Below are 72,089 nucleotides of genomic sequence, written 5' to 3'. Positions count from 1 at the left end.
CGTAAATATGAATTTTTTGTTTTTGTTGACCACCCTTGTATTGAGGTATTTAGATGTAAAACGCATCTACATAAATATATTAGTCACTTATAGATGAGGTATTTAGACGTGATATATTTAGATTATTATTTTGCCAAAATACTAAGTGCTTATCAAATATAAATTATTAATGTTACTAAAATATCCATTGTTATTGCTACAGCAATATTAGTTGTTATTGGATTACAATTTGTGTTTAGATTTTTCCATTACATGGTAAAAAATATGTTGAGACAGTGAGACATGAACAGGGGCAACAGATTATCTATGAGTGCCATAAATTCATTCACCGAGTATTTATAATTTGATATTTTTCTAATAATATGTAGATTTTCATGTACAGTCTGATAATGTTTGAAAATTTGATGTACGAAATATTTGTCCTCTAGGAATAAATTATTTCGAGTTACCAGAATTATCTGTTGATGTTCCATTCTGTGAACAGAAACGAAAGAAAGAATTCTCCAGTCTGGAAATCGCAGTAATGTAAGTACAGTCCTGGCAATGTGAAAAATCTTCAGTACTTTCATAATGTAAGAGAGTACTCTACACCCAGTAACGAGGAGCACTTTTTCATTCTAATATATAAAATATGAAAAAATGATGTAAGTCCTATAAGCATTTTAATAATATCGTAGGTCTCCCACTAGGTGCGAGTGGAATTTTGTACTTCATTTTAAATTGTTTGTATGTATTTTATGAATTATATATAGTATGAAATTATAACAATCATATTATTTATATTTTAATATATATGATATGGCCTGTGTAGCTCAGTGGAAGTGACACTTGCATCCACAGCGCTAGACCACCTGAAGATAGACTTATAGTTCAAGTCTAGTCGCTAGGTAAAGGAACGTTTTCTTTTTTCTACCAGTTCCCGAATGAGTCAATCTCTTCCACGCCAAGAGGGTTTTTTCCTCCAGGAAACATGGAATTTCCATCCCGTAAACTGAAGAAAACCGACCATGGAATCCACATTATTTCAGACAGTAACACATCCTGATAGGGTTAGGTACCTAGAGGTGGCAGCACGTGTTTGCCAGTCTCTTCATTGGTGGCCGCTTGTGATTAATAACAGACACGGGCCAGCTATCTCTGATTGATAGAGATTGAACTGCCCACTCAGTGTCCAAAACCAGATAGTATTTAAAGGCGTCTCCTACTCATTATAATGGAATAAAAAGCGTTAGCTTGTTATTATATGTATGATTTTATGTATATTGTACGTATTTAATATTTTAGTATATATTTATATGTTAGATCCAAGAAACTCTAAATGGCCGTCTAACTCTCACTATTTTCAGACATTAAAAATATTGTGTTAGGGTTACGATCCACGAGATGGCGCCACTTACTAGCCGCTTTCTTCACTGCTTACCTATTTATTAATGATAGCCTTGGGAGACAGCTATCTCTGATTGGCTACCCGTGAAGATTGAACTGCCCACCTAGACACCTAACGTTAGATAGGGCGCTAAAAACGGTCTTGCCTACTCCCTATGCGGGAACAAAAAGGAATTAGCTGATTTTGTTTAATATAAATCAAGTAGATATTAAATCGAGCATTATTACAAAGCCGACTGCAGAAACTATGAAAGTTTCGTATGAAATGTGACCAGAGATCTTACATGAATACACACGCCAGCGTTTACGAGTTGGACTAGAACTTTATAGAAAACATGATCGCTTCCCAAGCGTTCATATATTCGCCTTGAGTTGGACCATTTTGATAAGGTTTCACTGGTCTGACAGCTGTTTCGAACAGGTTGGTTCTCCTCAGAGACCAGGCAGAAATAGTGCTGGATTTAATATACACTTGATTGATATAATTTTGCATCGCCAAAATGAGGCCTTTTGTCTCTTTATTTTAGTAATTACTGATGACTGTTGCTTGCAATCTGTTGCGAATATGACATGATAAAGGAGAAGAACACCACCTGGAAACAGTTCAAAGGACAAACGAACTTTAGAGCCTGTATAGCTCAATGGAAGTGGTGTTAGCACTCCTCAGCGCTGGATTGCACGAAGGAAAGATGCGGTAATCCAGTCTCCAAAAGTTAGGAAGCAACTCATATGAGATGCAGAAAAGATTAATATCTTGTAAATCAGAGTTCTCAATCTGTTTGTTTTGTTAAAAGATTGTAATTTTACTCATATTGAAAACAATAACACTATTTACAAATTTCTTTCATTTCAGGGTATTGTTCACTTTTTTGGGTATGCTTGTCCTTCTGGGCACTCTTGTTGATATCTTGCAAAGGAAAAAACAAATCCAGAACAAAAGTAAGCTTTTACATAATATGTATTTAAATTATTAACTATTATTAAAGATTATTGATAAATGTTGCGAAATCGAAAGTATGGAATCTAATTATTATCCAAATCCTAACCAATTCTAATATTTTAGAGATGTATTTTGTTTATCATAAACTTTTATCGCTCTCAAACATCTGCACAACTAAAAGTGGTTTACTAATACTTCTGACGACCTCCTATAGAATATATATATCCTATCCTATCCTTCTCATTCCTCTAGACGGGTTGAGTCCCCTCCTAAAGAGGGATTAGTGATGTATTAATGCAGCCAGTTCGTTACTCTTCTGCTGCATCCCTATAAGGGCGATATTGATGACGGTTTCCTTTTGTGTGCACGTGGCCGGTTTGCCTGCGTGTGGGATGAAAAACCTCAGATAAACTGGAGGAGATAAAACCCTTCTGTCCACGCCTAAGACCGGCTAACTTGGCTATGGCTGAGGAAGATCCTTGAGCTTCTCACGTCGACGGGAATCGAACCTGAGGTCACTCCTCCCCCAGGCATATGGTTGCGAAACTCATAGACACGGGCTAACCACGAGGACGGACACACACACACACACACACACACACACACACACAAATAAACGTTTGCTATAGGAATACTTTGTGGAATTCAATTATTATGAATAATGAAAATCATTATTCTCTGTCTCTCTAGGTCTTTTTGGACGTGTGTTAATTTGTTTTTCCTTGCCTGCAAACACCAGTAAGATTTTCAACACGGATGGTCCATCAAATCGATTATCCTGTCTTCATGGATTTCGCTTTCTCTCAGTGTCATGGGTTATCCTTAGTCATACATACTTCCTGATAGCTTATAATATAAGAAGTAAGTATTTATTCTATATGTGTTTATATGAAACACAGCGAGTTAAAGAAATCAGTATAACGAGATGAACAAAGAACGCATGCGTATATTTTTACAAAAATTATGATACTCAGTATTGTATACTGTATACTGTATAATTACTATATACTTAAGAATCACATACGTCTTTGAATTGAATAACTGCTCTTGTTTAAAGTAAGCCAATAGAAGTCAGATTATAAGGCATTTACGAGTATGTAGAAGAACTCGAAGGATTAAATATGTGTTATAGGTCTCAGTTATACCGCTTCTTGATTTGAGGATCTTCTTATATTCCTCTAACTTATGGAGAATAAATAATGACCAAGTTAGACGGAGCTTTGACGTTTGTTTGAGTTCTTGTCCTCCTTCCGAAGGAGGTTTTGTGGGGGAGGAATGTCTCAGCCTTCTTTCTTGCTCTACACTGCTATGAAGAACCATGGTTTATCTCATGAAGACTACTAGTCTTTGTTTCTCAAACTATGTTAAGCATCACGTTTTGAAATGTACGTTGCTTAATGAAGGAAGGAGTTTCGAATGCTGCCTACTTTTAAATTTCAAACTATATTTATGTGTAAATTCTATTGATATGGTTAAAATATGAGCGAGTGGAAAGCTTACAACTTCATTCTTAGCTTTAATGTATATTATCCATGTGATGTTTATTTTTATCAGAATCCCGTGAATGAATCAGATAGAATCCTCAAAAGTAAAGTATAGTTCAGGGCTGGTCCTATTTCATTGGTGTTTTTAAAAGATGTGTGTCATTGTCTTCTTTTGTTTACCTTGCCTTCAATACCTCTCTCTCTCTCTCTATGTATCTGTCTAGCCTATATTACGGATGACGTCACCGTAATAATCCGTATTATTAAGGTGACGTCATCCGAAGAATCACAGTAACATCACAGGAAGGTTAGAACTGATTCTCCGATTGAATATACCTGGTCAAATGAAGGACCAACATACTTAGGTATACATCTTGGCAACACCAAAATGTATAATACACTGAACTGGACAAAACTTCACGACCGATTTAAACAAATGCAAGGAAAATGGAACAGATTAGATCCTTCAGGATAATCTTTCTCCTAAAGACACTTCAATCCAATCACATTTATGTACCCATCTTCAATTACATCATGCATTATAAATCATCCACCAGAGAACTTATACTTTCCACAATCCTTCGAATTGCCAGTTCTGCGCCATTACTTCCTAAACTACCTAATTTTTACAGAGATGTTCTACAGCAGTGGCAACATACAAAAGTTCATCACACACTCAGAGAATCAACAGGGTCAACTGTACTTACAGAACCACTGTTTACGGACAAAAATATAACAAGACTCACAACTGGCCAGCTCTTTCTTTTCCCTACGCGAAACTGGGCAGAAATAAGAATCATAAGGGATCTCCTGACCTAGACCCTAGACCCAAACATGCTTCTCCACATATTATGTAGAGAAGCATGTTTGAAATGAATCGGTATATATGTAATATAACGAGTCTTTTTTGTTTCTTTGTTTTATCTAAACTCCCTATTTCATTACAAACTTATTCCAACAGATAATGCTATTTATGTGGTTCAACAGTCCAAGAGTTTTCCAGTACAAGCAATCATGAATGGGATGCTTTCTGTAGACAGTTTCTTCTTTATGAGGTAAGTGTTAGGTTCTTAAACTGAATTAAAATTATTGTGTTCGTTATAGAAACGTCTGCGAAAATGTGTTGAATGAATAGAACTTGTACAAATCAGGTTCATAAACATAACACAGAAACTCGTGAATGATAATGCGTGTTAGTTGGAGACAATGCTATTTGTTGTCGCGTTCTGTGGCTCACGCTCACTCTGTCCGAGGTCTGAATTTGGTAAATTTTTAATAAACAATGACCAAACTTGATTTAAAATCAAACCTTGGTTTTTGTTGCATTGAGTAGGAATTTTAATCAAATTTAGTATTGAAACCATTCAGTTGTAGAACCTGTGTTAAGTATTGTACTTCTTTCGGTGTTTCTTCTGTACTGGGAATGTTGTATGCTTTATCCCTTAAGGTTTTTATTAGGCCTATTTTTTGCTTGGGGTGGTGATGTGAAGTAGCGTGCAAAAATCTTCCTGTGTTTGTTGGTTTTCTATAGATAGAGAACGATAATCTGTTTTTTTCTTTTATTTATTTCTATAAGAATGTCTAGAAAATGAAGTGTTTTATTTTCTTCTAGTCCCAGAGTGAATTTTATGTTAGGATGTAAGTTGTTAAGGTAGTCTTGAAATGTAGTCAAATTACGTATCTGGTTTTAGACTTAAGTTACAGCGGAGAAAAGAGTTTTGAAAAATTAGCAGAACAGTTTCAGTAACATAAGCAAGGGTCATAAAGCCTAAACGACATTTTACCATGAAAGGGTTACACTGATTTTTAAGGAAGGTAGAAGAGGTTATCAGGTAATCCGGACAGCCTCAAGCTTTTTAGATGGGGTTTTCGAGCAAATATGAGAACCATGGTCTACGTTTAGTCGGATTTAAGTTTTATGCATCTTAGAGTTGTAAATATAATATATAGTGGCTTGAGAATAAATGGCATTTTACGTTTGATAAGCAGGGTAGTCTATAGATGCGAAATGCTAGATTAAATCAGACGAAGAAGATGTCAGGAAACAATTATATATTTTTCTTGGACATCTTAGAGCCTGTGTAGCTCAGTGGATGTGGTGTTTGCATACCACAGCGCTTGGCCGCACGAAGGAAGACTTGGTTTCGAGTCTAGTTGGCGACTAGAGGAAATTTTTCTAAGCCTTTTTTCGACCGGTTCCCGAGTTAGTCGATCTCTGGCACGGGCAAGCGGGTTTTTCCTCCCGGAAACTCGGGTTTTTCGTCCTGTAAACTCAAGAAAATCGACCGTAGAACCCACATTATTTCAGACATTAAATATATTGTGTTAGGGACCATGAGATGGCGGCACATTTGAGCTGTCTCTCTTCACTTCGTACCGCATAATTAGTGATAGCCTTGGACCATCTATCTCTGATTGGTACCAGTGGAGATTGAACTGTCCACTCAGTCTCCAAAAAGTTAGATAGGGCTAAATGGCCTCGCCTAACTCCCGTATACGGGAATAAAAAGGCGTTAGCTGATCTTAGTGTTTTCCAAGGAAAGAGAGCGTTGAAATATCATTATTATTGCTTGAAATGAGAGAGAAGATTTTGGCAGGACTGTAGTTAGCAATTTGTTATCTACATGCTAGAGAATTACTGTTTAAAACATAAATTTTAGAAAATCTTGACGCTTAGAAAATGTGACAATAACTAGATCTCTCAAAGGAAGAAGAGGAATTCGAGTGCGCTGTCGTGAGCAAAACTGTGGATTACTTTCCAATATCATCAATATAATCAAACCACTATACTCAAACGCATTACGAGTTTCTCGACATACCACTGTGATTGTGAAGCGCTAAATTCCGTGCAAAAAGCTTTCCCCTCATACCATTTTAAAAAGAACGTTTTGTAGAAATGTATGTACGAAGCTGCTGAAGGTTTGTAAATAAGTTTTTAGGTTACAGAAATCAGAACTGCTCTAAGTATTTAAAAAAACACTCCTGAATCTATTGCCCTCCAGATGCAACCTTTTTATTAACCACCTTGAAAATGGTCTTTGGACAGATTAATTCTGCACCGTACCTATATCCAGCAAGCCACTTTCGGCTTCCAGTGAGACAACATTTGTCTCACTGGAAGCCGAAATAACAATTCTCAGTTTTATTGCATACCTTCAATAGCTTTGCAAAATATTACTGACTAATACATCGATTATATTTTTATTTATTTTTTAAAAAATTCTACTTCTTTTAATTATAGCGGACTACTTGTTGCCTATGTTGCTGTCGATAAAATAATAAATAAGAAGAAGTCCTTCTGTATCTTGCAATACATAGTTCATCGAATATGGAGGTAAGAATCATATCTACCTCGAAAACGAATATTATATAATTGATTTTTTAACCATATTTGTTTATCTATTTATCTTGAACATATAGACGGTCTAAGAATACACACTTTTTTTTTTTTACAAAATTTACATAATCGTAGGTTCCCCGTCAAAAACCTACCATGATTAAAGCACATTTCCTAGTTGAATGTTGGAACCAAATCTAGTTTTTTGACATAGCCCTTGTAGCAGAAAACAGAAGAACGTTAAAAACAATGTTAGGATTACTAAATAATAACCTTGGAAAATATAAAATGAAAATCAACACAGATAAGACTAAAATCATTGTTACAGGCAAAATCCCTATCAATACAGAGCATATAGACATCAGCGGGGAACCAATAAAACAAGTGAAAAGCTTTAACTATTTAGGAAGCCTAATAACAGAAGATGGCAAAACAAGATCAAGAATAAACAATTCCAAAGCATCGTGTTCAGACTGAGTCCTCTAATATTGTTTTGATTACAGCTTAAAATTAGGTTTAATAAGAACTAATGTCCCCGCGGTTAGCCTAGTGGCTATGCGTTCGCAACCATATTGGGGAAGGCGTGTCCTAGGTTCGATTGCCATCGACAACACGAGGAGCTGAAGGATCTTCCTCAGCCATAGCCAAGTTAGCCGGTCTTAGGCATGGGCAGCAAGGTTTTTTCCACCAGTTTATCTGAGGTTTTTCATCCCACAAGCAGGCAAATCAGTCCCGTGAACACACACGCATTACAGTCAGGAATACGGACCAGCCATAGGTCTGATTCGTCAGCTCTGCCGGTTTCGGAGTCCGGATAAAATTTGTGGGGGACTTAGTCAAAATTTAGTCAATTTAAACATACAATTTAAAATTTAGAATCACACACAAATTTGTAGTTTGAACTCACAAACATTTCTGTTAATTCTAATACCCTTTTTCCAGGCTGCAGCCTTCCCACATGGCCGTTTTGCTGTTATTTTTTCTGGTGCCTTTGACAGGATCAGGACCCAAATATCACGATGTGCTTGATTGGCAACTGAATCCGTGTTACGACAGCTGGTGGAGGAATCTATTGTTCATCAACAACCTTCAAGAGGCCGACAAAATAGTAATTAATATTGATATTTTGTATTGTTTGTGTAGTACTTATATTATTCTCCAGTCTTAATTGACCGCAAAGATTTACTAAAACGTACTGTAATTACTAATTTCCTTATTGGTCCAAAACTACATTCATTTGAAATTCAAAACTGCATTCATAGGTATGTTAATCCAGTTGGCTTTCAGCAGTTAAGCCTGCTTGATTAGCTTACCTGCGCTCTAACGTATAAATGTATGCCAAATAATCTGTGAATTCAAACTAGATTTTTTCTTTAATTTCAGTGCATGAGTCATAGCTGGTATATAGCTTGTGATTTTCAGTTATACATCTTCATCCTCATTGTTCTTCTCCCATTATTCAGGTAAGAGTGATATTTTAATGCTTGTTTTCAGCCGAAACGTTATAATATTCTAGATGGGATATAAATGGGATATAAATTCATTCTAGATGGGATATAAATGGGATATAAATTCATTCTAGATGGGATATAAATCCTAGTATTCCCAACAGAAATATATTATTGATAATCGACGACAAGAGTTGGATCCGCACTGATGACGGTTGCTTGATATACAATTTGATTTTGAAATTAGAAAAAATGCTAATGTGTGTTAAAAACCTTCATAATTTGCGGATTCATGAAATTTTCACTTAAAACTTTGAAATATTATAAAATTAAGACAACTTTCTTATTTTCTTTAGGTGGCCAAAAGTTGGATTGACTCTGAATGGAATTCTAATTATGCTTTCAATGCTATCCGTTGGTGTCACAACTTATTTCAAAGACTTGCCACCAGTACTCCTCTTCAGATATACAGATCGTGAGTAAGTGTGTTATGGATTTTCAATAATATTTGACAATGTAGACTAATTAAGTGATGAATAACAAAGGCATACAATGCTAACGTCTTCCTGTGTTGACCTAGATTTCTTCAACTATATTGTCGACAAACTGTACACAGTATACTTAATAAATACTTAATAAAATTTGAATAAACAAAATACATTCAATTCTTTTAAGCTAAAATATGTGGTACACTTCTTCCATAGGTATCAGACTGAGTACATTTCCAATGTTTATGTTCGTCCCTACACTCACCTTGGTCCATATTGTATCGGAGTGTTCCTTGGTTATTTTCTGGCAAAAACTCCAAAATTTACGATAAGGCCAGTAAGTACCATATATTTTTAATCCTAGTCATGCATTAAACATGTGAAGAAAGATTTAAGTGGTTTTGAACAATGTAAAGCTATATATATATATATATATATATATATATATATATATATATATATATATATATATATATATATATATATATATATATATATATATATATATATACTCCACCACTCCACTGAGTAGTGGCCCTTGCCTTTAATACATAGCATCATACATCTCCGCAAGAGGATGTGCTTTGCATTAGGGGGAAATACTAAGGAAAGTGATCGGAGCTTACTTCACTTTTACCACGAATTGCCTCAGTCTTGCACTACGTGCTTTGCACATGAATTATATTCAGCTATGAGCTACTTGTGTATAGAGTCTAATAACTTCACATCGCTTGCCTTAGCATGTAAATATATGCAAAGCACACACCATTTCGAATGTGTAAAATGCTACACATAATAAAAAAGGGTATATATATATGTATATATATATATTATATATATATATATATATATATATATATATATATTATATATATATATATATATATATATATATATATATAGTTATTTATTTATATATATATATTTATTTTCATGTACTTCATTTCTTGTAATACAAATACGCAACTAAATTAATTGTATATGTAGGTTATGCAATGGATTGGCTGGGGATCAGCAATAACCATCAATACAGCTGTTTTATATGGATCTTGGGGATGGAACCGTGGAGATTATAATAGTTTAGCTGAGAAAATTTTTTATTCTGCAATTCATCGGACTGCTTGGGCAGTGGGCCTTGCCTGGCTGGTTCTTATTTGTGCAAGCGGAAGTGGAGGTATGCTAAACTTTGTCACAAGTGGCGATTATTATTATGAATTTTATTTAAGATAGGACAAATACAGTTTTATTTTTAATAAATTTAAACCCTAAAGAAAGTGTCTTGAAGTATTTATAATTTTATATATTTATAATTTTTAATGTGATAGAGACATTAAAAATTAACAGGATCAAAAATCATTAAACATATTTGGAAATGAATTAATCGGATTAATTTAAGTTCACTATGCTAATAAGCAAAGGTGACATCTTTGGTTAACATCAAGCGGAATTTTAAGGCAAGATGAACTTTGAAAATTTGCATCTCTGTTTTAGAAAGTAATAATTTTTAAATACCAGTATACTTGCAAACACAATTGTAATATCACTTTCTTCAAAACTTCGAGATAAAACTCACCATCGACCGTTTGGCCAGGCGGAACGAATTCGTTGTCGATAATGCCCTTGGAATCGTAGAAACAAATCAGCACTGTCTTTACTTTTGTCTTCTCCAAGCGATTTTGTTTTCGGACGCCCCTCTTCTGGTGGTCTCCACTTAGCACTCTGACGCTTTGTTTCCGGCTCATACTCAAAACACCACGTTTCGTCATCAGTAACGATTGTTTCAGGGAATTTGGAGTCCTTACAAGCGGTTTTAATGAAGTCCTTGCAGTGTTCAGTTCGATACATTTTTTGGTCGTCGGTTAACTTGTGGGGAACAAATCGTGAATTCAATTACGAAGGCTCAAACTGTCGGTCAAAATGTTGTGCACAGTTGATTATGGAATCCCCAATTCATCTTCAATCAATCTCACGGACGATTTCGGGTTTTCTTTGATGAAATCACGCACTTTTTTGAAAGTTAACTTCTCTCAGTTCAGTTTTTGGACTGCCCGGGTTTTTGTCGTCCTCAGGCGTCTCACGACCACTTTGAAATCGCTTCAACCACTCGTAAACTTCAGTACAGGATAAGCATTCATCACCGTATGCTTTTTGAAGCATTTGATGCGTTTGGGTAAAACCTTTATCCAAAAGTTTAACGCAAAAGTCAATCGCAGCTTTTGTTTGAAACTCATTTTCCGATCGTTCATCAAAACACACTGTCACTCCTGTCACTATAACTCGGCTTCTAATGAAACAAATGTCATAAACAGTTTGACTAATGAAGGTTGCCACTTTCGACAACAAAAAGATACAACAGGTGGCGCCACTAGTTTTTTCTATTTTCGAAAATTTGATTTCTTTTGGATAGAATGTGTATAACAATGCTATTGCTTGTCATATTAAAACGCCTACAAATACTATCGTATAAAATATATTCAACATTTATAAAAACAACCATAATCCTTGTACACATCACCATGACGGTTTAGTTTAAGAAGAAACTTATTCTTATTAAGGCAGAATGTTTGGATCAATTATTAAACATATAATCATTGACCACTTAGAATCGTAGATGAAATGCACTGCAACCGTTCATTTTTTTCTTTTTTACCTTACGTCTCATACTTTTTTTTCATGATATATGAATAGCACTATTTTGAAATAGTCCACTGCAGAAATACTTCGATTTTCGCTGTAATTTCTATGCTTTCTGCAAGTGAATGTAATACGATTTACTGAGATATTTTACTAGTGATTGAGTAGTGTCAGATTGGGGAACAAAAAAAATCAATAAATATGTGTATATGATACAGAACTGATTTCGGAATTCAAAAGAATGACAATAGGATCTGTTCTCATTTCTGAAACATTTTAAAGATAAAAATCTAAATAAAAATTAAGACAAATAATCTTAAGAATTCAAAAACATGGAAATCAATATCCACTAATTTTTGTTGTGTTTTGTATTTTTGCAGGATGGGTTAATGCGATTCTCTCTTGGAAAGCTTTTATACCATTGGGAAGGTTGACTTACCTTGTTTATTTGCTCCACTTTATTATGCAGTTGGCATTTCTGGCAAACCTAAAAGAAGGTATAGAAATGAGTCATCAAGTTGGAGTAAGTAAATCAATATACGTTATTGAGCTATGATAACAAATGAATGGTGTGAAAAATAATATTGAAATTTATCACGCAAAAGTAATTATGTTAAAGAGATCTATCAAAATTATGACTTACTAGATCATATATTTATAAATTACTCCAATATAAATATAAATTAAAATTTCCTGTACTTTGACTCGATCAATTTTATATAAATTTTGGATTTTGTTGTTTGCTAAAGTATCCACCGTCTCAGCTTCAGAATCAATTTGAAGTATTTGATAAATAATAGATGAAATATAATAAAATATTGTACGTAGATAAAATCATAATGTACCTTTAACGTTCACTTGAATTATTAGTGATATTAAAAACAACTTTCATGGCTAATAGAAAGGGGGATGGTAAACCCCTTTATGTTTTTATAGCCGGGTACGAAACTCTGATCGAAATCCATCGAAATCCATAGAGTTCCGATGGATTTTTATCCAACAGGAACCATGAATGTTAGCAGACAGTAGAAGAAAAGACAGCAGAAGAAAAGGTGATGAACGAGTCCTACATGGATGTAGCTTTCTCCTCACTTATTTAATATACATAACTCTAGAGTTCCTCTTCAATAATGGCTATTTCAATTGCACTCTCAGAATCCCCAAGAGAATGGTAATTGACTTGGAGACTCAGACTCTCATACTCACGGACTCCATCTTCCTTTTTCGCTCACACACACACACACACACACACACACACACACACACACACACACACACACACACACACACACACACACACGCGTGATCGTAGATGGGATAAATTAGAGGAATGTGATGATCCCAAGTCAGTGCTGTCCATATGCTGACTTGGGATCATCAACTGCAAGTGCTACGCGCTGTGGACGTGACTTTCGTGACTCAATGGTCACGAAACGTGACCATTGAGTCAATATGCATTAGTAGAAGCTGCCTCTTTCAAACTAACTTAATTCTGCCACTTTATCATCAATTCTTTTGCAGCAGCGTGATTTTACCTAGTTATTTTCATTGTCTCTTCATGATTTAGCATAAACAGCTACCGTAATATTCCACACCCCCTTAACCCCTAATCAGATAAGCATATACTAATCACCATCTAATCACTGAATATTATGAAATCAATTGCATCATATACTCTATCGGCACCTCTGATATTCCACATACCTTTCAGTTCTGGAATACTCCTAACAAATGTTTCTCCAAAGATTATAACTTCCAGCTGTGAATGGAAACATTAGTTGGGTGACGTGAGTGTTTTTGCATACCACTAATCACTACATGACACTAATGGACTAGAGGATTTGTTTTGCATTCCCTTTTGTATGAAATTGATATAAACCATAAAAACAAATCCTCTAGTCCATTAGTGTGTAAGCGTCAGGGGGGCGGAGTCCCCGTATATATATATATACATATATATATATATATATATATATATATATATTTTTTTTTAATTTTTTTTTTTATTTAATAAGGTCCAAGCACCTTGTAGCAACTTGTTTAGGTAAAATTCATATAAGCTCTGCATTACTTCAACCTTAGCTTTATCAGGTCTGGCTCCCACTGACGAGAATTCAATAAAGGTCTAAACCGATATGTGTATTGACCATTGCCTTTAATGCATAGTATCATACATTTCCGCAAGGGGATGTGCTTTACATTAAAGGGAAAAATACTAAGGAAAGTTATCAGAGCTTAATCCACCTTTACCACGAGTTGCCTAGAGTGGCACTACCATGAGTTGCCTCAAACGTGCACTACGTGCTGGCGCAAACTTGATTTATTTGTCTGTTTGCTCACTTGGGAAATAGGATTAAAAAAATCCAAGTTTATATAAAATTACTTGTTATCTTGAACACATAATATACCCAAGTAACAAAACCTTGTACATATACAGTATATATATAACATTATGTTGTTTTTATGTTTTTCTAGGTGTGGCAGTTCTTTGGCCATCTTGTTGTCGCTTATGGAATTGCTTACATTCTCTCTATCCTCCTTGAATCGCCAATGATTGCTATGGAAAAAATAATTTTTAGAAGACACGATGAGAACAAAAAGAAGACCAAAGACTCTCCTCCTGCCATTTGTGGAATAATAATAGATGAGAAAGAATTAGAGAAAAAGAAAGAACCGTTCACGTTTCAGGAAAATGGAAACGCTATGGAGAAGGGTATTGATAACAAATGCTTTGTTCGATTGTGATGGAAATATTTTTATGGGAATCTCAGTTTGAACCAAGTAGAGGTTGAGATTAATAACAGAAGAATTTAACGGATATAACATAATATTCGTATCTCTGTTTAGATCGACTGACCATTTCCAAAAAACATGAGTCAAAACTGAGGGACAAGATTACATATTGTTGGCAGGAAGATTATTGATACGTTAAATCATGTGAACATTTTGGATGAAGGAATCATAGATAAATCTTTGATGTTCTTCACAGGTTTTGTTAAGGTTATTATGTTTGCTTGTTATAATGAAGAGATTTTACTAGACCTTTGAGGGCATCCTACATTCAATCTATTAATCTCTATCAAACTAATACTGTTTGACCTCCTAAAGGTATAAGCTGGGGAGGGGGAAAAACTGAATACATAAACTACAGGATACGAGCGTGTTAAGCGGAGAATTTTCATTAAACCAAATTGTTAGCAAGAGCTATCTTATAGTGACAAGCTAGTCAATTTTGTAAATATATTTCTAAATGAATTAGACTCAAAAAAAGAGGAATATGCCTCTCTTTGCTGATACTATGAACGTAATCCGTTTTTCAAATGAACCAAATCCTTAATAGAATTTTAAACAGTTGTAATATTTAGTAGCATATGGGATACACGAAGAAGTTGATATTGGTTAGATATAAACAAAGTTAAATTCAAGCCACTATTGAGTTATTGCTTCAAATTTATTTAGGAAAGATTATTAAATGGGCACCAAGAATATCGATCGCATTCAAAGAAGACTGACCATATGTTTAGCAGGGATGTATTTTTATGCTTATGTCGGTGCGTTAATTGTTATATATATATATATATATATAAGAAAATAGAGGAGAGAGCGAAGAATAGATTTTGAACATACATAAAGCCAACCTACATTAATGGAGACTTTCGATGTTCATTAGTAACCTACACTGTTATCACGTGCCACTAGTTTTCATTCTTTTTTTATTTATTTTTGTTATTTATTTTTTTTTTTGTTTTTAGAATTTAATTAGTCGGTCTTCGAATGCGAGTGTGGGATCGGAACTACACCTACTATTCTGTTTCCACTTCTCAAAACTTGAAACTTATTTCTGACTTTAATGTAATAAAGTACAGGATGGCAATAAAATAACTTTCATCTTTGGAGGCATCTGTAGCTAAAACCAATAAACGGAATGAGGCCAAATTTTATATTGAGACTTTTGAAGGCATGGGGAGATGATTTCCAAGAAAAAAAAATTTAGTACAAAAAGTCACCGACAGGAGAAATTTTGGCGCTGGCGGAGCGAAAAAAAAACAAGCGGATAATTACATTAAAGGCAGATGAAATGGAATAATAATATTTCGACGGTGTAAGCGACAGCAGCGTCACTATTTCCAGATGGATATGTGGCGTGTTACAATGATAATAATAATAATAATAATAATAATAATAATAATAATAATAATAATAATAATAATAATAATAATAATAATAATAATAATAATTAAACTAACACAACAACGAAAGATTTTCCAGACTGTACCATAAGCCATATCAAGTTTCCGAGCTATTGCACGAGTGCTTCGACCAGTACTGGTCCTTGTGTCGTCGAACACCGCAGTAGCATCGTCTGTTACTGTCAGTTACATATTGTTGAGACTTGTATGCTATCTTAGAAGTATTTATAAATAAATAAAATAATCATGTAATCGATTTGAGTGCCACATTTTTGTCTTTAAAATGAAGAAATTAAGGATATTTATTAAAACTGTATTATTTGATGTATACTGCCAGTATTGTAAAGATTTTTCTGAACCACTTGTAATTAGTGAATAAATATAGATATTTTATTTATTTAATAAAATCCCTTTGGCTTAGTGAGACGTGGCTGATTCATGATGGCTGAGAACGATTATAGCAATATTCAGCAGATGTTTCTAGCAACCTCTAATGATCAAGACGTTGACCTGCTGGATCTATTTGCGCCTTAATATTAAATAACCAAAGCTTCAGTAAACAGGAATATGCACACGTAAAAGCCGGAGGATATTAATCTGCCTCACCTGCTTTAATTTCCAACCCAAAAAGAAATATTTACATTTTGTTCGTGAATGCGATCATCAGAAAATATCGACCTAGTGTTGTACTGGGCAAACTGATTAAAATAAATTAATCATATTTAAAATAAACATACTAAAATCTTTAGTTGTTATATGAAATGTTATATTTCTCTATTCATAGATGACATTGCGGCATAATATTTTTCTGGGGTAAAGGAAGTGGGTGAAAATCGTCGAGCATACACATATGCATCCAAATAATGGGAACATGCAGTGAATAATGGGAATCTCGATTCATAGCCTTAATAGCTATGATAAAAATATGGCCATTTTTGAATTCTTCCAGAAAACTAGATCTTTCTCCATACAATTAACCGCTTTGAAAACAATTTTGCTTTTATATTTCACTTAATTAGTTTGCTAAAGTTTTGAAATCGGGAATTTTCCCGCTGGTCAATGATTAATTACTTTACTGATCAAAGGAGGTCATTTTTAAAAAAGCAATGCAATTATGGATATAAAATGCTGCCATCTATTGAGTAATTTTTGAATTAATGAAATCACTGTCAAGGAAATTATCCGTAAATTTTATCCGTAAAACATTCCTACAAGACTTCATTATTCCAGCTGTCAAGTTGGCATGGGGGTGTTTCAGTTGGATAAGGCTTAGCCCATTGAAGAACGTGGCCAATAACACGAGTCTGACAGCTGCCTGGCCATCATAGATAACTTCATGCTCCCCACACTTTCGCAGTGATATTTGCACGTTTCAGCACGACATTACTCCATGCCTTGCACAACGAGTCCGAGACTAGTTTCCGCTAAAGAGTGTAGAAATGTTGGACTAGCCGGTCATCGTCTAGACGTCCACCCCATCGGATATCTTTGGGACGAATTGGAAATTCGCTCCAGACCAAGTGGCCGTCATCAACAGCAACGCGCACAGCTTTGCTCGAGAAATGGAAGAATATTTCTTTCGAGACGAATCAGACAGATTCTTCCGAAAATTAAGCCAAAGTGGTACCAACCGATATTGGAAATGTAATCGAAGCGCATTTTTACTAGGTGTACAAATAATTTTATGAACATAGTGTAAATAGGATATCTGCTGTCCTATTATGAATTAGTGCTAGGAAGCTGGTAATCTCTAACAGATTTTACCAGATTGTTTTGAGTTTCAGCTCGGGTATAGTCCCAAGGATGAGAAAGTATTGAAAATAGTTGCATTGAATTAGGAGGCTTCAAGAGAAAGAGAGATAAGTAAGAAATATCGACTGTTTGACATCCCAGGAGTGGTAAACAAGATATTGGAAAAGTTAGTTATTGACAAAATCCGAGAGAAATTGGATCTGCATTAAGGACAGCATGGGACCTTGATGGGGAGATCATGTGGTACCCGATTAAATACAAATAACTATGATAGGCACCACATGAAACTGTGTTATTAAGTTGCGCATTGGACCGATATAGACGAAAGTTTTCAATAACCAACTTGAGTGTATGGTATGTTAAGGTACGTCGCTTGGAATTAAGAAGCTTTTAGTTATAAAGGAGTGCGATGATATTTTTCCTTCAACAGTGTTGAATGAGTGTAATTGAATATTTTATATATTTTTATAAGCTGCTATCGTTTGAGAGAACGCTACTAGTACTAGTACTAGTACTACTAGTACTATCAATACTAGTATTTTATCACACTAAGATATTTTAAATTTTATATTTAGTCTTTTTTACTTAGCCCGTTTTAGTTTGGGAGCCATCTGTTGCTACCTTCCATTTAAAATTTAAATCCTGATTATGCAATGACGTCCAGTATCCTTATATAAGATTTTTAAGTTACAAATAGATTTATAAAAATGGGGAAAAAAAATCCAATTTTTCTTTTGGTCAGAAGATTTAAAAATTCACTCTCTCCATGCAACGTTTAGAAAAGTAGGCCTGCTGAAAAATTCTTTTTTTTTTCTTAGGTAGACAACAAATGCGGATTCCAAGCTATACATGAGTTATTTATCATAGTTTATTGGAATGTTTTTTTTATAACTATGAACTACAACTGTAAATTATTTAAGAGATAATAAACTGTAAAAAACGTATATCTTTATATTATTATTTTAATATATTTTTGCCTGAAGATTCCACAAAAGTGTCGAATTTTACCTGTGATTTTCAAATTTAACCCTGCAATTGATTTATTCTGTGGATCCTTCTGCATGTGCATATATTAATGCTAAGGAGATGGACTTTATCGAAATACTATTCAACAAGAGTAGTTAGGTTTTGGTTAAAAGCTTTGTAGTTTTACTGTAGATCAGATCAATGGATATTTCGATACGATACAAAATATCAGTTTTAGTTTTTGGCTTCTTTCGATAGAATTTATCAAAATACTGGTATTTTAATCACTAGTACGATTCCTTGAAGAAATGCTCCTGCACAATTATTGTGGATTTAAAATCTAATAAAATTTATGCGACTTATACGTATTTTCCCCAAACTTTCCCCTAATTTTTGCCTTTTCCCCTTGAAAGCAAAGCAGTAGGTAAAATAATACAGGAAAATATCAGTGGTATAAAGATCTTATCTGAGATAAGCTTGCATCTCATGACGTTGCATTAATTGTTGTGTATTTGTTTTTTTTTTTTTTAATCTTCCATCCGGAAATGCCCCTCTGTTCTTATATTGCTTACACCTAAATAGAAAGAGGAAAATGCGATACCAGTTATTAAAAACTCGTTAACATTTTATTTTTTGTTTTTCGCATGTTCATATCTTGATGTCAACGATAATAAGTTTGACAAGGAAGGAAAATGTCGAATTATTTTGACATGATTCATGACACATGCTATTTCGTTTGTTTATCCTTGCATAGAAGGAAATATTGACCACAGGCAGAGGAAAAGATTATTCCAGTTATTAGAAATGTGTTCAAATTTTATTGCTTATTTTTCGCATGTTCGTTTCTTGACGCCAATGCTAATAAGTTTACGAAGAAGGAAAACGTAAATTATAATGAAATTAATTCATTATAGCTATTATTTCTTTTGTTTTCATTGCATGGAAGGAAAACGTGATCGGGTAGAGGCTGAGGGGAAAAAGTATACTCCAATGACGAAGGCCGCCAACATCAAATAGAAATCCAGGAATCAAAAGAAATAACCCTTGACTCTTCCCACATGAACAGCAATCTCAGTTACAGTCTGGAATGTTTTTTACGGTCTTTTATTTGCTTTGTATGTTATTAGACCTGATGAAGTCCGCATTCCGACCGAAATAGTTGTGTGGTTGTTTTAAATTTACTTGTTTTTCTATAATCTCAATCATTAAATAATTAAACATCCAAGTAAGAGTCGGACGACGCCTTAAAGTTTCACAAGTTATATATATGAAAGAGGACATCGACTCGTATACCAGATTACACAAAATCGTTCAATCAAGGCACAAAACATGGATTTCCATGGTAGCACCGCAATATACAAGCACCACATTGCTAAACCCAACATGTAGCCATGTCTTCAGTGGGGCAAAGATGCAAAGAGAGCGTACAGCGGGACTTGGAAGCTTAGAAATCTGTGTGGTGGAGCGAGGAATACTATATCGCCCTGTACTAAGCGGATGGACAGTTGTGGATGTCGCAGATGCACGGAGAACGTCTGTTACCAGAGTGCATAACCACAACTATGAAACTAGGAGGTGACAGTGTTATGGCATGGGCTTGTTTTTCCTGGTTTGGACATGGACGTTTGTTCGTGGTGCCACGAACATTGAATCCCAAGAGTATACGAACATTCTTGACGATGTAATGCTTCATACCTTGTGCCATTTCTACGAAACTGTAAGCGTCCTTTGCCCTAATTCCATGAAATGAAATATTTAATATACTGAAAACTTCTGTATAATCTTTCAGAAGTGTTTTATGATGGATGATATGATTGTAAGTCTCAGTCATATAATCCATCTTTCTCCTGTTTGATATTATCCGAAGTCTCAATCTATCTTCATAGTCAGTAATCTACAGTCCTGATATCCGCAGTTAACTACGCTCTAGCTTGAAGTTATTAACGAAACTGAGTAGTTTGGATATTAGTTCAAATTTATTTTTCTCTTCTATTCTAATTTTAGATTTATCAGATCATTTTAAGTAAATAAACTGAGAGTATGGTATTAGGGGACAATAACTGCTGTGGGATTAATTGCGATGATAATCAATGCCCAAATATTTCGCACAAAATGCTGTTGCCCTTTTGATGAAACGATAGGTAACCAAACTCATCATTCAAATCAAAAACTTTACACTTAGGGTATGATATAATCAGGCTAGTGGCATTAATGCAAACATTGCTGAATTATTGTTTACTAACAGGTTTCTTAATGAGGCAATAAAAACTCCACGTTAATGATTAAAACGAACACTACTGTTAGTAATATGAATCATAACTGCTAAAATTATGCAAACATTTTAATTTTTCTTTAATTCTGTTATGTAATGATATATCATAGAGCAGTGTTCCACAAAGGTTACATTATTACCCATTAGATATTTTACTGCTATCCCTATTGTTGCCCTCTGTGTATATAGAAATATATACACCCTCTGTCCAAAAAGAAACCGAACTTTTCAAAAATAGAAGAATCTAGTTGCGCCACCTGTTGTGTCAACTGTTTATGACATTTCTTTCATTAGAAGCCGAGTTGTAATGCCCAAGAGTGACACTGTGTTTTGACGAACGGTCGGTCGTCACGATATTCATGTCGTACGCGACGAATTCTCGCTATCAAAAGCATCAAAACTTCAAGATAAAACTCACCATTGACCATTTGGCCAGGCGGAACGAATTCTTTGTGGATAATGCCCTTGGGATCGTGGAAACAAATCAGCATTGTCTTTACTTTTGTCTTCTTTACTTTTTGTCGCTTTCTACAAGAAAAAGATAAGACAAGTAGCCCCACTAGTTTCTTCTATTTTCGAAAAGTTCGGTTTCTTTTTGGACAGAGGGTGTAGTAAAGAAGTCAATACAGAAATATAATAAAAAAATGAACCAGTCAGTCCTATTACTTAAACTAACAGAGTAGCTTTCGAAGAGAACTAAAATTTGTGCATACTTCACATAATCCCTCGGTAGATGTAATTGCCTTCAGGACTTCCTACGTCACAGAGTCTTGTTCCAGACGAATGCGAAATCAACTTCGTAGACTCAACATCCAGAAATGTTTGTTCACACAAGCTAAACATATACTTAAACCTCAGACTGGAGAGTGTGGCTGAATGAACCATTGGAAATTGTCGTGGTGAAATGATGTCTACATGTGTCTTACAGTCTGTGAATTGGTGTTATTTGTGATGTGGTGGTGATATTGTGGTGGCTTTGACATAATGTTGGATTCAATATCCACTTAATTTGAGTAATTGTTTTCTCTCAATATGAATTTTAAATATTTGTCACCTTTTAGAAGTCATTAACATCACCTACCAAGGTATCCTTCAGTAGAATTCAGACCCCAGTTAAATAAATCATGGATAAAAATACGTTTTTGGCATATCTACACTTAATATTGCTTCCATAAAGAGAAATATTTCATCAAATAATCATCGAATTTTATTAGTTTTTCATTATATCATGGTACATAATTAGAGATGATCAAATGGTTATACTGACCAATGAATAATATTTCGATTTCCTCTTCCTCTTGCGTTGTTTATCAAAGCTTAGGATGAAAGGTGACAAAACCAAACCCGTTATTCAATGCTGATAAGAGACAAGTTTGAGCTGCGTTGAAGGTCGTCGTGTTTTGAACCACTATAACTGACATTATATGAAATGGGAAAACGTATATACGCTCAGTGTCACTCAAGTTCCTTCAAGAAGCGGAAAGAAAATACATAAACGTGATCTCCTCATGAAACTTATATGAGTATAATACAGTAATCATTCATTGGGATATTCAGTTTAGAAGCGAACACACGCTGCTCAACCTTTTATTCAGTGAAGATGATCTTGCAGATCATCGTGGCTGCTTTAGTTTGTGGGTCACTTGGTGCAAAGGAATCTAATGTGACCAAAACAAGAACAAATACGGATTTAATGGCAAATTATACAACAAACAGGCCTCACAGTTTAGTGCAATTGTTTGAAAAATTGGAGTTCAAAATGAAAGACATTTTAAAGAGTTTCATCAAGCAGATGTTACCTATAGCGGTACGACAAGCACACGACATTAACATTTCTTCAAACTGCATGAACAGTCTTTTAAGATTCGCTACAGCTCTTACGAATCTCACCCCTTGGGCATTCAAAAGTAAGTACTTGAATTTATACTCTTAACTTGCAATGAAAGTATTTCCTTCCCAGTTCTTTACCAAACTAAAAAAACATATGCAATATTAACACGCTAATTTTGACAAAATCATAACAAATGTGTTTGTTGCAGATTATATTTGTTAAAAGAATAAATTTAGCAGAGAATACTGTCATGAATTGTTTATATAAAGTTTACCGCAGAAAACCTAGAAGCAATCCACAGAAATGAGCCAATAATAAATACTCCACAACAGAGGATTTCATAAAAATAAATTAAATTGAAAAATAGTGCTAATTTATAAAATATATAAGGATGTATAAGGATTTGACGTAGCTAAAGAATCCTTCAAAAATATAGTTCAATATTTAATTATTATTATTAAATATCGTCCATTTAAAGCTTATACACCAACATAACTTTTTCTTGTCTTAACCAGTCTTTCGAAAAATTAAAATGCACCCGCAAATTTTTTTCCCCATTTATTATTACTAAAAAATCAATCAAACACCTGCACAGCACATATTTCTAGATGACAGACAATGCAGACCCCCAAGACTACTTATTATTCAGCCTTGAGTCGGAGAACTATGGACATCGAGTTTAACACAGAGCTGACCACGTAGACTTTAGTGTTCGTAGGCATGATTAATTACTGTGGCCTATGGGAAAAATTCAAGGACCGGTTTCAGACACGTAATCGACTGAAACACAGCAGCGTTGGTTGAAAATACACTGCCAGCGTACGCTTATCAGAATAAACGTACGCTGGCAGTGTCTTAAAGATCTACTGATCGTTTCTAATACCCATTCATTTGTATCCCTTTCGGCATATGATATCCTCAACAGTCTTGTGTAACACCACATCTCAAAGGCAGCGATTCTTTCATATCAATATTAAAAACGTTAAGCATAGGATATTACACGTGTAATTTGAAAATGGTCTAATCCATTACTTGGAAATGTATTCAGAATAAAGGCTCAATGAATCATCGGCGTGTGTGCCTTCTTAGAGCGCGGTGTGCATTATAGGTAAGTGCCCTTCTGTGAAGAAAACGTATTAGCATTTAGTCTAGTTTGCGAGGAACGTTTGTAAGGTCTTTTGTATGGAAAGCGAATTAGCAGATAGAGAATTAGTTGTTCCCTCTCTCATCAGCACCATCACAAGAATGTTTTTTTTTAATTCCATCTGCTAAAACGGCTATGCATGTTTGAAAATATTTACAAACAGTCATCGCATCTTAATCTAGTTATTCGGGTCATTGATGAACTTAGAGAATCTCTGCTTCGTGATTCTCTAAGACAGAAACGACATTATCCCTAAGGAATCACTAAATAGGAATTTTCTATTTCAGTGCTTGATGCTGCAGGTAAGCCACGAAGTAATCTTATGTCTGGGATAACTTCCTTTCTTGGGTCTTGGGAAGAGTGCTTAGGCATCGTTGCATATAATGAAAAGAGTCCGTTGAAGCCAAAGAAAATGTTCAAGGGTCAGTACTGTGCAATTGATATACGTCCAGATCTGCCTCATAAACCACGTCTTGTGGAATTTGGAAAACCAGTGAAAGAGTTACAAGAATTCTCTAAACGAAAAACCGTAAGTATTGGTTTTTCTACGTTTATTTCGAAGATCAAAATGAAATATATAGACTTACACTATCTGTTCAAAGTATTAATCAACTACTGGAAACGCGGTAGTAAAACAAAACCCCAATTAAGATACATAATAAATTGGTATCATAACCTTAGATACTTCAGTCGTAAATTCGAAAACCAAAAAATAAATAAAAGAAAAGAAAAATCGGTTTCGTAAAAAGACTTGTGTTGCATATCCTCATATGATGTCCAAGAATACCATTTTGGACATCCCTTAGCCTGAAGTACAGCACATATGCCGCTGGGCATAGATTTCACAGTGTTGAATTGATTGCATCCACGTCTATAACATACCGTGCATTCATTAGACAGCCCTTTGTCTGGTTCAGATTAATGGAAAAAGGATTTTGCTCACGGATCTGTTTTTCTAAGGTATGATTACTCAGTTCACAATCATTTGTTGATTTGGCAATAATGCTAAACATCCCAGCGAAACTCAGTTTGCGAATCTTTTCCAATCTATTTCTTTAGTAATTTTCATCTTGGTTGCTTTCAATGGCATGATTATACATGTAATTATAAAGAGCAATTGAATAGCTGGTATCTTTAAGTGGAAAGCGTATGAATGATAATTAAGATATATTATCCGGGTTAAAAATCAATTCTATTCATGAGGAAAAGTCTTTGAGGAAAAGTCATTTCCTCATAAAACCCATCATATTATGGCGAGTTATATTGCCAAGAGTGACAGTGTGTTTTGACGAACGGTCGGTCGTCACGATATTCATCCACACGCGACGAATTCTAGCAATCAATCGCTTCAACATTTTGAGATAAAATCTCACCATTCACTGTTTGGATAGGCAGAACATGGATAATGCCCTAGGAATCGTAGAAACAGCATTGTGTTTACGTTTGACTTCTCCAAGCGACTTTTTTTCGGATGCCCCTCTTCTGGTGGTCTCCACTCAACACTCTGGAGCTTTGTTTCGGGATAATAATCAAAACACTACTATTTTTCACCAGTAACGATCATTTGAAGGAAGATTGAGTCCTTACGAGCGGTTTTAATGAGGTCCTTGCAGTGTTCAACTCGATACATTTTTTGGTCGTCGGTCAACTTGTGGGAACAAATCGCGAATTCAATTTACGAAGGCCCAAACTCTCGGTTAAAATGTTGTGCACAGGTGATTTTGGAATCCCCAATTCATCATCAAGCAATCTCATGGACGATTTAGGGTTTTCTTTGATGAAATCACGCGCTTTTTGGAAGTTAACTTCGTTCAGTCCAGTTTTTGGATGGCCCAGCTTTTCGTCGTCCTCAAGCGTCTCATGAGCACTTTGAAATCACTTAAACCATTCGTAAACTTGAGTACGGGATAAACATTCATCACCGTATGCTTTTCGAAGCATTTGATGCATTTCGGTAAAACGTTTACCAAGTTTAACCCAAAAAGTCAATCGCAGCTTTTTGTTTGAAACTGATTTTCCGACCTTTCGTCAAAACACACTGTCACTCTTGGCACTATAACTCGGCTTCTAATGAAACAAATGTCATAAACAGTTCACACAACACTAATGGAGGTGCCGCTTTCGACAACAAAAAGATACCACAGGTGGCGCCACTAGCTTCTTCTATTTGCGAAAAGTTCGGTTTCCTTTTGGACGGAGGATGTACATCTTGTTCATTGAGAGGGACATTATCTTGCTGGAAGAAGATGTATCTTCACGTTGATTTCCCTAAGGTTGGGAAAGCGTATCGCTATTAAAAACTATTGGTTTTTCTCCTGAGAAGTCACAGGATGTTTTTCAACCTACGTAAACCACAGTAAAACAATATTATCCATTCGTAAAACTTATACGGCTAAGTCTCTTTAAAATTTTCAGCAAAAACATATGCATTTGCGCAAAGGCAGACAAATAGATACTGTTGAAAGTTTATTTTTCACTTGGTTAGACTATAATAAATTTAGTTTAATCCTTGATCCAAGTGTAAGCAAACAAAGTTTGTGCCTGAAAGTATTTCAGGACTTGGGTAAGGTGGTACAACACCGAGCAACTCGGAGCAAAGGTGGACCAAGCTAACATCACTCCTATCTCAGTATCTCCCATAATGCAAAACACATCTCCTTGCAGATATGTCTAATGTTATGCATTAAGGGAAGGGCCACTACCCAGACTAGTTTCGACCTTTATTAAGGTCTTTTCAGTGGGAGCCAGGCCCAAGTGGAGATACCAGGCAGAAGCATTAGCAGGTCATCTCTAGCTATAGACTGGGGTAAGGTGGTACAACACCGAGCAACTCGGAGCAAAGGTAGACAAGCTAACATCACTCCTATCTCAGTATCTCCCATAATGCAAAACACTTCTCCTTGCGGATATGTCTAATGTTATGCATTAAGGGAAGAGCCACTACCCAAGCGTTATGCATTAAGGGAAGTTGCCCACATTGTTGGCTCTTCTTATAGTTTCCTAGGGTATGTAAGACTACTAGCTGTAATATGATATAATCTTACCAGTTTATAATTGTCAGCTTTTCCATGCTTTAAATCTGCTGTATATGATTCTTTCCTTTAGGTGATGGGATTCATAGCATCTTATTCTCAAGGATTTTATGAACTACCAGTTCGATTAGGAGTCTGTGTGCCTTCCACCTGTTCTCGAAATGACGTACTCCAACTGACCTCTGCAGGTAGTGAAGACAGCTTCATAGCTTTTGTTTAGATTTATCAAGTGTATTGCATTGACGAAATATTAATTATCTACTGTGTAAGAACAACCTAAAATTGCTCCTCTGAGGTCTGAGTGCATTAAAGTATAGAAATGAATCCTAGTTTAAATTTAAAACTCTCCTTAAAATGCCTTATAAGTTTGATTCCAGTCACCGACTACAAGACCTTTTTCTAAATATAATGATTTCTGTCACAGGAATAGTTAAAATCTACGATCTGTCTATAGAAGAGTGAAGACATCCACTTGGCCACTAAATGTGGGACTTATGAACATTTTGCTAGGTTATCACGCTCATCAACACTGAGCATTTGTTACTGGGTTAAAATATTTTGAAATTTTTCTAATAATATGTAGTTTATTTTTTCTGCTATTCCAAGTATTCATTGTTACTGAAACTGATTTGTTTGTCGTCTGTCTTTATTTCTAAACAAAACTGTTCTTCATACTATCTGATAATTTTTGAAAATTTGACGTACTACATATTTTTTCTGTAGGAATAAATTATTTCGAGTTACCAGAATTATCTGTTGATGTTCCATTCTGTGAACAGAAAAGGGAGAGAGTATTTTCTGATCTGGAAATCGCAGTGATGTGAGTACAGTCCGAATTGAAATCTAAAGTAATCAAGTAATCCATTTGCTTGCTAATCAACTAATCCATTTGTTGATTAGCAAACGACCGCGCTTTTAGTTAATATTATGCAGAACAGAAAAATATACGAAATGCAGACCATACTAATATATTCTAAATCAGAGTTCTCAATCATTTTGTTTTGTTAAAAGATTGAAAATAGTGACAATATTTCCAAATTTCATTCATTTCAGGATAGTGTTCTCTTTTTTGGGGATGCTGGTCCTTCTGGGCACTCTCGCTGATATATTGCAAAGGAAGAAGAAAATTCAGAACAAAAGTAAGCTTTTACATATCATGTATTAAATTATGTGCCATTATTCAATATTAGTTGAAAAACATTTGTGAAATCTAAAGCGATACAATCACAATTGAAATCTGAAGTAATACAATCCAAATTCAAATCTAAAGTAATACAATCCAAATTGAAATCTAAAGTAATACAATCCGAATTGAAATCTAAATTAATAGAATCCATATTGAAATCTGAAGTAATACAATCCGAATTGAAATCTAAATTAATACAATCCAAATTGAAAACTAAATTAATTATTATCCAAAACTTGACTAATTCTAATATTTTTTATTTATCTTTACTTTTTATCGCTCTCCAACATCTGCACAACTAAAGGTGGGTTCGCGATACTTCTGATGACCTCCAGCAAGCAACACAGTGCGGTGTGAAAAAAGGTGGAAGAGACAGAAAAAAACCCCATTTTCGGTTGTAATATTTTATTAAAATAAAGAGTAGAACTCTTAACTGAATGGCAGTGTAGTATTTGAGAATTTACTTAAAACCTAAAGTATTTAAAGAAATCATATAGGATAAATGAATAGAACGTTGACTGTCTCAATGCCGGTATTTTAACTGGTCTTTTAGCTGATGATTTCTCTCGTTTTCATTGATATATAAAAAAAGAAAAGAAGCAGATTATATTTTTGTGTAATCTCTTTTGTGCAACCAGTTTTACAAATCTCCCTCCCTCTCTTGTAATTTTTCTCCACAGTTGTTTATAAATCTGATTCGCTGGTTCACTGCTATTGCAGTCGCAAAAGGAACAGAACCATCTTTACGATAATCGCATGCGAGTTTTTCCCGCATACTGTCTGTCTAATTCATATGCAGATTTCATTCTGTAGAAGCTCGCTTGGATGTTTTCTCTCTTACAATCCAACATTACTGGATAATTTCACTTCTGAGTTTACACGTACAGATCAACTCTTTGTTCATCAATAACCGATTCTCTACTGCAGGTTAGCTGTCAACGAAATGACTGTAATCAATATGTTGTTATTATGTCATTAAAATAACTTTATCATGAAGGACTCAAACAAACTTGGCGAGTTTCAGATAGTTTCTATGTTTCTCCCACCAATTTATCTGATAAATGGATCATTTATCAGTCTAATTGCTCTCTCCTTTGTAATGAGTCTCGCATTTTGAGGGCGCCTTTAGGAGCTCCTCTCCAAATGTGAGAACAGTATTCGAGCTAGGCAGATTTGCGATTTGTATAAGGTTAACAGTTGTTTTGAAGTGAAGAACGAATTTGTGAGTACGGAACATTTATTATTTTATTACATATTCTGTTTCTGTGATATTGTTAAGAATAAAATATTTATGGAAAAAACTTACCTTTACTCGACCTTAACGCAGACTGCTCCCCACAAGGTTTCTATGATGTAATTCTTACAACAGAGTGCAGAAGTTTAATACTGCAACAAACATAAATTATTATTATTATTTATATCGGATCCAAACACGAAATGACTCAAGCACATTTGGCCTGTGTGAGCAGTAGGAATAGAAGAAAAGGGTGACTGTGAACATTTTGCATAAACTGTTGAAGATTGTAATCTTTGTGAGAAAGCACAGAGGGGAAGACTGTTTCTAAGAACAGAAGTAGAGGGGATGAACAAGGAGGCGGTAAACTTGTTTCGTGAGTCTCAAGATGGGCAGTAAAAGGATGATGTTTAGCAGTTGGCTTTAATGATTTTGGAGGAGAGTAAAAAAGTAATAGTGGCCAATCCTGCAGAGCATTGGCCATGAAAGCATCTGTAAAATAGGAACAAGCAAAATCGGAACATCTCTAAGAGTGGGATTCAAGTGGATATTTCAGGGATCGATCATTACTTAGCCGGATTGCTGTCTGGATAGAATCGAGCAATCGTAGAGAAGTGTTTGATGCACCTCCACAAATATGAGAGTAATATTTCATGGCTTGGCAGAGTTGGGATTTCAATAGAGTAAGCAGCTATGAAGGTGTGAAATAGTGTCTTGTGTAAAAAAGTACACCACGATTTTACGCCGCTGTAAAAGCTATAGTTGAAATGTGGTTAAGCCAGGAAAGGTTGGAGGTGCAGGTCAGTCCAAGAAGAGAATTCTGATCGTGATTGTATATTTCAGTATATATATTGAACGTAAGGAGCGGGGGGCTTTGATGCGAACTCTTTCTTGTGAGAGACCAAACATGACTGCGTTTTGGTAGCATTGAAGTCTACAAGGTTGTCCTTGCCCTGTTGGTATTGAGCTAGGAGATCAGAGTTCAGATCTCATGGGACTTGTTGACCCTTGAGCATTTTAATACTCTATGAAATTTGAGCAATACAGTTATTGTGAAAATGTCAAATGAGCAATCTGATGGTAGTTCGTTAGTTGACTTTTATCACCTTTCTTTGAGATGAGCTGGATGTGGACCTGTTTCCATCTTGTAAAGTAGATGCTAGTTGAATTGGATAAATTGAAGAGAGATACAGGATTGGCGTTAGTTCTGCGGCATAATTTGTAACCAAATAGGTCGGATACCATCAGGACTAGATGCCTTGATTGTGTTCAGATTATTGAGCTTTGTTTGGATTTCTTTTTTGGCAGTAGACTATGGATGACATGGAGAGAGTATGTCTTGGTGCAGTGCAGGAAACTTTGCCACAGTCATCATTGCAAGAATTGGAGGGGAATAAGCCTTCCGTTCAGTTCTTCCAAACACGATGCAGTAGTCGGACTGTTATCTGATGGGTGAAGATTTTTTTTCGTGCAAAAAAGACTTGTATGAATATGTATATTCTTCAAAACTGACTTTGGAAAGTAGGAAAGTTTAATACAAATCCATAGAGCCTGGAGAGGTTTCGATGTGGTAGGACACCAAATATAAACAGCGATATTTGCCACCAATTATTATTTTTATTGATATGAAGGTTTTCGTCCTCTTAGGTCTCTGTGTGGACTCTGATGAGAACCAACTGTTCGAAACAGATTTAAGACTCATGAAATCGATGCGCTAATGAAAGGTGACTATGCAGAATCCTGAACAGAGTTCGTGTCTTTTAAGCAGTGCAAGCCAAAATATTTCTATGCCGAAATTTATTCATATATACCTCTCGTAGCATTCAAAACTTATAACTTCAGTCCTTTGTTGCTAAATAACGACAGATATCAAATATCCTCGTTTATATTTAATGTTTTACTTAAAACCTTCCACTTTGTACAGGTTTTTACTTGCTAATGAACTAATAAACAAATGAGCTTCTGTTTATAGTATATGACGTATTACTTTTAGAATGTTTATTTTGTGATCTTCAATTATTGTGGATAAATAACTGAATAGTCATTGTTCTGTGTCTTCTCTAGCGCTGCTCGGACGTGTGTTAATTTGTTTCTCATTGCCTGCTAACACCAGTAAGATTTTTAACACGGATGGTCCATCAAATCGATTGTCCTGTCTTCATGGGATTCGATTTTTCTCAGTGTCTTGGGTTGTACTCAGTCATACATATTTCCTGATAATTTATAACACAAGAAGTAAGTATGTGTTCTGTATTTGTTTATATTACACACGACTAGTTAACGAAATCATCAACGAGTTAATGATTATCTCATGGAGACTGCTATAATTGGTTACTAAAAATATCAAAAGCATCAACGTTATTAAATCGACAAAGAAGTTTTGAATCTTGCCTAATTTTAAATTTCCAATTATATGTATTTGTGAATTATATTGATATATGGCTAATATACGAGTGAGTGTGTTGAAAGACTACAGTTACTCTCCTATCGTTTTAATATATATTATCTATTTATGTTTATTTTTATGCGAATTCCGAGTATGAATGTGATGGAATCATCAAAAGAAAATAATCAAGATGGAATCAAGAGAATGCTGATCAAATTACTAGAATAAAATGGTCGACATACATCTGCAAGGACTACAACAGGGGTGCATGGAAACAAACACGCAGAGGACATGGAAAAAATTCCATTAACAGTAGAAGGAACTTAGGAATGTATTGTGTTTGTAAAAGATCACAGCTAAAATGAACTGTATGAGCCTCCGTAACTCAGCCATTATAGACGAAGCCCTTTGATCGAAAAGATAAACAGAAATCGGTTTGTATATAACGACAGCTCATGAGCTAGTCATCAGACTGAGCAATCAAAATCCTATGCAAACACTAGTGTAAAGAAGTTAGTTATTCCCCTGTGAGCGTTGGACAAAAATCGATAAATCATGCTTGAATCATTTTTAATGAGCGGTGACTGGAGATATATCGATACGTAATAATAATTCCACCTCAGTGCAAGATCGAAATTTGAAATATTGGTGAACGAGTTACAAAAGGCGTACTGATCTATCTTTTTTTTATTCTCTATAGAAGAAAACCATGAAATTGTGTGTGTGTAAGAATAATCAGTAAATACTTCGGAAACTTAAAGTTAAATTTAAATTTAAAGTTAAAGCCTAATTAAGAGTACCTTTGTCTTGTTCCATAGTTTGGATTCCTCCTTAGTTTTTTAACTTGGGGATATTTAGAAATATTACATCTGTTTCATTACCAACTTATCCCAACAGATAATGCTATTTATGCGCTTGAGCAGACAAAGACGTTTCCAATGCAAGCAATAGTGAATGGGATGCTCTCTGTGGATACTTTCTTCTTTATGAGGTAAGTATTAGGTTATTTTTAAACTGAATTTATTCTGTTCGTTATAGAAACGTTTTTGTGCAACACGTTGAAAGGAAAATACGATGTAAAATCGTGTTTATAAATAAAACAACTGTTGCTGATTTAGGTAATTCTTTCAGTTGTTGAAAAAATAATACAGAACTCGTATGAATGATTTGATCCTGATTGATCCTTTATGCACACATCACTTGTCTACCCAATAACCACTGATATCTTTGTTTTCGCAAGTTGGAAATATAGCCGAAGTGGCTCTAAGGCTAACCACAATTTTACTCAACTTCAATATTTCAGTAATAAGAACACAATTTTACGTCATTAACAATAAATCGAATATTTGCTTACAGGATGCTTCCTTTATTATTTAAAAAGCAAAGATTTAAGTAAAACAAATTAGTCTTAGCACTGAACTTCGCAGAACACCACTAGTGACAAACTTTCGCCTGAATTCTGCCCATCTGTATACCACTTTTTATCTCCATCAACCAACATCTTATCCACATAACCACATAAGGACAAGTTGTTGGTGCATCAGGAATATCTTTCTTCTCCGAGACCAGTGTTGAAAAAACAATTTGTCCACAGAATCTAAATTGCCTTCCAGATATGAAAACAAGCCTTGAAAATGGCCTTTGTTCAATTAGATTTTGCACTTTACCTATGTACAGCCAACCACTTTAGGCTTCCAGTGAGACAACATTTGTCTAAAACTGGGGGACGAATTTCATCTCTCTCCCAGATACGATCACAAAACCCATGCACATGGTTTACTCGAACCCATAAAAGTTTCTCAGAGAATTGTTATAGTTGCCGGCCAACTAGGCCGGCAACTATAACATAATAACTATAACTTATCTTCAATAATTACAAAATATTACTGAGTAATACATCGATTACATTTTTAGCTACTTTTAAATTCTACTAATTTTAATTGCAGCGGACTTCTTGTCACCTATGTTGCTGTCGACGAAGTAATAAATAAGAAGAAGTCCTTTAGTATTTTACAATACATAGTTCATCGAATATGGAGGTAAGGATCCTATCTACCTTGAAAACGAATATTACGTAATTGATTTTTCTTGTCCCATACTTCTTTGTATATTTATCGTGAAAATATTGGCAGTATAAGATTATACAGTAATTGTATAATGGCCCCCTTTACAAATCCATATAGCTGAATCGTATTTCTTATGTCCATCATGTTAGCTTGAAATAAATAAATAAATAAATAAAAGAGTGTATTTATTATTATTATTATTATTTCGGGTAACTCCAAGGAGTCGACAGACTCATCGAGGGAGGCCCTAACATCATGTCAGGAACAACTATTCGACATTCACATAGTATCTATCACACCTAGCCTTGAACTCATTCACAGTTATGGTACCCACAACAGACTCTGGCAGTTTATTCCACTCATTCACCACTCTCCAAGTAAAAAACCTAACATTCCTGCTAATATCCCTGCTAACCACACTCTTTTCCAGTTTCCATGGATGGCCCCTAGTCCTCCCACCATCAGTCCTGTAATCAAAAATATTTTCTGAATTAATCTTATAGAAACCCTTCAGTAATTTGAATGTCTCAACCGCCTGTTAACCAATTTTTGCAACCCATAAATCTTCAACCTGTTCTCATAGGGTTCATTCCACAGACCTGCTATCATTTGATCACTCGTCTCTGGATCCTCTCCACCTCCTCCCCATCAAGAAGAAACCCTGGCACCCATATCTGGGCACAGTAGTCTAGATGGAGTCTTATGAAGGCTCGATACAGAGGAACAATAACCTATAACCTGTTTATCTCTGCTTGTTAAAGTATTTTTCAGCATCCAAGTGATTTGATGAGCTGATTTAGCCACTTTTGCGATGTGCCCCCTAAACGTCAACTCGCTATCCACCAACACGCCCAAATCCCTGGCCTCATCAATCTCCTGGAGTACGGTTCCACCAATGTGATATACTGCTGCTATTCTTTTCACCCCAAAATGCATAACCTTACACTTTGCCACATTAAATTGACATCCATTTTTCTTAGCCCAGGCCTCCAAACAATCCAAATCATTTTAAAAAAGTTTGACATCCTGTGCACACACAACTGCTCTACCCAAACTTTGCATCATCAGCAAACAAGTGAACACTTCCTCTCAAATCCTTTCCAATATCATTGATGAAAAAATTGAAAAGCAGTGGTCCAAGAACAGAACCCTGCGGCACAGCACTAGTCACAAGCCGTCTTTTAGACTCCACTCCTGAATAAACCACTCTCTGGTATCTCTCCTTCAACCACCCTGCTGTCCATCTCACCAAACCTATATCTATCCCCATCTGCTCCAGTTTACTGATTAGGGTTCCATGTGGTATCCTATCAAAGGCCTTAGCAAGGTCCAATATAATCACTGTAAACCCATTACCCTTCTCCAGTTCAGCTGTCACTGTGTTATAAAACGTGAGCAGGTTACTGAGGCATGATCTACCCTTCACAAAACCATGTGGTTCCCCATACAGTATCCCATTTTTATCTATCCAATCCGTATTCTTCACTTCAATATTTTCTCCAAGACCTTGATAAAGATTCCTGATATGCTAATCAGTCGGTAATTTGCAACAGCAGTCTTGGAACCTCCTTTATGCAGTGGAACTATTTTCCCATCGGGACTACCCCTTCGGGACTACCCCAGTCGTGAGACTCAAATTAAACAAAATGGTCAAGGGCACTAACAATTCTTTAGCCGTTTCACGTACGACACCAGCTGGTATACTATCCAATCCCACAGATGTATTGACATTGAGGTTTTGTAGTAGACTACTCACCTCCATTTCATTCACCACAATTCCAGTATAATCTATTGGTTAACTTATTTCTGCAATGTCGCCACTTGGATGATATATTCTTGCAAAGTGCTCTCTCAGTAACTCAACTATATCCATTGCTTCAGTTACCTCCCTAGCATCGGCATTCTTTAAAATCATTCTGCCATATACATTTTTTTTTTTACTTGCAAAAATATCGAAAAAACTGCTTAGGATTCTCTTTAGCCTGCATGGCTAATGTTCTTTCATAATCCGTTTTTGCTTTTCTTACCACACTCGTTACCTTTGTGGCCTGCGCTTTATACCGTTCATGTGCCTGCCGGTCACCTTTCTCCTTAAATTCCCTCCAAAGTTGTTTCTTTTTCTGCAGCTCAAGCTTAATGGTGTTATTCATCCATTTAACCCCAACTTGATTTACTACTCGGACTCTTGGTATACAGTCAGCCATTGCCTCATACAAACACTTCTTAACCGCCTCTCATGCACTATCAACATTTAGCCCTTGCAGTTTTACATGCGATGGCACTGAATCAATCAAACACCTAAGCTTATCATACTTACCAGCCCGATAATTCCACATATACCCTGTCTTAATTGTAAATTCCACACCTTTAGCCACCTCCAAAGTCAAGACCCTATGATCATTCTCACCAGTTGGTGGCAATGTGGTCATATTCGTTACAGCCAAATTCTCAGATGCTATTACCAGGTCAAGCACTCTCACACCCCTAGTATTTTTCATTACATGCTGTCGCTGATAGTTATCCCATAATAACCGCATACAATCCAATTCCTTCCTCTCATGTGTCCTCTCCTCCTTCCAATCAATCTTAACATAGTTGAAATCTCCCATAATAATTACCCTCCTTTAACTCATTTCTTCTATTTGCTTATGCATACTTTCTCCACCATCTATTCCATAACCTGGACTATAGCAGCACCCAACTGTATATTTTGTTCTGCTAGTTTCAATCTCATACCAAATAGCCTAAAATGTGCTATTTTCACTATCCTGAAATTGAACTTCTATTCTCCTTGGCTGTAGCTCATCAGGTATCATCAATAACACTCCTTCCCCCATTTTATTCTCCCTATCACTCCTGAACACGCCACACCCCCTTACATTCAATCCTAGCTATATCATCTTCTGTCAGCCATGTTTCACTAATGCCAATAATCCGTGGCCTGGAAGTGCCAACCAAGGCCAAAAATTCTTCCTTCTTGTTCCTAACACTTCTGGCATTAGTCTACATGAATTGCAGATCCCCGTTAGCCCCATCCCTTCCTTGTTGCCTTATACTAACTATCCCATTCTGAATTGTTGTCCTTACTCACTCGGGCATATTACACACATTCACACACTCACCCTAATCTGCATATCTACTCCACCCCCCCTTAATAACTCTAGTTTCCCTGATTCTGCACATCCATTTCCACTTCATTCAACAACACCTTTTTAAGTCTCCATACACCGAATCCATTCAAATGTAAATGAATCCTTAACGATCGCACCAGGTTGGTACGATTTTGTTAACCTCTCAACTGACACACCTCTTAGTAAGGAATCTCCATACAACATTCGTTCTTTCATTTTGTTTACACTCACTATCATTTACACTCACTCTCAATGCCACTCTCACAGCTATCAGGTACCACCTCGTAAACATCCCTATTCATATCTTGCATATCACTGTGCATCTTTGTTTAAAGATTCTCACTTTAAACAACGATATCACTCACACGACCTGAAGCACTCTTTGAATCCTCACATTCTTTATACTTTTTGCACACATTCACTCCTCCACTATCGTTGTTTAACCAGACTCCAACTGCTCCTCAATGCATACATTTCGCAAACGTTAAACTGAATCAAATCCTTTAAATTAAAATGTTTAGACAAAGATGGCAACCTGGTCGCCATTTTGGTATTCTTATTTATGGGACCATGTGCACAAATAATCGTATCTATCACTATTTAAAATACTCAGAAAACACACACAAATCACCCAGATAAACATTTATCTCTTCAGGAGCAAGCAGCAAACACTACCCACCATGCATCCCTCTTATTTAGAAGTATAAAAACTTTAGATATATTTACAAAATATGGTATACATGACCAACACGCAGTAATGAATGGGGACAGAGGAACAAATTAGATCCTAGAAAAAGAGGTCAATAAATGTAAGGTGGACTGGGATATTTTGAAAATTTGACATAGCAATGAGAACAATGAATTTGGAGTACTGTGATTTATATCTATTAATTGCTTATCTTCATCTGGGTAGTTTGCTTATATTTCGGGGGTCGGGATTCTCAAGTGAAGGTGATTTAGCTGGACTCAATAGGGAGTGGCAGATTTTTCTACTGTTTTTCACCCCCAAATTACGCAACCCAACAAAAACAACCCAAACAATTAAAAGGCATAACTCTCCTCGGAGCCTTAGTTGCTTCGGCAAGAAGAATTCGAAATCTGTAATTACAATAATCTATCTTGCTAGATGAAAATCAGGAGTTTTCCAGAAGACCCTTCCACATCTCTATAAGACCGTAAAAACTCACCCTTAATGGAAAAGACCTTATAAAGTTATTCGCCTCCTTGAAAGTCTTTCAAAGGGCATCATTGTTAGCGACTGTGATAGAAATATTTTGTACTTATATGATTGTATGAATTCTACTTATTTCTAATTCGAATTCATTAATGTATAGATTGAACAATAATCGCCCAAGGACTAAACCCTGAGCTACATCACTGGTCACCTTAAATCTGGCTGACTCACACTCAATGTATACCACTTTTTGATATCTGTCCATCAACCATCCACTGATCCAAGTCGAGAGTTTATATTCCAATCTCATATTCTCCAGTTACGCATCAGCCTATCATGTGGTATCCTATCAAATGCCTTAGAAAAATCCAACATTATCGTCGTGTGTCCATTTCCTTTATCCAATTAGGCCATAACATTGTTATAAAATATGAGCAAATTGCTAAAACATGACCTTCCTTTAGTAAACCCATGCTGTTCTCTGCATAGTACAGAATGCTTGTCTACCCATTTGTGTATGTGAGTACTTACCAACTTCTCTAAAATCTTCACTACCGCACCAGAGATACTAATAGGTCGATAGTTAGACACATCAGTTTTTGCACCATCCTTGTGCAATGGAACTATCATACATTCCTTCCATTCCTGTGGTATCATTCCTGAGCTGAGACTCGAGTTATACAAATGTATAAAAGGCCTAGCCAATTCAGTTGAACATTCCTTTAACAAACGGGCGAATATTCTCTCTCTATTGCAAATTCTTATTCAGGTTATGCAAGAGCTCTTCAAACTGGTTTTCATGAACCTCGAACTCTTCATCCAACGTAGCAGTAGCACCATGCACCATGCACCATACACCTGATTGATATATCTGAGCAAAATGAGCCCTCATTAACTGAACAATCTCTTTAGCTTCCGACACTCGAGTACACTCTGCATTCAATAAAGTTATTCTTCCACATTCGTTCTTTCTTTTGCTTAAAACATAATGACAAATTTCTTTTGGATTGCCTTTACCTTGCACGGCCCAATTTCTGTTCATACTCTGATTTAGCTTTCATCACAATACTTTTCTGGCCTGAGTTTTATATATTTGGTAACACCTCTCACTCTATTCTCACGATATTCTTTCCCCATCTTCTTGTGGATCTCTTGCTTAATAAGGTTGCACATCCATTTCACTCCCAACCTATTTATTCTTCGAAACTAGGGATACATTGAGATACCGCCTCATTCAAGCACTCTTTCAAAGATTTCCATGCATTGCTGAACATTTTTCCATTCAGTAACTGATACAAGGAGACCAAAGACAGTACTCTTCTAAGTTGATCATAATTTCCAGCTTTTATTTATTTATTTATTCCACCCCTAAACATGCGAGCAGCATTCTTCTCCTGTGCAGATTTTAAATTTCTATATAGGTAAGAGTTGGTTGGAAGTAAAATATGATCTCAATCGAAAGAGAATGTCTAGTTTTTGAAAGCTATTGATGTGATATATTTATGCCAGAAGAGACGTAGGTGAATATTAGTTCATTTCCCTCATCACTCTGAAATCCCAATCTGAATGACATTTCTGGAGTCATCATTAATGGTCTACATTACGAATTAAAACAGTAATTCTGTTAAAATTTCTTGTAGACTCCAGAAATGTCATTGAGATTGACATTTCAGAGTGATGAGGGAAATGAAAGATAAAATAACTATAATGATCGTATAACCATTACTAAAGAACTCATGCCATGGAAATTACTCATAGACTATATGGTAGTGATGAATCCGTGTATGTAGTAGGTCTAGATGCGTATATAAGCTGAGTCACTTATCTTCTTGCTTTGATACCCATCTATAGACAATTCTATGGACATACACCTTTTGCCCAAAAAGAAACCGAACTTCAAGAAAATAGTAGAAACTAGTGGCTCCACCTGTTGTCGAAAACGGCAACCTTCATTAGTGTTGTGTCAACTGTTTATGTTTCATTAGAAGCCGAGTTATAGTGCCAAGAGTGACGGCGTGTTTTGACGCACGGTCGGTCATAACGATATTCATGCAGTACGCGACGAATTCTCGCTATCAATCGCTTCAAAACTTCGAGATAAAACTCACCATTGACCATTTTGCCAGGTGGAACGAATTCTTTGTGGATAATGCCCTTGGAATCGTTGAAATAAATCAACATTGTCTTTACTTTTGACTTCTCCAAGCGACTTTTTTTCGGATGCCCCTCTTCTGATGGTCTCCACTCAACACTCTGTTGGTTTGTTTCGGGAATGTTACTGATATAATTCACCAGATAACCTAATGATCATTCTTTATTAAAAAAAAAAACTAATTTAATAATGCCTGAAGTTTCATTTTCCGTGTGGAATACATCACTTTGATGAACAGATTGCACACTTTTGTTACGGTTTTCTCTTTTCGCATTGGATCAGAACATTTTCTTATGTGATGGTATAACAAAAATTGAAGGGTAAAATGAAAGTTGATTAGGGAGTAAGATCATCCCACCTAAGGAAGAAATTATCGTAGTCTTCTCAGAAATATGAAACCTCCCTAACCGTGTTCAGACTGAGCCATGTAATATTGTTTTGACTACGTCTTAAATTTAGGATTAATAAGATGTAATCATTGTCATTATTACAAATTTAATATTCAACTAAAATAAGGTCATATTTATTTATACAACTTAAAATTTAGAATCACACAAATTTGCAGTTTGAAGTCCCAAAAAATGTGCTCATTCTAATATCCTTTTTCCAGACTTCAACCTTCCCACATGGCCGTTTTGCTGTTATTGTTTCTGATGCCTTTGACAGGATCAGGACCAAAACATCACCATGCAGTTGATTGGCAACTGAATCCGTGTTACGACAGCTGGTGGAGGAATCTGTTGTTCATCAATAACTTTCAAGTGTCCGACAAAATGGTAATTAAATCCTATTGATATTTGGTAATGTTTAAGTCAGTAATTCCCAAACTGTGCGCTGCAGCTCCATTGGGGCGCCTTGGTATCTCTCCTTGGCCTGACTCCCACTAAAGAGAACTCAATAAAGGTCGTCCCCGGTCTGGGTAGTGTCCCTTTCCATTATGCATTGCTTATACACGTCCGAAAGGGAGGTTTGTTTTGCATTATGGGATACATACCGAGGCAAGTAATGCGAAGTCATTAGCCTCTATATAGAAGTAGCTTAGACGTGAATATATTTCAAGCCCAAAACTTCGTTTTGCTTACTTGGGAAAAGGATTAAAACCAAGTATATAAAATTTATTTCTGAGAGACCATCATATCCCTTACTGGGGGTGAAGTGGTTTGAGAAAATTCCATGTTTGATCTCTAGAGAATCGGCTCCAGACTGTGTAAAAATGTTAATGAATATAAAATTAATTTTAAAAGTAGAAGCATCCTTAACCCAATCACAATAGTTATGTACTATCAGTCTACAGCTTTCGCATGTGGAAATACTCGATGACAAAGATTTGATCCTTCTTGTATGAGCTATTACAAAAAACTATCGAGCAGCGACATGAGTCAGGCTTGAGGACTTGTGCACGTAACTCTACGATAGGTTGCCATAGCATGTCTCCTTTAGGCACGACCTAGCACAGTAAGCGGCGAGAGTATTATTGGCTAGCTGATCACGAAGCCTCCACAATAGGTTGCCATCACTTCCTAAGCTACGATATTTTTTAATACCAGTGTACCTGATCATTCTCAAGGTTCAGAATAAGAAACCTTATGCTACAGGCAAAACAAGGCTGTAGCTACTTCAAACATTCAATAAGTAGACAGGTGGTGTTTCATCGGCAAATGAAAATCATGTAGAATGTATTTTATTCATCTAGGGAAGATGTACGTACATAGTAGCAATACTTGCCATGACATAGCCTGTTTATGGAAAGAGTTCATACCATGGAAAGATGAGGTTGTTTTGAATGGTCGACGCTATGTATGATGCGTCACTAGCTCAATAATAGATCAAATTTGAAGGTCATCTACGCAGTTGAAATTCTAGTGAACATTCGTATGATTTCACATTTAATAAAACTGTATTTGCACCTTTGTTTTTAAATTAATATATACCAAAATGATCTGAGAATTAAAAGTAGAAATTTTCGATTTCAGTGCATGGGTCACAGCTGGTATGTAGCATGCGATTTTCAGTTGTATATTCTCATCCTCATAGTTCTTCTCCCATTATTCAGGTAAGTATTATATTTTAATCATTCTTTTACACAAACTGAATCTATTCCACAATGATTGTTGCTACATTCCACTGCTTGGTGAAGGTCTCGCGTGAGAGCTGGATCTACTTTTCTCATAGTAACCCAGTTCTTGTGTGAGTGTATTTGTATGTAAGTGTATTCACACGCTTTGTACAACTCGCAGACGTTTCGATGGCGCTGCGACCCCGGCCTCTTCAGTGGATGGGGCATCTGCATCGTATGTACCCCAAAAGGACTGTGAGACTAGTGTGGGAGGCCAGACCCCGATAAGGCGGCCGCCAGGGAGACCGAGAATGAGATGGGCGGATCAGGATGAGGAGGATCTGCAGGTTGTCGGGCTGGAGACCGAAACGTGGCGGATAGTCGCAGAGGACCGTGCCCAGTGGCGTCACGTGGTGCTTGAGGCCAAGAGTGCCACCGGGCTTATATTCGAACCCGCAACCAAAAGGCTGGGGATTCGAATCTCGCCCTGGGCATGGAATGTTGTGATTTTCTGTGGAAATACTAGCGGTGGTAGTGGTGGTGGTGTATGGTAGATTTTGTTGCTGTATTTGCGGTTCGTTGTAGTTGGAGGATTGTGAGTGGGGGAGAGTTGTAGAGCCTCCCTCGATAAGTCTGTGGACTCCCTGGGGGTTTCAAGTAGTAGCAGTAAAAAAATAATAATAAATCCAATTGATACTGACGAATCTGTCAAGTAAACGTAGCAGTTAATGTGTGGGCAGAATGAATAATACATCTTTAAATTAATGTGTTTTGTTCTTTGAGATTATAGTTAAAGAGGTAAGGATGTCTGCATTAGTTGAATTATTATAGATTCCGTTAATACTTTGGTTTTTGGAGCTCGTTTCTCTATTTTTCTGAAAGGAAATCCAAACTTTTGGAGTATAATGAAAAGTGCCAAAATTTTATTTTCATTCCAAGTGAAATTTTGAATGAAAATAAATTTTATGTTCATGTCATGAAACCACGCAGTTACCGCAGTAGCCTTATGATACGGTGCATTGTATTGCTGAAAGAGACAATGGTCGTTTCCATAGGAACGGCACAAAGTAAGAAGCATTGAATTGTCCAGAATGTCCAGATATCTCTCAGAGTTCAAAATTCGTTTCACAACAAAGATAGATTCAAAGGCATACCAGAAAAAACTGGATCATACCATCATACCACCACCTCCAAATTTAATAGCATGGCATCCGTGAAATCCATGCCCTTCCATCTTCTCTGTGGAGGGTGCAGCGTGATTGTTCACTCAATACCACAGCCTCCGAAGCTTCCACGTTCCACTGTACACTCCGTTTGTACTCCTGAAGACGACGCTGCCTCCAAATTTAATAGCACTTTGAATGCATGAGTGAACTGGACATCAATAATGATAGGATAAGGTAATAAGCAACTTTTGCCAATAAAAGCAAACGATTGTTGTTATACCTCCTGTTTTCTATAACGGATTTTTTACCCCTGTATGCATCAGCGTACAGTCAAATTTAATAAATATATTTTACGTTGCTATCGGTTAATGTAAACAGAAAGAACGATAATATATGTTAAAAACATTCATAATTTGTGGATTCATGAAATTTCAGTTAAAACTTGGAAATATTATGAAATTACAGCTTAGACAACTTTCTTATTTTCTTAAGGTGGCCAAAAGTTGGATTGACTCTGAATGGAATTCTAATTATGCTTTCAATGCTATCCGTTGGTGTCACAACCTATTTCAAAGACTTGCCACCAGTACTGCTCTTAAGATATACAGATCGTCAGTAAGTGTGTTATCATTTTTAAGTAACATTTGGTAATGTAAACTAATTAAGTGATGAATGACAAAGGAATACAATGTTGACATAACCTCCCAATTTTCGGCATAGACTTATGCAAGTATAATATAAAAGATACTTATACAATATACTTTTGCGGGATGAAAAACTCCAGGATAAACTGGGAAAAAACCCTACTGTCCACCCCCAAGACCAGCTAACTTGGCTATGGCTGAGGAAGATCCTTCAGCTCCTCACCTTGCTGACGGAAATCGAACCTAGGACACTTCTTCCTCACGCATATGGTTGCGAAGCACATAACTATTGGGCTAACCGCGTGAACATAACTAAACATTAGTTTTGCAATAAATATGCCACAGTATTCAAAACTGAAAAGATAGTATACAGTCAGTGGCTCAAGGTTTAAAGTCTCAGCTAGCAAAGTAGCTTAAATTTAAATTTATACTTTACAAGGCAATCTACGAAATCGAAATCAATAACACAGACTTGCAGAACAAATGCTGAATACTAAACACAACTCTAATAGAAGGATTCATTAAGAATTTCATTCCAATTCCACTCATCAAAATTTGTAACCAATCTTACAAATTGTGATGAGTTTAACATTATTTTAACGATTTTCATGCGTACTTTGTAGAAAGGTTCATTGTTAACTGTTTATCAAAGAAACTTTCTCATAAATAATATTTGGTTGCAAATTTAAATGGAAATAAATAAAAACAAATATTTATTTCTGTAAACATGATCTACAGTATGTAGTGCATTTTCTTCACAGGTTCCAAGCTGAGTATGTTTCCTTTTATATTCGTCCCTACACTCACCTTGGTCCATATTGCATCGGAGTCTTCCTTGGATATTTCCTGGCCAAAACACCAAAATTAACAATAAGGCCGGTAAGTACCATCATATTATTCCTAACCATGCACTGCATTATACATTTGAAGAGAGGATAAATTGTTTTGAACAATACAAACATATGATAATAATAATATTTTTAAGCCGTTTATTATATCTTACGGGGGACTCCAAGGAGGCCCTAAACATTATGTCCATCACAACTATTCGACATTCAAACAGTCTCTATCATAGTTTGCCTTGAACTTATTCACCGTCATAGCACCCACAACAGACTCTGGCAGCTTGTTCCACTCATTCACCACTCTAAAAGTAAAAAACCCAGCTCTAACACCCTTACTAACCACACTCTTTCCCAGCTTCCATGGATGTCCCCTAGTCCTCCTACCACCAGTCCTCTTCTCAAAAATATCCTCTGAATTAATCCTATAGAAACCCTTCAGCAATTTGAATGTCTCAATCATATCTCCACTCTTCCGCCTATCAACCAATTTCTACAACCCACAAATCATCAACCTGTTTTCATAAGGTTCATTCCATAGCCCTGCTATCATCTTAGTTACTCGCCTCTGGATCCTCTCCACCTCCTCCCCATCAAGAAGAAACCTAGGTGACCAGATCTAATCAAGATGGGGACTTTTCAAGGCTTGATACAGAGGAACAATAACTTGCTTATCTCTGCTCGTCAAAGTATTCTTCAGCATCCAAATGATTTGATGAGCTGATTCAGCCACTTTTGCGATGTGCCTCCTAAACTTCAACTCCTTATCCACCAACACTCCCAAGTCCTTGGCCTCATCAGTCTTCCAGAGTACAGTTCCACCAATGTGGTATAATGCTGCTAATCTTTTCACCCCAAAATGCATAACCTTACATTTTTCCACATTAAATTGGCATCGATTCTCTTTAGCACAGACCTCCAATCTCTCCAAATGATCCTGCAAAAGTTTGACATCTTCTGCATTTACTATTGCCCTACCCAACTTTGCATCATCAGCGAACAAATGAAACGTTCCTCTCAGATCCTTCCCTATATCGTTAATAAATAAATTAAACAGCAGTGGTCCAAGAACAGAACCCTGTGGTACACCACTAGTCATAGACCATCTTCTGGACTCTACTCCTAAATTTACATCATGCTGAGTAAACTACTCTATGGAATCTCTCCATCAACCACCCTCCTACCCATCTCACCAAACCTATATCCATCCCCATACGTTGAAGTTTACGGATTAAACTTCCATGTGATATCCTGTTAAAGGCCTTAGCCAGGTCCAGCATTATCCTTATCCAGTTCAGCGTCACTGTGTTATAAAATCTGAGCAAGTTACTGAGGCATGATCTACCCTTCAAAAAGCCATGCTGTCCACCATATAGTATCTCATTTTCCTCAATCTTTTCCTGTATTTTTCCCTTGACTACTTTCTCCAAGACCTTGACAACGACTCCTGATATGCTGATGAGTCGGTAATTTGCAACAGTAGTCTTGGATCCTCCTTTATGCAATGGAACTATTTTCTCATCTTTCCATTCTAAACCAGACCCGAGACTCAGATTAAACAATAAGGTCAAGGGCATTGACAATTCTTTAGCCGCTTCACGTAAGACCCGTGCTGATATACCATCCAGTCCCACAGATGTACTCACATTAAGGTTTTGTAACAGACTATTCACCTCCACTTCATTCACCACAATTCCCATATAAACTAATGGTTCCTTCATTCCTTCAACGTCCCCACCTGGATGATATACTCTTGCAAAGTGTTCACTCAGTAATTCCACTATATCGACTGATTCAGTGACCTCCCTACCATCTGCGTTCCTTAAAATCATTCTGCCATGCACAGTTTTTCTTTTACTAGCAACATATTGAAAGAACTGTTCGGGATTCTCTTTAGCTTGCATGGCTAATTTCCGTTCATAATCCGTTTTTGCCTTTCTCACACACTCGTTACCCTGCTGGCCTGCGCTTTATACCGTTCGTGTGCCTGCAGGTCACCTTTCTCCATAACTTCCTTCCAAAGTTGTTTCTTTTCTAATAATAATAATAATAATAATAATAATAATAATAATAATAAAACGTTATGGTAAGGAAGTTTAGGAGGGGATGTCCTAAGCAACATATCTATTCGGCACATAATGGACTCCATGGCAAGTCTGTAAAAGAGACCAGAAAGTGGACAGCATTTTTTTATATCCCTCCTTTATGGTGATATGGCGAGCCTGTTGTTTATCCCAACACTTGGGATAAACGTTTATCCCAAAGCTGTTCCAGCTTTTTTTTTAACAATGAATTTCATACAAATTTTCTTTTTTTTGTGTGTGTTAATAATAGTTACTGTAGATGGTAATTTATAGTTTGCAAATGAATAAGATTACATTTTTAACAGCATTTATAGTATACCAATATGTTATATTTTACAAATTTTGCTTTTAATATATTTTAGCGCTGTAACTAAAGCTGTTCGTAATCAGTATTTCATAATCCTGATATCATTTAAAGCAATCTCCTTTCCACTCTCTCCAATATATCAGAATCACAACAGAAAGCAGGAATACAGACCTGTGTAGAATAGTCCAAGTGAGGTCTTATGAAGGCCTTGTAAAGAGCCAAAATAACATCCTTATCTTTAGACGTGAACATTCGTTTCAGCATTGCAATTATCTTTTGAGTTGTTTAAGAATTTAATTTAAGAATTGAAGAAAAATCTCTTAAGAATTTCTTCTACAAAATTCTCTGATTCATTTTGTCTGAAATTCCACAATTATTAATGTTAATTTATATGAGAATTTTACTTGTAGAGTCCTTCACTATCAAATAAATTGAAGTTTCTAAGCAAGTTTTAAATGCAAATATATTAATTGTTACCAACATATTAGATTTGTATCATCATCATCATCATCATCGTCATCATCAAATTCCTGACATATACCTTCAAGGGGGTGTACAGGATATGATAGTACTACATGAAAAAAATTACATCATTAATAACTTCTTATGTAAAATTTTGGTTAATTTCTCTCTTATTCCATATGAATTTATTCAATTGACTTCTTACCATACCAGCTTTGTTGATTCTATTTCCATATTTGATATACTATTTTCACTAAAAATCATGCCTAAGTAGCTGAAATGTTTTACTTGTTCTATTGGTTCTCCATTCACAACACAGTTGATATTTTCGCTGGTTCTACCCTATTTTCATTGTCTTTGTCTTGTTTTTGCTGACCTTCATACCATATCTATTACAACAGCTATTTAGTCAGGGAATCTTGCAGACTAGTACCAGATTTATTTAGAAGGATAAGGTAATCCGCATAAAGCAAACAGCTGACATTAGCATCTCCAATTCTGATATCATGTTTAATACAATTTTCCTGGAGCCTGTGTAGCTCAGTGGATGTGGCGTTTGCATACCACGGCGCTTGGTCGCACGAAGGAAGACTTAGTTTCGAGTCTAGTCGGAGACTAGAAGAAATTTTTGTAAGCCTTGTTTCGACCAGTTCCCGAGTTAGTCGATCTCTGGCATGGGAAAGCGGGCTTTTCCTCCCGGAAACTCGAGTTTTTCGTCCCGTAAATTCAAGAAAATCGACCGTAGAACCCACATTATTTCAGACATTAAATATATTGTGTTAGGGTTAGGGACCACGAGATGGCGGCACATTTGAGCCGTCTCTCTTTACTCTGTACCGCTTAATTAGTGATAGCCTTGGGATATCTGTCTCTGATTGGTACCAGTGGAGATTGAACTGCCCACTCAGTCTCCAAAAGTTAGATAGGGCTAAATGGCCTCGCCTACTCCCGTATACGGGAATAAAAAAGGCGTTAGCTGATAGCTGATACCTTTCCTTCATAATGTGATCCATATAGATAATGAACAGAGGGGATAATGTACATCCTTGTCTCACACCAGTTTTAACATTAAACCATCTTCCTGTACTTCCTTCAATTCTAATTGCTGACTTATAACTCAAATAAAGACTAAGTATTGCTTGATATAATGCCCCATTGACACCATATAACTGCAGCGTATTGAATAGCTTCTCTCTTGGCACCTTGTCATATGCCTTTTCCAAATCGACAAAACTTAAATACAGCTCTTTGTTATATTCCCATGCTTTCTCGACTATTTGTCGTAAAGTGAAGATCTGATCCTGACAGCCTCTATTTGGCCTGAATCCAGCTTGTTCTTCACCCAGCTTTTCTTCCACAATTCCTCTCAACCGTTTCTCAAGTATACTTGCATAGATCTTGCCAGGAACACTCAGTAGGGAAATACCTCTGTAATTCTCACATTCAGTTTTATTTCCCTTTTAATATATATGGGTACTATGAGAGCTCTACTCCAATCATCGGGAATTCGTCCCTTTGTCCAGGCCTTCTGAACTGTGCAGTGCAGCCACTGTAAGACTTTTATACATCCATACTTGAGCATTTCTGGTTGAATAAAAAGGCAGCAGGAGTAGAATCATCTACTCCTGCTGCCTTTCCAAATTTCAAGCCTTTGATGGCTTTTTCTACTTCAAGTATGGATATGTATTCCTGACTGCATGCCTGGTCAGTGTTTTTTATCACTGTGCTGTCATCACTGCTTGTTTCATTTAGCAGTTTTTCAAAGTAATTACTCCATACTTCAAGGATGTCTTTTTCGCCATTTTTCATGTCACCTTCTTGAAATTTATTTTCTTTGTTTTTAATTTCTTTTTTTATTACAGTAATCAAAATTAACACATATAATTAATAACAATAATAAGGATGGTATTAATAATTTGCTTTGGCAAAAGTTCGGCCAAATCTATTACCCTCGTTACATGTGTGTGTGTGTGTGTGTGTGTGTGTGTGTGTGTGTGTGTGTGTGTGTGTGTGTGTGTATATTTATGTATATATGTATATATATATATATTTATGGCGTTGGCAATATCTTCTATTAAGGTGATAATGCTTTTGGTTTTATGGAAGCCATATTGGTTTTATGAGATAATGTTAAACTTCTGTAATTAGGTCTGTAGGCGAATTAGGTCTGTAAATTAGCGAAATTATCACAGTTTTGTATTTGCTGGAATTACTGGAATAATAACAGTGTCTAATATCATGTTTATTAGTCTCAGAAGTATAGGATTAAGCTAAAGCACATTGTTCAACACTAGGGTAACTCGTATCAAAGGTGGGTAAAGTTCTGATCACTCTTAGTATTTCCCATAATGTAAAACACATCTCCTAGGAGATGCATGATGGTATACATTATGGTGGTTGGTCTTCCTCTCCGTCTTTGTCCATTTGAGGGGCCGTATAAAACTAAGATGTCAAAGTATAGAGAAGGTGAATCTCTAAGCCAATGCAGTTGACGTCTGCTTTGGGTTTGAATCAAGGGTTTTTGATTTGCCTTTTCTAAAATATTGGAATTTCGTTTATAATCCTTTCAACAGTTACCGAGTAACAGTCTCAAGCTCGTTGTCTTAAAGATATTAATGGTTTTAATTGCTTTTTTGGCTGGAACCGTCACATGTTTTTCCATGATACAAGAAAATAGCCTGAGAGGTTGCTTTGTAAATCCTAATTTTTGTTGCCAAGGTTTCCAAGGGGAGATTTCGATATATTTCTTACATTCCTGTGTTGACTGAGAGTTTATATTTTCTTTATAATATGTCATTTATACTATTATTTATATATGAGTCTAAGTATTGAAAGTCTTCTACTTTTTTCTAAAGGTTTGTTAGTGAACTGTTGAGTAGTTCTTCTCTTCTTGGGGAGTTCATGATAGAGCTTATGTTGTACTGACTTAGTGTATACCAAAGTATGTGTTACTTTTTGAAATAGCATGCTAATGATTTATGTTAATGTCTCGTATGAAGATGAGTCGATGTGTTAAAACGAGTTCAATACCGCGTAGACATGCTTCTACTTCGTGGAGAAAGCTGAGTGGATTTTTATCTGGGAGTCTGCTATTATATTTATCGTGTATTTGACACTATGTTTATCATTATTTGTAATTTCCAAAATTAGTGTTTCCATGTGTTAATTAGTGTTAAAATTAACAAGTCAAAATTTAGTGTTAATGCAAATTCGATACGAGTTTCGTTTTCTGTCATGTTGTATTTTCTTTGATAAATGCCATGATTCTCCCTCCTGTTTTGTATGGTCTACATAAGATATAGGACTCGTAGTTTTTGATTTGCATGCTTTTAGGTCATTTATTGCAACTTTGGGCAGGATCAATACGTCTGGGTTTGTCAAGGTGTAGTTGAGCAGTGTTTAGGACTCGTAGGGATCTCCATGCTAAAGGTTTTAGACATAATCTTAAATCTTCCTGTGAAGGATGGTGGGAGTTAATGAACTATATTGGTAGACTGATTAGATTGGATTCTCTTACAAGTATATAAGCTTGGGTGTTTTGATTCTGTCTCAATATAAGCCAGTGTTTCTTTATACTCCTTATGTGTGTGTATATGACAGTGAAGTTGGTATTGGTGGAAATGTAGGTCTATATCTTTATTATCTTTCAAAAAATTACATGAGTGTAACGTACATTTTGTTGCGTGTTATTAAAATAATTATAATTAATAGAATAATACAATAATTAATGGTAAAATGAATTGTAATTCTAACAAAAACAATTTACGTTTACAGTTTTAAATTAAAGCAGCTAAACAGCTATTTTTTCATTTTGTCATTTACATTTTAATTTTACAATTTATTTGTATTCACAGCACACATTAACAATTACTGTTTTTGTAGTTTTAAAACGGTTTTAATTTACAAGTGTATTTTAATTTGCAAATCTCACATTCGAAGCTAGGGTTAGCTTTTATGAAGAGAATGCTTTTAGCACGCACTATTTATGTTGGGTATTTTTTATGGATAGAAAATAGGAATTGGATGCTGGTGATTTGTGAAGTGAAAATAGGCGTGATTGCTATATTAATTGTGTTGGTATAACTTCCACAGTTCGTGTTCTAATATTTTAATGTGCTGTAATTATCTATGTGTTTTAAATTTTGTGGTAGGTTGTTAAGAAGCGTGGGTATGAGATGGATCTCACTGCAGAACAGTATGAGTTGTTGAAGGATCTAGGGGTGTAGAATTTTGTTGGATCATGTTAAGCGATATATGTCTCTGTTGATGTTGTTATAGTAATACCAATACCTTAGAATTTATTTAGTGTTTCAGATTTTTATGCTCAGGATTTTGCGCATCAGAATAAAGAGTTTGATTATTGGCTGTGGTAACGATTTTCTTCAATGATGCGGAGTTTAGTATATAGGTATTCTGTATGTTTTGTCCATTTGCAATCTATGTAAAGATATTGTGTTAGAGGTATGATTTCAGTTACTATCTAATATTGATGATATTTATTATATTTGAGTTTAGGTAGAAGTAAGTTGTAATTTCGCTTAGGTCTTTGTGTACTTTTTCTTACTACAGTCTGCATAGACTGTTATGATGTACCTGAAAAAATATATACATAGATGGCTGCTCCCAAAGTGAAATACGTAATTAATTACTCCCCTTGTGAACCGTTCAAAATTAAACTGTAATCAGGACTATCATGTCGTTAACAAACGACTTAACCGGTTGACAACCTCAGCTATGCAGACAATACAGGATTAATAGACTCATCTTTAGCCAAGGTGCAACAACACTTTGACAATCTATGCCAAGATGCGAAAATATTTTTAGAAAAGGCAAACCAAAAATCCTTGATTGAAACCAAACTCAGAGGTCAACTTGATTGGCTTAGACATCAACTGAAATATTTCCCTTGTTCATAATTTGACGTCTTATTTTTATACGCCCCCTCAAATAGAGAAAGACGTAGAGGAAGACAAACTAAACAATTCTGACAGTATATTAACCATCTTATCAGCACACATACTCTCTCTCTCTCTCTCTCTCTCTCTCTCTCTCTTTGTCTCCACGAGAAATAACTCAAGTGGCTCATAACCGATATGCTTGGAAAACTAGGTATAATAATTAACTTTTTCTTATTCCTATTTATTTAGTTCGTATCCCCATTAACCTTTTTAATAATACTTTTTTGCCTCTATATTATGTGTTTACAACACATGTTCTTCTAATATTCACTACGATGATTATACAGAATGTTTGTATAATGAATAACCAATATAATAATAATAATAATAATAATAATAATAATAATAATAATAATAATAATAATAATAATAATAATAATAATAATAATAATAATAATAAATTAAGTTAAGGGGATAATAAATCCCTCATTATTTTAAAGCCGGATACATTATGAGAAAATATTAAGGATAGTGATGGAGCTTGCTCCATCTTTACTCCGAGTTGCCCTAGTGTTGTACTACCCAGGTGTTGACTTACGCTTGGACTCGCCGATTGTTCTTCGGCATGAAACTCTTAGATTTCGATCTCCGAGTTTCGACGACGGCGATACTTACCAGGAGGTCCATGTCAGAGATCACGTCAATGCTTGATAAATCAAGTGAGTGTGGGGGGGCCATGCGACGGGTCCACCACGCCCAATCAATCGAGACCCAATCCATCGATACCTGCCCATACATTAATGGCGAAGCGTTGTTGTGCAGCATGTGATCGCACAGCGTGTGGGCTCTCATGGGCCCACACATGAGCACTGTGGTGATTAAAGATCCCTCTTTGCGGGTAAATGAAGCTTCATCCGTGAAGAAAACACAAGTTGGAAAATTTGGATTATTGTATATCGCATGCAACACCTCCTCTTCCATGGCTGGATTTCCCGCCGATCGTGGCCGCCCACTATCATGCCTGCTAACCCTGCATAAATAAGAGATAAATCTGAATGAAAAGATATAAATCACTCCCACTTGGAAAGTCACATAAAGATTATTCGTGCTCTAGATGTAGTTCTAAATAAGGTCTTCAGCAGAACACATTTTTAGAACACATTTTTAAATATATATATATTATTTATTTATTCATTCATTTATGTATTTTCTTCCACTTGATTTCTTGTAACACAAATACGAAACTAAATTAATTGTATATGTAGGTTATGCAATGGATTGGCTGGGGATCAGCAATAACCATCAATACAGCTGTTTTATATGGATCTTGGGGATGGAACCGTGGAGATGATTGCAGTTTAACCGAGAGCATTTTGTATGCTGCAATTAATCGGACTGCTTGGGCAGCAGGCATTGCCTGGCTTGTTCTTATCTGTGCAAGCGGAAGTGGAGGTATGCGTAAACTTTGTCACAAGTGGAAATTAGTATTGAGAACTTTTATTTAAAATAAGACAAATGCAATTTTACGTTTAATAAATTTAAACTTTAAAAGAGTCTCTTGAATTAAACCGTGATTTGTGAAAAATGTAAAAACATAGTGTTAGCTTTAGTGACCACGAGATGGCAGCACTTCTCAGTCGCCTCTCTTCACAAGAAGCCATTATTGATAGTCTTCGGACAGCTAGCTCTGATTGGCTACTAATGGATATTGAACATTCCCCATCAATCTCTATTTTTTAGAGCAGCTGTCATATCTCTTTAGAGGGATGGACAATTACCCAGTATAGAAAATTTTTATCTTTTGTATATATTTATATAATTACAGTAAACATTTTGTTATTTTGATAACTGAGCTTCATTCGTTGAATTTACACATGTTGATCTTTGAAGTCAATATACCATCACGGATACGGATCTAAAACATTCTAAAATACATAAAATTACGCATATATCCACACTACTGCGTTTTTCCCAAAAGGTTAGACATGTAAAGATGGGGAATAAGATAATTGGAGGAATGAATCTTCAAATATAACACTGATAAACAACGAAATTAAGCAATAATAAGACAAAGGATAATAAACTTGTGAAAGAACGTTTTAGGACGCTAAAACATGTAACAAAACACTCAGAAAAATATTATTTTTTCTCCAGATTGGGAGAAAAAATAATTAAAGAAATATGCGTATATGATACAAAACGGATTTCAGCATTCAGAAGAATTACCATACGATCACCTCTCATTCATTAAACATTTTATATAAAAAACTGTAAATTCTGTAAAAAATGAAGACAAATTTTAAGACTAAATGTAGAATGGATAAACATAAGCAAAATAAAGTATTATATCTTAAAAAGTAAAAAAAAAATGTAAATTTAAATCCATTGATTTTTTTTGTCCTGTTTTGTATTTTGCAGGATGGGTTGACGCGATTCTCTCTTGGAAAGCCTTTATACCATTGGGAAGGTTGACTTACCTTGTTTATTTGCTCCACTTCATTATTCAAATGGCATTTCTGGCTAGCCTAAAAGAAGATGCAGAAATAAGTCATCAAGTTGGCGTAAGTAAATCTGATGTACAACAAATAGTGAGTAAAATAATATTGAAGTTTTTTACTCAAAAGAAGTAATTATGTAAAATGGAATCACAGAATCAAAGAGAACGAGAAACAATTAGAAATAAAATACAACAGTTACCTCCTACAAAATTACACTATTAGAAAATAGTACTCATCTCAAATTCCTCTTCCTTCTGATACAAATGTAGAATGGATAAACATAAGCAAATTAATTAAATAAACAGCAGAAGAAATCTTAGCATAAAAGAAAAGACCCCAGAGGAAAAACGGACTGCAAGTTTGGATGATGAAATAGCAATGCTCATAGAAGAGACTCAACAAGCTTAAAGCTACAGTTACAGATATAAATACCATAAAAGTTTACGAAAGTAAAAGATACAGTGCACACCTATTGTCAGACAACCTCTCCGAGATTCTTGGAATTGATGTATTAGCCATGGCCATCAAAGTAATTGTATTGCCTATAAATTAACGAAATATCTGAGTAAACTGGAAGAAGATACGACAGAGTTTTTAGTAATCTGAAAGGAGGAATTGACGCAACATTACAAACAAATATTTGTAATCTATCACTTAGTAAAGGCGAAAGAGAAAACGAAACTAAATCATGCTCCAATAGATTCATTGGAGATGGATAGAAATGAAAGAAGCTTTATCAACAACAAGAAATTTAAAAGCAGCGGAAACAAGTGGATTTCATTCGGATTTAATCAGATACAGTGATGTCCCTTTTCGAGTAAGGTCCCTGAATCTCTTCTTGATAAAGAAATCAAAAAGGACATCGCACTTGGCATTGGTATAATACCAGATTACCTTTGATTGAGAGTACTTGTGCAAGCCTTGTTGATATATTGTTTTAGGCTTACCAATCGAAATATTTGCACCGATCGTGTCACTGGAGAGACTCTTACTGTATGGAAATATACATTACTCCGTCCCCTATCTAAGCCTTGGTTCTCTATAACGACTACTGAGGATGTACAAGCGAAACGTGGAGCTTACCACAAGCTTTTATCACGAAATCCATCTTCCTTTCGTGCTTATACCAAGCCCTGAGGAGCTTCAAGGAAACGATCTGTTCTTCAAGAATAGACGTCGTTTAGAGAAAAAAGAATGACACTTGCAGACTGACACACACACACACACACACACACACACACACACACACACACACACACACACACACACACACACACACACACACACACACACACACACACACACACACACACACACACACACACACACACACACACACACACATAACTTTATGTTGTCTTTATGTTTTTCTAGGTATGGCAGTTCCTTGGTCATCTTACTGTCGCCTATGGAGTTTCTTACATTCTTTCTATCCTAGTGGAATCGCCAATGCTTGCTATGGAAAAAATAATTTTTAGAAGACATAATGAGAACAAAAAGAAGACAGACGATCCTCCTGTCATTTGTGAAATAATAGTAGATGAAAAGGAATTAGCGAAAAAGAAAGAACCATTCACGATTCATGAAAATGGAAACGCTACGAACAATGGTATTGATAATAAATGCTTTATTCATGCCTTTGAACACGCCTATCAGTTGTGATAGGATGCAATTTTGATGGAAATATTATCGGTATTTCGTATTGTGTATAAAATGTGCTTGCGTATAATTTAATTTTGTGTAGTGTTATGTACGGAGAACATATATATAACAGAAAGTAAATGACATATTATATGTATAAAAAATGAAGGAGAAGGTAATCCATGCTTGAATACACAAAAGCAAACCTACATCGATGGCGAGTTTCGTTTTCCTTTATCACTTATACAGTTATCACGTGCCATTAGTTTTCATTCTTTTTTAATCTATTATTATTATTTTTTGTTTTTTTTTCCTTAGACCTTGATCACGTTTCATATTAGTAGGCATCTTAATTTATATTAAGAACATTTAACAAATGATGTATAGTACTATTATTGTAAAGAATTTTTCTAACCTTGTAATTAGTAAATAATTGAACTTATTTTGAGTCTTTATTAAAAATATACGAAATAAACTATAAATACTATATATCATCTTTATATAAAATCAAAAAATAGAGTATTTCCCACGTGTACACGCAAACGACATCAATGCACACACAATTTAGCCACAAATATTAGTGCCGATAGATGGCGTAGTGTGCAGTGACGAACTGTGGCGTGTGAGTGTATATTTTAAGAATATATTAGTATAACAGAATGCAAACATTGGAATTAAACTAAGAGGAATATCGATAATAACGCCAAACTAGTTAATCAATCAATTTCATCTTCATATTTCTTGTACTGATCAACGATTATCAGAACAACCAAACCGCTTATACCAGCTATGAGTAAATACCATCTGAACACGTAAATTCACATATACATTTACTACAGATTGATAGGAAAGAATTAATATTTTTATTATTATTTTCTTGACCACCATGGAGTCACAATACTTATCGCAGGAGGATAACAGTGGTGAACCTGAATGCTATCATGGGTATGATTAAAATCATCCATGGTACGCACATTCATCACCCTCTCAAACAATGCATTCCATGCTTCTGCTTGTCCTGTGACAATATCATGGACAAAAAAATTGAACAGCTCAAGAGCGAACTCTGTGGAACTCCACTTGTGACTTTCCTATACCCTGATATTACTCTCCACATACAACTATTGATATCTATCAGAGAGCCAATCACCAATCCAGTCCATTTACTGGATATCCAAACTCATATGTTGCAACTTAGAATTGGACATGTCACATGGCAACCTGTCAAATGCATTCGAAAAATAAAATAAAAAAAGAAACATGCCCTATCTTCACCCACTACTCTGGTTACCCTATTATAAAAGGCAACCAAATGATTAAACGAAATCCCCCGTTAAAAAATTCATGCTTGCCTGCATAAATAATATTACCTTCATCTGCCATATCATAAATTCTGTATATGAGTTCTTATTAATTTCTCCAAAATCTTAATAACTGCAGAAGAAATACAAACAGGCATATAGTTTTTGTGCTTCCATCTACACCCTCTGTCCAAAAAGAAACCGAACTTTACGAAAATAGAAGAAACCAGTGGCGTCACCTGTTGTCGAAAGCGACAATCTTCATGAGTGTTGTGTCAACTGTTTATGACATTTGTTTCATTAGAAGCCGAGTTATAGTGCCAAGAGTGACAGCGTGTTTTGACGAACGGTCGGAAAATGAGTTTCAAACAGAGAGTTGCGATTGACTTTTGTGTTAAACTTGGTAAACGTTTTACCGAAACGCATCAAATGCTTCAAAAACCATACGGTGATGAATGCTTATCCCGTACTCAAGTTTACGAGTTGTTTAAGCGATTTCAAAGTGGTCGTGAGACGCTCGAGGAATACGAAAAGCCGGACCGTCCAAAAACTGGACTGAGCGAAGTTAACATCCAAAAAGTGCGTGATTTCATCAAAGAAAACCCGAAGTCGTCCGTGAGATTGATTGAAGCTGAATTGGGGATTCCAAAATCAACTGTGCGCAACATTTTGACCGGGAATTTGGGTCTTCGTAAATTGAATTCGCGATTTGTTCTCCACAAGTTCACCGACGACCAAAAAATGTATCGAATTGAACACTGCAAGGACCTCATTAAAACCGCTCGTTAGGACTCAAACTTACTGAAAGCGATCGTTACTGGTGAAGAAACGTGGTGTTTTGAGTGTGAGCCTGAAACAAAGCGCTGAGTGGAGACCACCAAAAGAAGGTCATCGAAAAAACGGTTGCTTGGAGAAGTCAAAATAAAAGAAAATGCCGATTTGTTTCTACGATTCCAAGGGCATTATCAACAAAGAATTCGTTCCTGCTGGCGATACGATCAATGGTGAGTTTTATCTCAAACTTTTAAAGCGATTGAAAGCGAGAATTCGTCCCGTACAGCATGAATATCGTGATGCACGCAGCTGGTCACTTTTGTACGATAATACACCATCTCATCGTTCGAACATTGAGACAGTTTTTGAGCAAAAACCAAGCTTGTGTGTTGGATCACTCGCCGTATTCACCTGATTTAGCACCCCGTGATTTCTTTCTCTTCCCCTCACTTCATTTTCCGATGAAAGAAAAGCGATACGACACCAGCGATACGTTACTGCCGCTTGAACACGTTCAAGAGGCAGTAACCAAGACCCTCAACAGTTTCCCAAACACCGATTAAAAAAAACTGATTTAACGACTTAATTGACCGTGCCAAACGTTGTATCGAAGCTGGGGAGTGTATATTGATTGAAATAAATGATTGGAATAATTATTATTGGCCTGTGTTTTATTTTCTATCAAAGGTTCGCTTTCTTTTTGGACAGAGGGTGTACCACAACTACCATTCTTACGCAATAGTACTATCTTACCTCATTCCACTCTCCAGTTCGTTGACGATCACTTCCTGATCCACTTGCTGATCACTTCCATAGCACATTCGCTTAAAACACATACTAAAATTCCCCTCCTGTTGAATTTAGTCTACTCATTATTCAGAATACATCTCTTCATTCACTTCTAACACTTCATCACTCATTATCCTTCTAGGAATAAAGACTGCAGTTCCAGGATGGAACTCTCTAATAAAGTGATCATTAAATAGCTCACCTATGTCATCTCTTTTGGTAACCAGGTTTCCATTTCCATCCTTCAAGATAATCCGTCCATTATCATTTTTCCTCCTACTCGGTACATAGAAAAGCAAACTCCTTGGGTTTCTCCTTTGATTTCAGTGCCAGTCTCCTCTCATATTCTAATTTTTTTTCTCCTTAATATCAGTCACTTTCCTAGCCTGAGCCTTATATTCCTCATGCATCTGACTCCATTTCTCTCTTTATATGCTTTCCATAATCTCTTTTCTTGTGCAATTCCAGTTTTGTTCCTTTTGTCACCTATTTGTCTCCAAATTGCTTTACCTTCGTCACCCAAGGTATGGAATCTGTCATTTCTGTCAACAATGTTTTCTTACGTATCTTCCATATAATATAAGATTTAGTTGTTATCTTCTTCTTGACTATTCAGCAATTGAGCAGGTTCTTCTTTTAGTAGCAGAAACTTTTCTTCTACTATCTTCTTTTCTGAGCCTTCTCTTTCAAGATTGCTTTCCTGTCTCCATTGAGCATGTCATCTAGCATTGTTTTCCTTACTCTTCTTCTGGGTCTTTTTCCTTCTGTTTTATCTTCGATGGCATCTCTGATGATTCCATTCCCTCTCGGAATATGTCCGATCCAGTTTCCCTTTCTTCTTTTTACCCTCCTTAACAGATTTATCTCTTCTTCTACTCTTTTTACTTCTTCTTCTACTTCTTCATTAGTTTTTTTATCTGTCCATTTGATTTTTTTCCATCCTTCTCCCAATCCACATTTCAAAGCTTTCCAAAATCTTTATTTCTTCTTTCTTCAATGTCCAAGTTTCACATATAACATTTTATTAGTCTTTTCTTTAGGTTTCTATCCATTTTACTTCTGAACAAAGTCCATTTTTTCCCATCACTATTCTTGCTTTTATGCCACGTTTACGTCTTCCATCACTGCCAATAACACTTCTTAGATATTTAAATGTCTTTCCTTGATTCAATATTTCCCCATTTATTCTGATATCCATATTTGCTTCTTTCCTTTCTATTTTCATTACCTTTGTTTTTCATATGCTAATTTTCATTCTATAATTGATACAGAATTCCAGTAATCTGTTCAACAGATGTTGTAGTCCTGTTTCAGTATTTGATAATAATGCCTTGTCATCTTCGTATCTTTTTGCAAATATCTGTCTACTTCCAATCATTATTCCTTCTTCCGAATTCTCCAGTGCTTCTTTTACATATTAAACAAAATTGGCGACAGAGAACAGCCTTGTCTTACTCCTCGTCCAATGATACTTGGTTCTGTTGTACCATATATGTCTCTCACCATGGCAGTTTGTCCCATACATAGTGAAATAATCTATCTATACAATCTATACCAATCTACTTCCTCCATCTCATCCCATTTTACAAAGTCAAAACCTTTTTCAAAATCTATATAACAGATGTTAACTTCTTTATTCACTTCCAGACTTCTTTCACTTATTATTCTTAACAGTCCAATTGCATCTCTTGTTCCCCTACCCTTCCTGAAACCAAACTGATCTTCTCCAAGAAAATCTTCCATCTTAGATGCAATTCTCAGTTTTAGAATTATCATTAGTATTTTTGATGTATGGTAAATGAGGCTTACTGTTCTAAAATCCTTGCAGGTCACTGCATTACTTTTCTTTGGTATAAATATTAAGGTCATAAAATCTTTTGGTAGTTCTCCTTTGTTATAAACTAAATTTATTAATTTGATTATTTCTTCAGTTCCTTTCTTCTAAAGATGTTTCAGGAATCCTGCAGGTATTCCATCTATTCCTTCTGCGTTTCCACATTTTAGTTCTTTAATGGCCATTTCTACTTCTGTCTTCAAAATCTCTGGACCTAGATCATCTTCATTTACCTTCTTTATATCTTCTAATGGCAACTCATTTCGTCTATTTTCCTTGTCATGTAGATCTTCAACGTATTCCATCCATCTCATTAGGATTTTATCTCCTTCAGTTATGATTTCTCCATTCTTATTTTCTATGCCTCTAACTTGAATTCCTTTTCTCTTGTGATTCATGCTTCTTGCTTTCATATATTCTGTTAGCTCTTACATATCCAATTTCTTCTTCTGCAATTCTTTCTCCAATCTATTTCCAAATTCCTTGGTATGTTTTAATTTCTCTATGTTCTATTTTTTCCTTTTCATAGCTTCTTTTATATTCTTTAGTTTCACATTTATTTCTATGAATAGTAGGTTGTGGTCAGAGTAAATATCAGCTCCAAGTTATGTGCATGCATTTTGTACGCTATTCTTGTATCTTCTTGACTATAATGTAATCCATTCGATATCTTTCTAAACCAAGCGTGGGGAAATCGCTCGAGCATGCGTATATACATCCAAATAAGGCCAAACTGCAGTGATCACCGCAATCCTAAAGCTGGAAAATACAATTTTTATCATCTTTCACCATTATGTTTGTACACAGCGGAAGGAGTATACGAAGTATTCACCAGATATTTAGGAACCCTAAGTGATTACTAAGTTGAGTTGCTTGATCTATTTGTGCTAGCATGATAAATAGCCAACGCTTCGGTAAACAGAAACATCGGCCATGGAATAAGAGAATGCGACATGTGAATAGCAAGTAACTAAAACATGTTAATCTGGATGTTTTCAAAGGAAAACACGATAGATTACGTTTCAGATATTAAGGTTTGACATAGAAATTTCCTTATAAAAAATTAAAATTTCTACACGGAAATGTAGAAGTTTACTTGACCGACTTTATATATTTTTCTTATTAATATGTTCATCACTGCAATATACGTCATCGAAATAAAATTGTGAATGGCTATAACAGTTTTTTTTTCTTTTTTTCTGCTGAAGTTTGTGTGCATTGAAGACATCGTTATTCTATCTATCCTAAAGGGTTTTACTTTATTCTATATTGTCCTATTCTGGGGGGTCCATTCTTCACACCCTCCTTTTTGTTATGGACTATATAAAAAGCTGTCAGAAAGCCAAAATTAATGGACTTTCTTTGTTCACAAAGCGTGTTGAAATGCGATGTTATCAATGTATACTTTATATCAATGGAAAAAATTCAATACACCGTGTAAGCAACCTCGTTCAGGGCACTGGAAAATCAGTCAAGAGTGATGATTATGTCACTGTTGATCTTGTAAGAAGAGCATCATCTGGTGCTCTTCTTAAGAAAGCATGCATCTTCCTAGACAAGAATGTCTGGGAAGATACAGGCGTTAGCGAACATTTTAAAGTTCTCAATTAGAACACATTTGTTCGTGTTGGATTTCTATGCTACTACGCGTAAAACGTCCACATACCTTTACTCTGACTTCCCACCAGCCATGACGTATAAGAGTACGAGGCATAGGGATTATGCGCCATCTCACTGGGAGGACACATGTTTGGCAAGTCCTTGAAGGATATAACTAAGATTGTATAGAGAAGAGACTATGGTAGCATCCACATAGTATACTATATTAACTCAACACATGTATTTGAAAAGAACCAGGATCACACATTCTTTCTGACACATCAGACTTTAATCATACTATCACTGAACATTTTCTGCCAGATTGTCCTCCAGTGTCATTAATATACAAGTGAAACAGTGGTAGTCCAAGGACAAAGTTATAGTCAGTGTGTTCTTTAAGTAATTAGATTGCTTTTTACAGGACAGTGCTTAGAATAAAAGTAACACACTTGTATAGCGTGTATATAGTTTCGACCGCTGGAGTGCATTGTAATCGCATGTTCAACTACCGAGATGGGTGACTCAGCACTTTTCGTGTGGCAACCGTTGAAGGAACAGTGTGTGAGTGGAGGGTCTCAGAAGTTGCGTCATTGAGCAAAGAGCTGTAGTGAAATTTTATAATTTTAATATAAATAAAGAAAAACTGCTCCAGAAGTGTACCAAGACCTAAAAAATGTTTCCGATGATGACTCTCTGAGCTGTGCGCAGGTGATCCGCTAGTTTTCAACATTTAAAGAGAGGAAGGAGTCCCTGGAGGATGAACCACGATGAGGTCATCCAGGTTATTCCCGAATATATTTATTAAAGAGCTGTACTGTCTATTACTAATGAGACTATGAGATTTCCACGTATGGCTTACCATAATTTTCAACATGGTAGGACACCGGAAACAGTCATGCCTGTGATATACGGAGCAAGCAGATAGATGACATTCAAAGCAATGATAACATCAAATAAGAGAATGAGGACATTCTTTTTGAATCATGACTATGATGTTTGATGTGTGCCAGAGTTGACTTCGCTATCATATATGAATCTTATTAGAATATGATCATTCATGCGAGTTTTTGTATTATGTTTTCAACGATCTAAAGATATATCCAAATGAAAGACAGTTATTTTAATTATAAACATGCTTTTTGGAAAGGATAAAATAACGTTTTATCCTTTCAATATGTTTCACAAAAGTTTCTATAATGAACAGAAGAATTTTAATTCAGTTTAAGAAGAACCTAACACTTACCTCGTAAAGAAGAAACTGTCAACACAGAGCATCCCATTTGTTATTACTTGCATTGGAAACGTCTTTGATTGCTCGTACACTTTAAGACAATTGCCTATTGGGATAAGTTTATAATGAAATAAGGAGTTTAGACAAAACAATCAATATAATAGCTTATATGCAGGTTATTTGCTAACATGATTTTCCACATAATATAAATTAAAATACAGGATGGTTGATGTGATTTAATAAAATATTTGAATGGTAAAGAACAGTTTAAAACGCGAAGAACTTATATTTCCTCTATTTGGTCAAAATCGAGCGTAGCTGTTTTTCAAGAACATTCAGTTTTATTGCCTTTCTTCACAGATGAATACTATAAGCACTCTACTCCAATCATCTGGAATTCGAGCTCTGAGCAAGCCTTCTAAATTAAGTTTAGATATATCACATCTAAACGTATAATACACTACTTGGAAAGAAGATCAACGGACACCATACTGTGAGGAACAAATACCCATAGTGTCCACCTCAATAAGATGTAGGAACTCCTATCAATAGGATTGCAGCAATCCCACCAGAGGCACACTTTCCACAAGCGTATAATCGTTGACCTCACTCGACGCTCTAGGTCATCCCAGAGATCTTCAATTGGATTGAAATCAAGTTTCTGTGGAAAACGGTCAAGTGTGGTGATGTGCATGTCCACAAACCACTTAGTTTCAGTGGCAGCCGTATGACACGGTGCATTGTCTTGTTAAAGAGACAGTGGTCAGGAACGCCACTTTGCATTGTCCAGAATGTTCGGATAACTCTCCAAGTTCAATGTTCTCGGCCCGAAAAACAGAGATCTGAAGCCAAGCCAGGAAACACAGGACCATACCATCACTCCCCCACCTTTGAATTTCATTATTGTGGTTACACTATCTGGCAAGAGGCGTTCGCCCGGCATCTGCAACATCCTCACCCTTCTTGTAAAGTGGGGTTTGCGTATTGCGATCCTACCACAGAATCGAATGTTGTGAGCCTCGCTTAGGTTCGTTTGTGCGCAGATTAATGTTCCAGATGATTGAACATGCAAAACAGGGATTAGTAGAAGTACATAAATCGATGAAAAATTAAACTTTAATAGAATGCAAAATATTCTAACATCAAGAGAACCAATCAGAAAAGTCTAGATTAAGTTTAATGACGTCAAACAAATCAGTTCAAATCAAAATAAAATTATTTGGTTTGTCAGATTTTCTCTATGGATTAGAACATGGACAATACAGAAGGAATCAGGATTGAGCTTTTCAAGATGCTGACACCCTGATCAGCAATGACGGATCCAAAAGGAGAAGTACAGAGAACCTACGGAAATACTGGGTACTAAAATGGAAGAACTGAAGAGAGAAGAACTAAAGAACTTTTAACAACATAAATTATTGACCATTTCTGAACTGCACTGTGTCTTTTGTAATTAATAACGTGTATCAAGAAAGTTAACTTCAGTGCAGACACTAGCTTTTCCATGACGTTTTCTTCAACGATATCAATGCCGAACACAACACGACAGAGAAGTAGAAAACGGCAGATCTTTACAACTGGCTCACACAGTAGCTCACTGATGAGTCTTCCAAGTTTGGATCGTGCCCTCGGGTGTAATACAATCTCTAATTATCGGTATATACGAGTATCTCCACTCGCCTCTGATTGAAAAGGAAAGCGTGATTTATCGATTCTGGTTCAATGATGTCAGGGTAGCCACTAACTTCTTTACCCTTCTGTTGTATATATATATCCTTCATTGTTCGCTGATGGCTCATGAACATTCTGTCGTTATACAAAAAGCGAATACATCAGAAACTGTGTAGTTTTGGATGTAATAATCACAGAGATTCTTTGAGGTGTTGGGTGATTTTGATTTTTTGATATTCAATTGCCTGGTTTACAAATACAAAGAACATGAATACTGATAAGATATACTGTGATTTAGAGCACCGGTTTCGAAGTTACCCAACTCAATCTACATATTTTAAAAAATAACTGTAATAACATAATTTTATATTAATTACAGCATAATCATTTCGCTAACGTATACTAAGCTATTTAAACCGTTAGACCTAATTGTTCTTATAATTGTTCTAAAATTATGATATATTTATTATTATGTATATCATAATTTTTAGAACAATTATACTCATGCGTTTGTTGGTGTATGCTGATTTGTTTAATTCGTCGTGCGTGATATAAACACATATAGAATAAATACTTATGCCTTGAATTATATAGTGTCAAGAAATATGTATGACCCACGACATTGAGAGGAATCGAAACCCATGAAGACAGGAAAATCGACTTGATGGACGATCCGTGTTAAAAATCCAAGATTTTATATACACCAAATGAATAATTTATGTGAATGAACATTTCGCATAGGAATAATTTGGCTACCAATACTTAAAAGGCACGAACTGTACCCAGGAGGAGTCTTCATGGTCTTCTTTGATTGGTGTATCGATTAGATATTACTGGCGTGACAAATGATTCTCATCAGAATCCAGACAAACCGAAGAGGATCAAAACCTTCACATCAATAAAAATAATTTTTAAAAAAATGATCAGTATTCCAAAAAATTAACTTTGCAGTTTTCACCAATCACGTAAAAGCTATACTTTACAGTCAGTGTTGGTCTTTTGTATCGAAGATTTATTATTATTTTTTAAATAAAAATTAAAATATCAATTCTTGTGGATTTCAGACACAGAAACATAATAATGAAAAACATTTACTCATTTTCACTTCGCTAATTAAATATTCTTATAAATTTTATGCCGACATAAATTTAATATATTATTTACATATAATTTAAAGGTAAGTTTATTTTTGGTATATAGTACTGAGTTAAGGAATATCGATCTAAAACTGCTTATTTTCTTGATAATGAAGCATTTAAAAATAATGAAGAAAATTCATTATGTATATTCATATGTAAAAAGAGCTAGTGGATTGTCTCCCATGAACCACAGACCGCCACAGAGCTCGACGAAATTGGGCACGGATGCGTGGGATCGTCTTTAGGTAGTAGATGAAGGTCATCACCTGATATAAGACCTCATCCTCTCTTATTTGTGACTTGAAGTCTTTTGAAAAGTGACGTTTTTCTTCTAGAGCAGAGTTTTCAGACCAAAAATTAAAGAAATATCCAAAAAAATAAAATTAATAATAAATAAATAAATAAATAAAAATCCTTATAGATTTACACAAAAACATTAGTGGGCGGGAACAAATAAAAGGGTCCAAAACTCGCCAGTTTTGCATCTAAGTTTCTTCGTCTCCCGATCAGTAATTCTAATCAATAAGCAATTATTTGATTTTGTTATTGGTTAGGATTGAAACTGATGTTTTAAACAACAATTACTATGAGAGAAATTTCCAAATTTATAGACTAATTTCCAGCATTAATTCATAACAAAAAAGACCACCCTACTAGCCCATGGTTTCGATCACGTAACTCAGGAGTTAGTCAAAGACAGGAATAGGAAGCATTCATATAGACCGCAATTAGGTTCAAACTTATAACGTATTTCTTAGACAATTTAATGTAATGAATACAAAAGCCATTCCCCAAGCCAACGATTTTATATACTTTAAGGCAGTCAGACATCAAGGGAGCAATTTTAAGTTGTTCTTAACTGCAGATAATTAAATTTCTTGAATTCAATGAGAAGTCTTATATACCATAGAAAAAACTCAAAAGCACGATCCAAACTTGTTTGACCGCTTGTGAGATGGTGGAGAGCAAACGCTCGTGTATTCGCTGGCAGAGCCCAAGACACACTACAGTTGAAGATAGAAGTTACTATTCCAAGAAACACGTCACACCTTATCAAAAATAAATAAATAAAAATCATAACAATTTTTGATTCTTGTTTGAATTTCTCGCGTATTCTATTACCATTATTTTCAACTACGCAGTCTATGATGAAATTGCCGTTCTCTGGGAATCTGGCCTATGCGAATGAAATACTTGGGTGTATTAAATGATTTTATCAACATACGTAATTATCGCTTGTGATAAAAGTAAGCCAAAATATGACGTTTTTTTGAAGAGAGTAGTTTTCATTAATATAATTTTTTTGTAACCCGGATGATATAGCTTAATAATTATTCATTCTTTTCTTCCTTTAAAGATATCAACAGTAACCAGACATATTACTCAAATTTAGCCGAAAAGTAGACATACCTTACCTGCTGCTGAGTTAGAAACTTATGCAGATGTACGTAAACAACACTTACGCAGCAAAATCTTGATGCGTAAGTATCGCAAAATTCTTGCAAAATACTAGGCAACCATTTAAAAATGTCGCTGATCAGTAACCGTCAATACTTTTGCTCACTATTGATCATAATGGTAGAAAAAAAAAGATCTTTCGGAGTTCGATAAAGAGCTTATTGTGGGTTCCCATCTGGCTGGAGCCACGATTTTGAAACCAGCAGAGTCCAATGGTTAACGCATTTAAAGATGTTTCAGATCTACAACTTCCTGTCTTGGACTGTAGCCACATCCAAATTCTTCATCCTCAAGTCCTCCTCCACCATCTCTCTCCATCTCTTCTTTGGCCGTCCGCGCTTCCTCTTCCCCTGCACATCCATCTGCATAATCTTTCTTCCCACATACTCTTCCGCCCTCCTTATCACATGACCAAACCATCTCAACCTAGCCTCCTGTATCTTTGTTCCCAAGTTCGTAACTTTCACCGTTCCCCTTACATAGTCATTTCTCAGATGATCCTTTCTGGTCACACCGCACACCCATCTAACAATAACTTGAAAAATTACAGACCGATATCCTTTCTACCGGTGTTTTCAAAAATATTAGAGAAATTGATAAAAATTAGACTCGTGAAAGTTTTGGACAAAAACAACTTCTTCTCAAAGAATCAATTTGGGTTCAGGCAAGCGTTTAGCACAGAACATGCTTTACTGAGCTTCATAAACACAGTTTCTATCTCCCTTGACGAACATAAACTAATATTAGCAGTATTTCTAGATATAAACAAAGCTTTTGACTCTGTATCACATGAAATTTTAATAAAAAATTAGAAGTCATAGGAATACGAGGTACTGCCCTAAACTGGTTCAAAAATTACTTAAATGCCAGATCAAAAATTGTAAAAAAAAACAGTTATAGCAGCTCCAAAACAATAGACTGCGGTGTACCACAAGGATCTGTCTTGGGACCAATTTTATTTAATATTTATATCAATGACTTCTGCAGTCTTAAACTAAACAGTAAAATAAATACTTTTGCAGATGATACAGTACTAAGATTCACCACAGACACAGAACAAACGAAAACCATCGTGAATGCTGATCTTTTGAAAGTAACGAATTGGATCCAGTCAAACAAACTAAGTCTGAAAGTTTCAAAAACTAAATATGAAATTTTAACTTGCGAAATACAACAGAACTACAGTGCACAATTAATTTTGCATTTTTGGAATTGCAGGACAAATGCAAATTGCAACTGCGAGAAAATAGAAAAAGTCAGTGTAATAACTTACTTGGGATTAAAAATTGATAGTAATTTAAGATGGAAACCGCATATCACCGATGTCGTAAATAAAGTACCTAAACAGATTCTTAAATTTAAATATGCTAAAAATATTATATTCTTTCTGGATTCAAAGCACACTACAATATGGTATATTAAGTTGGGGAAGAATCTATCGCTACTCTGAAACCTTTATTCTCGACTCAGAATAAAGTAATTAAAATCTTAACTAGAAACAAATATAAGGATACTCTAATGTGTAATAAATACACCATACTAAACATACTACCCCTTAGATATTTATACGTCTATAGGGTACTATTATTCATAAAAAACGACAACGAATACGTAAATATCAAACAAGATACTTTCCTTAGTAGACATAAGGGCCTTAAATAAAAAAGTTCCAAAAGCAAATAAAGAAGCAATACACAAACATTATACTTATTTAGCGCCAAAAGTATTCAACACACTACCTTTAACAATAAGAAATGAAACTAACCCAAACAAATACAAAACTCTAATCAAAGAGTATTTATTTTCCCACAGAAATGACGAAGCTCTGTTCAAAATAACTGTATAAATTATTGGTTTTTAGCATATTTGTATTCAAAGATCCAGTCTTATGTATAAAACGTAAAATTAGTGCTGCTAGCGCCCTCTTAAGTGTTACAAGATGGATTTTTATTATTTTTTATACAAAATACGAGAATTGTATAGGATTGTTGACGATAAAATTAAATATTACAAGCAAATATAAATAAATTAATAAATATATTTATGTATCGAGAAAAATTGGGGTTGCTGCAGTTTCGTAGTGCCTATAAAAATTAATTAATTGATAAAAATTAATCTCATATCAATTAGACCATTGTGTATGTTCTGTTGTCTTGTGAGCATTTTATCACAGGTTATTCACTAACTCAAGCGTATGCAGTGTATTATTATTTTGCACATTTCTTACCTGATTATTTTTATGGAAGTAGATGATAATTAATATTACCCTAACAAATGAATAATCAGGATTTTTTTATGTTTTTCATGGATATCTCGTTCATATATATAATAAAATGTGCGAAAGTTGAATTACAGATACACGGTTGATATTTTTGTGCCAATCAGCGTAAGCTAGAAGTGTACAACACTGCTGTAGGCCATAATATTTATCAAAATGTTCACAATTTTCCAGTATACGGTTGCTTAATATCTAGGCTTGGGTTTCTGCATTGTTGATCTATATATGTATAATGGAAAAAGAGAATTTTTCCATTATACTTATAAGTTGTCTATGGGCTCCATTTTGGGAAATACTTCTTGATTTTCTTCCCGAAAGGTGATATGTTCAATTCCTACTGGAATTATCTACTGAATTTATTCTTTTACAAACTAAAATCACTTAATTATGGATTTTAAGGGGTGTATTCCTAGTTCGCCTCCACGTAGTACACCCTGGGTGATGCTAAATGAGTTAGAGCGACTGCTAGCAGTCAGACCTATCTTAACGATTTCCTGGCTATAAGACACATGAACTTACAACATATACAATCACCCAACAGTCCTTTTCAGGACAACACGAAACGAAAACTAGGTGATAATTTACAAATTTGCCAACTCAACATTGAAGGAAGCAGCTTTTCTAAAAGTCAATATCTCTCAAAAGTCCTTCGAGAAAATGATAATGAACGACAATTGAAATCTAGAGGAAAAATTGCAGAGTACGATAAGCTAGGAGCTACACATCACCAAGCTCATGGCTGTGCAACTTACGTACGCAATATTATAGAGAATGCCCACTTAATATCACCACATATTAATCAGAATACACACACTATCATAGCCAAAATTGAAGATCTCAAGGTGGTTAACATCTATACGCCTCCCGTGGTAGAATGGCCACCTGAAGTAACTCCCATATTTTCACAACCTACTATTTACGTAGGAGATTTTAACAGCCATCACACCATGTGTATTACAATAATAATGATGGACATGGTGAAATATTAACAAACTGGGCTGAGAAAAACAATCTCAGTTTACTATTTGATGCAAAAGAAAAAGGAATCTTTAAGTTGCAGCATGGAAGAGGGAATACAACCCTGGTTTGAAATTATAAGAAAGCCTAAAACGTTTCGAAGTGGTCAAATATATTTAGTGGTGGAAAGAGGGTCGGTGTGAAGAAGGCTGACAGTTTATGTCCAA

The 72,089-nt window shown here is 35.5% G+C and overlaps 1 protein-coding gene and 1 long non-coding RNA gene across 2 annotated transcripts; both read left to right on the top strand.

The window, feature by feature from the left end:
* Nucleotides 1–33,664: 33,664 nt before the first annotated feature.
* LOC150092140 (uncharacterized) lies at nucleotides 33,665–42,288 on the top strand. The gene is made up of 3 exons (XR_016550617.1): nucleotides 33,665–33,749; nucleotides 40,844–41,009; nucleotides 42,207–42,288. It is a non-coding gene; the product is annotated as an uncharacterized LOC150092140 (long non-coding RNA).
* Nucleotides 42,289–43,956: 1,668 nt separating this feature from the next.
* LOC150092139 (nose resistant to fluoxetine protein 6-like) lies at nucleotides 43,957–56,852 on the top strand. Its single transcript, XM_090415274.1, has 5 exons — nucleotides 43,957–44,070; nucleotides 44,861–44,978; nucleotides 53,958–54,144; nucleotides 55,111–55,253; nucleotides 56,565–56,852. Exons 1-5 carry the CDS (start codon nucleotides 43,988–43,990, stop codon nucleotides 56,850–56,852), a joined length of 819 nt encoding a protein of 272 aa, XP_090271400.1. The 5' UTR covers nucleotides 43,957–43,987.
* Nucleotides 56,853–72,089: the final 15,237 nt, after the last annotated feature.

This window comes from Typopeltis vanoorti, unplaced genomic scaffold (genome assembly GCF_054136105.1).
Source record: "Typopeltis vanoorti isolate ZY-2024b unplaced genomic scaffold, IOZ_Tvanoo_1.0 HiC_scaffold_440, whole genome shotgun sequence".
Classification (NCBI taxonomy): domain Eukaryota; kingdom Metazoa; phylum Arthropoda; class Arachnida; order Uropygi; family Thelyphonidae; genus Typopeltis; species Typopeltis vanoorti.
This window is presented reverse-complemented; position numbering and strand designations above follow the sequence as displayed.

Bases quoted from the DNA above. Each gene is read 5' to 3' on its own strand.
- LOC150092139 (XM_090415274.1), top strand. From the start codon at position 43,988: ATGCTTTCAATGCTATCCGTTGGTGTCACAACCTATTTCAAAGACTTG. The intron at 44,979-53,957 runs GTAAGTACCATC...TTGTATATGTAG, and splicing joins CAAAATTAACAATAAGGCCG to GTTATGCAATGGATTGGCTG. The intron at 55,254-56,564 runs GTAAGTAAATCT...ATGTTTTTCTAG, and splicing joins AAATAAGTCATCAAGTTGGC to GTATGGCAGTTCCTTGGTCA.